Source organism: Pinus tabuliformis, chromosome 4_1 (genome assembly GCF_031772625.1).
Source record: "Pinus tabuliformis cultivar Carrire ecotype Pingquan chromosome 4_1, CPIR1, whole genome shotgun sequence".
Taxonomy (NCBI): Eukaryota; Viridiplantae; Streptophyta; class Pinopsida; order Pinales; family Pinaceae; genus Pinus; species Pinus tabuliformis.
The window spans coordinates 414,367,506-414,439,594 of record NC_142303.1 but is presented as its reverse complement, the minus strand read 5'-3'; positions in this window follow the sequence as shown (position 1 = coordinate 414,439,594).

The following is a 72,089-nucleotide window of genomic DNA, read 5'->3' as shown; positions in this document are numbered from 1 at the left end:
GATTTGACAGATCTTCACTCGGATTTCCATTAAATTTAGGAATATCTTACGGAAGTTTATGATGAATCGCCGGCCACCAAGGGGCATAAGCAATTGGATCGTTTGTTAGCCGATTTAGATCTGGTAACTCTAATGTCACCACGAAGGGCAACTGTTGATTCAGGTTTGGCGAGGCATACCCAGGATAAGATGGGATTGCCTGAGCAGTGGGTCTTTGCATACCAGCATAATGCGTTTGATGTTGATAACTTTGATAAGGTTGTTGGGAATAACCAATGTGGGACGATTGATAATAATCGTTTTGAATATACGACTGCCCTTGACTTGCAAAGCTTTGTTGCTCAGGTCCTTGGTACACTTGCTAGAATTGTGGTTGTTGATGTTGTACCAGCCATGGTTCTGAAACCATTTGCTGTTGCCCAATACTGGATGTTTGACCAAGATGATGGGTAATAGTACCCATTTGAGCCTGAGTCGCTTCAGCTAAAGAGCCACCAACTGACGATTGTGGTTGTGCCATGGAGACAAGAGGCTGTTGTAATACGACCTGAGAAACTTGAGGTTGGCATACAACAGGCAATGCTTGTACTTGTGACACCATCAAAATAACTGGTGTAGTGGGGATATTCGACACATGTAGACTCGGTTGCATTGAGCATAAAAATCTTGGTTGTTGAGACAATATTGGTACCCAACCACTGGATGTGATTCCATTTGACCCGAATTTGGTTGAGAACTCCCATATGGTTGTCCCCTCGGAGGGAACAATGAAAGGGCATACTGCCCCCCATACGATGGCAGTCCAGTGCTCAAAGGAATTATTGGTGTTTGGAAACCAGATTGCCCAAATTGATACCGTTGTCAAGGATCAATTTGCTGAGATTCAACATAAGAAATTCCAGATATTATTCCAGACAAACAAACGGGAACAGACCATACTGTCGAAACAGTCCCTGGGTGGACTCCCTCTAGTGGTTGAGAGCTAGTTGGGACAGATGGTATGCCAGCGAACATTGTTGGAGTGGTGGCAGGAGGTTCTGCTACTACTGTATTAGATGACACAGTCCTAGATTTCGATGGTTGTTCAAACATATCAAGTCTATCCAAAAGACTTTCCAGCAATTCTACAGGAACTTGCGATGAAGGGGTTCTAACTTCTAGAGTAGAAGGATATAGGTGGATCCCAGTTCCAATATGCGATGGAGTACTGGATGGAAGATCCTCCATAATCTCTTCTATAGTAATCAATCTAGGTCGAAGGGGCAGACCGTCAAATCCATAGAATATTTCTGGTGCCAAAGAAGGTATAGATTCTGCAGCGATAGATGCTCGAGGGGTAACACCTTCAGAAACAACCCTAGATGGAGCTGTTTCAAGCATGGAAGTGTTTACTATTACACTAGGATTAGTTCTAATGTCCTCTTGTAACTGCGGAACTTCTTCTATAGAGGTAGGGATACCAGAAATTATTGGAGTAACTGGAGTCTCAGAGGATGTTGAAACACAAGTTTCAAACAAACCAGGAGACTTTGAGCCAGTTAAATGAGTCCGCTTGGCCCGGAATGGTTTCGTTTCTGAAGTCAAAGATGGCTGAATGGTCAGTTTCCACAAACGATGGGGTTTTGATTGAATTTCTTCCACGATTGCGGATTATTTGATCAACTCAAAATAAGAGGGGAAAATGTTATTCCGTATTAAATGAATTTTAGACACTTTGACACAACTTGCTTTTTCACTTTTTAAGAGTCGAGAAAAAGCTAAAGATGACTCTAGTCACCTTCAATTTTTAATGAGCCTGAAGTGACAAGTGCTCAGATGGACCTTTTCCTTTAAGGAATCTGAAAAGGAACGAAAGAGACTACTCTAGAAATCTAGACAGAGGGATTACCAAACCAATCGCAAAACTACAGAATACTTTTTATGGTACGGTAGTCAATCTTCCCGAATGTTGTGTTCAATGCATTGTGTTCGATAGGGTGGCAGACACGGCTTCCTAAGGATAGAGTATATAGCCTATTGTGCTCTCCCAATATATACTTGATGGTACGTGGGAGCACAAGTCTGTACTGGCACTTGTCATCTCAAAGAGGAGGAATCACCCAACCTACGATGAAAGCGACAGTTACCAGGCTTTACGACGCTGGAATACGTCTCTAGCCTAGACTTCTAGATGTTGTGTGTTAGGTTCCAAAGCATTTTTATGTTCATTGAATTAATTTTACAGTTTATCTTTCTTAAGAATTTTGCCTTTAAGGTTCACCGCGTGATATAGATATACAACTCCTAAATATGCAATCTAAGATGATAAACAATCGTTTACTCTTCTTTTTTGCAATGAAAATCCTAGCTACTAAGGACAGAGAAATGAAATCCTTTCAACATAGAGCAGAGAGCACGCACTAGATGCACTGTCCTAAATCAAAATCAACAAGTAGTCTAAATGCAAATGCACGTGCATGTATTTGTTTTCTGCTTTCTTAATGTGTGAATGACAAAAAGAATGCTAAATACAAATCTGAATTATCTCTTCTTTCAAAGTGATAATACTAACGATTTTCTTTTCAAAAAACGACAGGAAGGCAAGACGACCAGGGAAAATTTTAAGAACCCCCCCAAATTTACATGTATAATAAATGGGCGAATCTCCATGGTATATAGGAAAGATGGAAGGCGATTTTATCAATAATATGATATGTATATATAATTTTTTGGTGAATCTCTCACCAGGTATGGTGAATATTTTACTCAATTATAAAATCTTGTGTTTATTGAATACACAAATGAAATCATTGCATTTCTTTAAAATATCTTTTGAAATCAAAATTACCGAAATTACATATCGATAACCTAGTGGGTGTAGGATAAAATTCACCTGTGCCATTCACAAAAAGCATGAGAAAAAACCTAATACTATAAATAAAACCAAGAAAAAATCAAATTCATCACTTCTAGGGACCTCGTAACCACCCTGCTAATACACAAGTATGTTCTTGTTTGCAATTAGAAAAATTACCCAAATTACAATCTGTTTACTCCAGCATATGTTGGAAAGTTATAGAAGGATGACTAGTGCAATCAATCCATTCCTTTTAGCCCTGGATTTGTTTCAGTTTAAAATAGAAGTATACAAATATACTTGTCCAATGTCTATGCTTTAACCATTCACCTTAAGATGCTTTTACAATATAATTTCCTAAGTCTATTTAATATCTTCATTATCATAAAAACCAACCTATATCCATCTTAACTCCACATCTACCACTCTTAGGGGGATGAAATCTATTTATCCCTCTGAGCACTTGGTAGAACCAGAATTAAGATGGATCTAAGATGATAGAACTTCCCCTTTAAATAGTATATGCTCACATGAATACCATGGTATTACCATGGGTTATCGTAAACCTGGAGCTTAAAAATTACTATTAGTAATTTATAAAAATTATTAAAATTAATAGTTGAATTTTATTTTATTTTTTATTTTAACTAAGCTACAATGTTTAACATACATTAAATTACAGCATCCATTTTTACTCTTGATTGGATCAAATATTTTTTCACTCTATGCTAGTTTGCATATCAAGATATTTGATACCTCTTGGGGGTTAGTAGATCAAGAGTAAAGATGGATCTATGATGGCTTAATTCCCCCATTTAAATAGGCTACATTTTAGGTGAATACCATGGATCAATACCATGTGCCATTTTTATTTTTATTAATACTAATATTAGGCTTAATAATGTTTTTTTGCATGGTATTAATAACAATCTAGTCCATGGTATTTGTCCCATAGTATTTTGCCCATAGGTTTCACCTAAATATAACTCATTTTTTGAGTGTTCATAAATATAAGGTGACTTATGGAGTAAATATAAAAAAATGTTTTATTTGTTTACCATACCTCTCATTTATTTATATTTTTATTAATTTACCATACCTCTTTTACAAATATGGTATTTGGCCCATAGGATTCACTTAAATAAAACCTCTTTCTTGAGCCTTAATAAATAGAACGAGGGTCATGAACTAAATATAAAAAGAGGTTTTATTTATTTACCATGCATCTAGTTTATTTATATTTTTATTTATTTACCATACCTCCACTTTACTTATATTTTTATTTGTTTACACCCTTGCATTTATATAAGGTGACTTATGGAGTAAATATAAAAAATGTTTTATTTATTTACCATACCTCTCATTTAGTTATATGTTTATTAATTTACCATACCTCTTTTATAAATATGGTATTTGGGCCTTTGGCCCATAGGATTCACTTAAATAAAATCTATTCTTGAAAATGGGCGAATGGATTCACTTAAATAAAACCTATTCTTGAAAATGGGCAAATGGAATGTTGTAACTCCTAATTTCAAGGGCGAAAGTTACCTTTTTTACCCTCTCCCTTAAAATAAGGTGGGCTATTTGAGGTGATTTGTAAAAATGTACTATGATACAAAATATTCACTCACTAAAAACTTAAAACCCCTTAATTTCGCCAAAGGGCGAACATTGGCCCCTAAAATTTTCTATGAAGACGACACTTTGCAATTTTGAATTGAAAACTGCTTTTGACACTTCTATAAATTCAGATCAAATACAAGAGTAATAGTGTAATCAACTATCAAAAAGAGAAGGATTATTTTCTTTGAATAAAAACGACACTTGCGACACTTTCAAATCAAAAGACAACAGTTCGATTAAGCTACTATTTTGTAAATGAGAACTGTGAATGGCAAAAAATACATAAAAACATTCACAAATGTTTGTACAATGGAAGCTGAATGATGCCAAGGAAGGGGGTTTCAACAATGGTCTATTGATCATAGATAGAAAAACTCCTGAATAAAACTGAAGACAGTGAAGAAAAAACCAAAATCTGGAGGTAGAAACAGTCTTACCTTATCATCGCACCTGTAACACAGGGAAATAGGGATGCATCTCACCTACTACACATAGGAGGTGCAATGCATCAGTGTACCTAAAGGAGAGGGTGCGATGGACCAGGAACCAGACTTTAACTTGGTTTTTGGTCATAGTTTGCAGTTTAGTTAAGGGATTTAGGCTAAGCTAATGATAGTCAGTAAATACAAAGTATAGAGCTGATCTAATGAGGTTACTTGAGCTACCTCTAGGGCCTTTAGAATGTTTGCAAGTTAGTTTTTCAGTTCATAAACAAACCCAGAGATTTACTAAAGCAACGTTGATCTACTTTGCACTTGCATAGAAAATGCAGTTCGAAGGCTAGCTGGCTTGACTTTAGGCTTCGTCTGTGGTTTATGAATAAAAAAAAAAGAGACAAGCAATCAAACTAACCGCTCCGCAGTGGAGTCACCATTTTGTTATCGGGAAAACTAGTGTTTATTCAAAATTGCTAGTCCCACTAAGATGGGTAGCTATCTTAGAAACAAACAAACTAAAGTCACTTGTGTTTTCCTTTATGAGAGATAGATGAAAAAGAAGCAGAGAGTACCAACCTCAGTCTTTCGCTTGGCTCCTTGCTTGTTTCCTTTCCCCTTTGACAGAATCTCGCCACTCCTTCCTTACTTGTCCCGCTTCAGAGAACATCAGTAGAGTCAAAGCAGCATAATACCATCAAAACATAGAGATATATCATTGTAAACAACATAGGATCAGATATATATTGACCATACAAATGCATATATCAACACAATATTTAGAGATATATAAGAATATGGAGGAAAACTCAAATAGCTTTATTGATAGAAGTATTAGAAGAGAGGATTACAACCACTTGGTCTGAGCTAGTGCCATCCTCCCAGCATGAAATCCCTCTTCACCTCATACAAAGCAAGATCACCCAACAATGTGTTCAAAGAGAAACCAACAACACTTCCTTGCAAATTACAAAATTCCAGCCTTTTGATCTCTTGGATGAGGGATCCATATATAGATGTTTTTCAGGAGAGTGAGTCAGCTTCTGCCATTTTTATTGGTGGCATTTCACTGATAGTTCTTGGTTCCATTTGGAGATTTTAGATCTCTTACTCATCCCTGGGCGAACTCAGAGAGGCAAGTGTCAAATGAGTAGCTTCTAGAAGATTCTCAGGGTCTCCACCTAGCAAACTGCTTGTGCCATTTGTCTTCTCTCCCTCATCGCACCCTATAGAAGGGTTTTCTAGTATGCATTATACTTTTTACATGTGGCAGGTGAGATGCATCGCACCCTTAGCACTGGGCAGTCTATATGGTCCTACTTTGACCAGTTCTGAGTAGTTTTTCATGGTGAAATTCTGGGAGATGATGTAATCAGCTGACCTTGCTCCTTTAGGGTATGAAACAACACTTTTAGGGACTTAGAATCCCTTGGTTTATGGACATGTATGATTGGGGTTGCAGTTTCCAAATATGTCTATAATAGGGGCTTGTTGGCAATAGGTCCCCTAGGGTCATTTTTTGGGGTAACAGCTTATGTTTTGGGGCAGAAAGCCCAAGTTTTTGTATAAGAAGTACAAATTCTCTACATTTTGTGGCCATAGAGCACAAATATGTAAAGAGCCCACAAGGGATTTTTCCCTTCTTTTATGTAACTCGTGTCGCCTTTAAGAGATCCGCCCATGGTCTACAGACCATGGGATTGTATAAAAAGGGAAGTCTTAGAAGAGTTTAAGACAGTTTAGTTGAGTCTTGATATTTTTTGAGTCACTAATGTAATGGGTATGTGAGAGCTAAAAGCGAAGAGTATTAACGTAGGAACAGGCTCTGTAACTGTGTGCACATAAGCCTAGAGTAGAAGTCCGCAGCTGAGTGCATGAACCCCTGTAGCTGTGTGTGCAGGGCGGTTAGAGTCTGTAAAGAAGATCTGAACCATAAACAAAGAGAATTATTCTAGAATTATGTGTGTATGATCTATTTTACTTCTCTTATAAATGCATATGATTATGAATACTTGGTTTATGTTTTAATTTTGTATTGATGCACGAATCCATATTTTTTGCTTTGTTATATGAACGCAAGTGAGAATATCTATTTACACAAAGATTATCTTAATGCATGTTGAAGTTATTCAATACTTAAGCTAATATGGGTAAAACGGAAGTAAGGATAATTACAGAGGCACGTAAGTGTCTGATCCGTCTATCTAGGGTATGTGAAGGATGATCGTAGACCTTTGCGGAGGTCTAAAGGATGAATAAGAGGAGTATATTGATAAGCCCTAAAAGGCTTATCAACCTACGCTAAGGAAGGTTTAGGGTATTAAACAAAATCACTACCATCTATGGGTGCGGAAACTTGGTTCCTGCATCCCTCCATACTGCTTCAAGTGAGACTTCAGTCTGCGCTCCGCGGATTAATGCTGAAAGGGCAAGTAGTGTAGGGATTTTCTTGGCTAATTAACGCTGAACCTGGGTCAGGGCCCATCAAGCCAAGACTTCTTAGTGATTATCATATAAGTATAAGACCCATATGCTCAGTTCTCCTGTTAAGACCTGTAGCTTTCTTGTTTGTGACATGTTTGATAAAATTCCTGGCATGCCTAGTAGAGGTTCAATCTAGTCCTTGTTCATGTTCTTACAAATGTTTCATTGTTAAGTTGTGTAAATTCATTTCTAAAGGTGTCATTGAGTTCTGGGCATTGATCTGGGCTCTGGGCCTGAAAAAGCGGCACAAATTCTGGAGTTGCGGGCACGACACTGGGGAAAATGTCCCTGGATGCTCTCTTGCCCTTGTTGTGGGAGCGTCTGGAGCCTCCTAGATGCACCCTGGTCCATATCAAGAGAGCATCCAAGGGTTTGATGCATTAAAACTTCATTTGGTCTCAAGGGATGGTTACATGAGTGGTTAGGATGGATCCTAGCAATTCTATTGCTGATGTGGAAGGTCTAAGGGATGTGTTCCATCAGTTCCACTTCCTTAACTGACACATAGTGTTAGGTACCTATACTACTAGTGTAACCAATTATTGTTATTAGTGCAACCCACTTATTATATTGTTGTGCCCATGTAGTCCCCATATTTTTATTATTGTCCCTTACATTATTATTGTTATGTTGGCTCTTATTATATTATGACCCCTTAAACTCCTATATATAGAAAGGAGGTCTTGTCATTTGCATCATCCAAGAATTGTTCATTTGTGTAATTTAAAGGAGGTTTCCCCCTCGAAGAGGTTGAATTCTAAGGCATTTATCTTTCTTTTCTATCTTTTTGTGAGCTAGTTTCATAACATTTGGTATTAGAGCTTTGGATTCTAGGGTTTCGCTGCTCCAAATAGGTCATCGTGGTATTTTCACTATAACGTTTTCACTATGCAGTTTTAGAAGCTAAAACAAAAACCCATTTGAGAAAGATACGTTATGAACCTTGGGTCTAAATTTAAGATCTTGTCTCGCTACCTTTTCGGAGATATGATCTGAGGAAGTTATGGTTTTTGCAAGCTCCATAATTTCATCTCAAACAGGTCATTGTGGAATTTTCACTATAATTTGTTTTCTACAAAGTTGAAAACTCTAAAATTGAAACCCATTTGAGATGAAATCGTGGGGAAGCTCAGGCCCAAATTTCAAATCTTGTTTCAATATATCTTCAGAGATATAGTCCAACAAATTTAGGGTTTCAGCAAGCTCCCGAATTACATCCCAAACAAGTGACCTGGGGAAAATCATCATAACTATCTCTTTGAGCATCAAATTGAAATTTCGTAAGTTACAGAAATAGGATAGACTACAATTGTTTTTGTATCATTTTCAGATCCGTAGGTTGAAACAGTGACATGTGGAACTTCATACAAGTTCACTCTTCTGAAAAGGTATATAATCAGGTCATCTTGGGAGATTGTGCATAACTCTTTCTTGGAGAATCCAATTTCGATCAGACCAGTGGCATTGAAAAGAGGACATGGAGGGATACTTCAGGTAGTGATTTAAGAACTAGAAGATCCAAAATTATAGAGTTACAGTCATTTCAAGATCAAGCTCCTAAAATCAAGAAAAGGCAATATGAGGAAGTTTGATGCCAAAGATCTAGTAAATTGGATACTACAGATGGACCAATATTTTGATCTACATGAGGAGAAACTACTACAAAAGGTACGTATTACATCTTCATATTTAGAACCGGATCAATTTTTATGGTATAAAGGGATTTTTTCTTGTAAACCACTTGTTACATGGTCAATTTTCATGGAGGAAATGATAGCACATTATGAGGATACAAAGAGAGACACCTTCTTTAGCCAATTGATAAATCTCAAACAAAAGTGTTTAATGGCAGAGCACATTGAGGACTTTCAAAAATTGAATATAAGGGAAAATGATATTCCAGAGAAATAGAGGATTGATGTCTCCATAGGGACTTTAAAGGATAACATTCAACATGAGGTTTGGATTTGGGAACCTTAGTCATTGGAGAAGGCATTCAGGTTGGCAAGAAAAGTGGAAAGAAAAATTATGGCAACAAGGAAGTCTACCCATCACAGCGATAAAAATGGAAGTGTTGTTTCTCCTAGCCTTACACAACCTACAAGGTTGACACCACAACAATTGGAAGAAAAAAGAGCAAAAGAACTTTGTTACAATTGTGATAACAAACACATTAAAGGTCATAAGTGTGTTGAGAATAAATTATTTTACATTGATTGTGAAGAGGAGGAAGAAAATGATCAAGAAATGTCAAAAGAAGAGGATATACACCAGGAACCAACCCTAGAGAAAGAAGAAATGAATATGACCATATCTTGTAAAGAATTGGCAACAATTACCACTCCTCAAACTCTCAAGATAGAAGGAAATATCAAGAAAAAAATTGTTCAAGAAGTGAAGGATCACATCGAGCATCAAGAAATGAATCCAACCATATCTTGTAATGCATTGGTAGAAATTACCACTCCTCAAACTCTCAAGATAGAAGGACATGTCAAGAAGAAAAAGGTTCAAGCAATGAAAGATCATGTCAAGCATCAACACCAAGTTCTCCAACTTTTAAAGGATAACACCACTTTGGTGTAGAATTGAATGAAACAACATGTAGATCAACATCACAGTGAAAGAAGTTTTGATGTAGGTGATTGGGTATTTTTACAGCTACATCCATACAAAAGAATGTCCCTCAATCAAGTTATTTATGAGAAGGAAATGTTGACAATACTACATGCACTTAATGAGAATACACTTCAAGGTAAAAACAGATCATGATAGTCTTAAATACTTTTTAGAACAAAGATTATCTTTAGAGGAACATAAAAAATGGGTCACAAATATGTTGGGTTATGACTTTGAAATCATCTACAAAAGAGGGAAGCAAAATGTTGTTGCAAATGCACTCTCAAGAAAGGATGAGGATGTGGAAGCATTGTTTTGGGTTATTTCTATTATCCAACCACATTATATAAATGAGGCAAGGGATGAATGGAAGAATGACAAAGAAGTGTGGACACTTATTCAAAAGTTGCAGAAGATCCAAGTTCAAATAATATTGCCAGAACTTAACGAGGAAGGAAAAATCATATTGGAACCTAAAGCAGTCACAGAAACAAGAAATCGACAGCTACGAAATCGATCAATTTCAGAGTATCTCATCAAGTGGAAGAACTTACCCATTAAATATTTCACATGGGAGGATGAGAATTATATACAAAATCATCTAGAACTACTCAAGCATTGAGGGAAACACTTTTTGAAGGAGAGGGACATGTTAGGTCCCTATATTACTAGTGTAACCCGTTATTGTTATTAGTACAACCCCCTAATTATATTGTTGTGCCCATGTAGTCCCCATATTGTTATTATTGTGCCCCGTAGAAGCCTACTATTGTTATTGTTGCGCCCTTACATTATTATTGTTATGTCAGCTCTGATTATATTATGACCCCTTAGACTCCTATATATAGAAAGGAGGTCTTGTCATTGTATCATCCAAGAATTGTTCATTTGTGTAATGTAAAGGAGGTTGCCCCCTCGAAGAGGCTTATTTTGAAGGTGCTTATCTATCTTTTTTAACTTTGTGTGAGCTGGTTTCATAACACATAGGAAGTAGAATCATATCATAATAGCTTCTTGTCACATGTTTACCTCGGTTGGCTGGTTACTTGGGTAGATGTGGGAGGAGGGTGTTACAAAGTGGTATCAGAGCATGGTTCACCCCTGGGAGTGGATGGGTGGTGTGTTGGTCATGAATTCATGTTAGTTTCATATGTGTTATACTTGTAGTCCATGTGCTTGTTGCATTTACATGGTGTTGATGATGGTTGTAGTGATGTTTCCATGTGAAGGTTGATGGTGTTGTTGTGGGATTTGTCGTCCTGAGTATATAGTTGTATATGCATTTGTTATGCATGTCAGTGTCTATATGTTGTTAGGCATGCATTTTCATGGTGAAGGTTGTTGTGGATAAGGTCATTGTATGAAACTAGGTCATTGTGATGATATTGGTATGTTATGATGCTAATGTGTTTGTTGAGATAGAGCAAGAGATGTAGATCATTAAAGTGAAGTTACAACAATGGACTTTGGGGTAATAATAGGTATCATACAGGTTTCTAGTGTGAGCATGCAAGTATGTTGGTTAATGTTTGTTATAAGCATTAGGGTTATTGATATTCTTGTCATTCTATTATTATTATGGTTACATGTATGATAAATTCTAGTTGATTAGTGTAGTCATATGCACGTGTCGAATAGTCATGAATGATAGTAACATGTGGTTGTATGCATTGCTATTGTTCTTTTATGACATTTCACTTGACGATTATGGTATATGTTGTTGATGATCATGTTATATGTTAGTTAACTTTATCATTAGGGTTATAACATTAATATCTTGATGTTATATGTATCATACTAATTTGGATTGGTTTATGCAAATGGTTAGGGTTATGAAATTCAGGTATGAGTTAACACGTTATGATATTATGTCATACTAATCTAGATTGATTGTTCAGATGTGATTATTATGTATGAATGATAATTGTTTATGAGTTTATGATGTGAACATGTTAGCTAGTGACTATTATGGATATCATGACCTTATTTATGTTTGATTTGATATGTCGTGAAGTTATATCACATAAATCTGGATTGATTGTGCAGACAAGATAACCTCCCCTAATATACATTAAGGTATGATCTTGCTTATGTCATCTACTTTGTACTTGAATGATTAATTATATCATCTATTTGGTGTTTGAGTGTTGGTGTTTATTATGTCATCTATTTGTTATTGAATGTTTGATTAATCACATGATATGAGTATGTGTCTATAAGATTGCATCAATAAATGATCTTGTTTTAAGATGGTTTTACTCACACATATGTGTTGAGGTAGATCACATCTAATTGAGTGTAATAGGTGGTAGTTGTAGCATTATTTCTAATGACTATGAGTAGACTATGGATTATGACATGATCGTGAGTCTTGGTAAAGGTTGATTTCAAATTGATAGAAATGATTGTCTTGATATTTGGATCGTGTGGTTGACATGTGTGAGCAGTTGCAGAGTAACATGTTTGGCATTAGTATGACAAGGTAAGGTAACTAGTATGTTGTTATGTTTACTTATGCACTAATAGTTATGTTTTTATGGTAGTATGATGCAGGGGATTGCATGGAAAAAGATATTTCCATGAATCCTTAAAGAAGGCTCGGGCCGAGATTTCACTTGGAGGCACTGGGAAACATGCGGATTGAATCATCGTGTTTTTTGATAGTCTTTTGCTTTTGATGTTTTGTAATTTTCTTGTGCTTGATTTGTAGGTATGTTCATGTCTTTTGCATGGGAATTCCACTTTTTTTTTGATGTCGTGTTGCTATTGGTTTTCATGGTTTTCACTTGTTTGCTTCTTCGTCTTGCCTTTTATGTTTTGAGAGTCTTGGGAATTGGTTGGGAAACATAAAAGTTAATGGAGCTCAAAAAGAGAGGAATGAAACCCAAGAGGAGATGTAAGGCCCAGATGAATCTTGGTGTGTGTATAAGGGCAACTAAAGAAGTGTATGACAACTAGTTGGATTAGTTGGGTCCATTGAGATAAATGGACTGTGATAGGACAATCACGAGAAAGGTAACAGAAAGGGTAAAGTAAATGGATAAAGGGAGTTCTCTTAACCTTGACCTTATGATATTTGGTAATTATGTTGTGATCATGTTTATGCTAATTTATATATATATATATATATATATATATATATATATATATATATATATATATATATATATATATATATCTGTGTGTGTGTGTGTGTCATTGTCTGACATGATCATGATTGTTTTATGTTGATTTTTATATGTGTATATATGTGTGTGTGTGTGTGTGTGTGTGAATACGATTGTTTAATAGGATCATTAGGATCATTCTTGTGGAGGAATGATTGCTTATGTAGGTGAATGGCATGAAGAGGTTCCTGATTTTATGAGGAATCAAGTGGGAGAGTAGTCCTAACAAATCTATGAGGCTAGTATCATGTGGTTATGAGTTGATATTATGTGATTATATTATGCCTATGTTATGGACAGACTATACCAAGGGATACATCAATGAAATGAAAGTACTGTGGTCTGTAGCATGCTAGGACAAGCATAGATAAGACACTGGAAGTAGGGTTTCTTGGTAGAGACAGTGTGGTTTTGGATGTGTAGTAGTACTCTTGTGCATATGTTGTATATGTTGTACATGTTGCATATGTAATGTTATGCACACGTGGTGTTGTGTACATATAGTTTGTGTACATGTTGTTTGTGCAATGTTATGTGCATGGTGGTGTTGTACCTATGAGATGATAATGGTTAGCTATCATGCCGGAGCATCTAAGGTAATTGTTAAGGGGGTTTTGTTTTAATTTGGAGGACCAATGAATGAAATAGATGTAACACTATAATGCCTAACATTTCAAATAATATTAATACCAAAAAAGAGGGCTACTATAAAATTTCACACATTGATATAACTGGTATGGTGGTGAGCAGAAACAAAGAAATAATATGATTAACAGATTTTTCAAAATGAAAATTAAATAATCATAAATATGAAAACATTTAAACAATTTTCAGAAGGTTCAAGAGAATATTCTTAAGCTTACAAAAGGCATTGATGATTTATTGATTCAGAGGGAATTAATTAAACAGACAGTCCATTAATTCATTCTCTTTATAGATGATCAGTTCAAAAGCTTATAGGAATAGATTGAAACTCAATTATTCCTACCTAGTTATCTCTGTAAGACATAAGAATATGAAGAACAACATAACGAGTAATACTGGAAAAACTTATAGGAAGCACAAATTGTGTAAAATAGAATTCAGAATCCTTTGATTTGTATTAAGGTTCCAGAAAAGACAAGTACATCAGATGTTTAGAAATGCTTCATTAAGGGTGCAACCCATAATAACTTGTGAAGAGAGTTATTTATACAACAGTAGAACTAAGAAAATATCCTAAACTGCTTTTACAAAATAGATTATTTTAAAATCAAAATAAAGACTGCTAGTTGATCTGACACTATTTTGATGTTGTCCTGTTGGTGACTAATACTAGGAAAAACTGAAAATTGTTGAAGCTAGCTAACTATTCCTCCAAAAGATGAATGTTGTTTGATTTTATATTGGATGTCATGTTTATTGATGAAATTTCATCTGATACACTTTCATCATTTTGTATTTCATCTGTATGCTCTGTCACCTGCTTTTACTTTTACCACTCAAAGTAAAACACATCATCTGGTATTTTTTACTCTCATCATGGATTTATGTCTTTAATAAAAGTGAATTTTACTAAAGACATATTTGACTTCATGTGAAAACATGAATATGTTGTGGTTGATTTATCTCTGTTGGAAATAATACTGAGAGGGGGGGGGGGGGGTGAATCAATATTATCTAATTCTTTTAATGAACCTTCCTTATTTGATCTTTGAATTATATTTGCATGTCAGTACCATAAAATAATGTGCATGAACAAAGAAAACAGATAGTCACACCAAAGAACACAAGATGTAAGGTGGAAACCCAATGTGGGTGAAAACCACCTACTGCAATATGTCTCTATCTTCTTTCAAATTAGAAACTTCTTTTACAATGGTTTTGTACTGGTGCAGTCCTTTACCAGTATGCAGGCTGCAACCTGCAGAGAGCTACAACTCTCTCTCGTTTTCCAGTCTCTCCTGGAAGGGAGCTACAACCCCCTACTCTTTTCTTACGAGGACCACTTTTCATAAATTTTCAAACTGGATCCATAAGCATCAATTGATCATCAAGTATGAGAGAATCACCCAATCAACTGTAGTAACTAGATCAATAGTAATAGGACCAAACCCAGAACACAACAATGATAAACAAAGATTTTAAGAGAAGGAAGCACCCTGCTCCACTGCTAGCCTGCTTCCGGACTCACCCTGCTCAACTGCTAGCCTGCTTCCCAGACTCACCCTGCTCAACTGCTAGCCTGCTTCTCGGACTCACCCTGCTCAACTGCTAGCCTGCGTCCCGGACGCATCTTGCTCAACTGATAGCCTGCGTCCCTCGCTCTGAGTCTATTGAACTGCCTGCGTCCCGACGCACCTGAACCCTTCTGCGCCTGCGTCCCGACGCACCTGAACCCTTCTGCGCCTGCGTCCCGATGCACCTGAACCCTTCTGCGCCTGTGTCCCGACGCACCTGAACCCTTCTGCGCCTGCGTCCCGGCGCACCTGAACCCTTACTGCACCTGCGTCCCTCCGGGCATAGATGATTTCAAGACTTCAGAAGTAACCCAGACAGTCAGATCTATAGATCTGAACATGCGCCGAAGAGATCTCGGTCCATCATTAGATTCGCCTTGTTTAGATCTAGACCAGATCTAGCCCTCATAAGATATTCAACCAAAACCATGCTTAAACCAAATGATCTCCTTTGCTTTATATAGGCAAGCTCCTCCTCAAATCATGGAACAATACCACGAGCCGACACCATAATAACACAATACCGTCGGCTAGATACCAAGAGTAAAACACAAGAAACCACCACGTGAGCTTTTCTCTGCCTTGAAATGTGTGCACTGGGTGGACGCACCTCCTGAATGGCTGGCCTGCGTCTCTGGACGCGGTCCCTGCAAGGTGTACCTGCGGGTACGCACCTTCTGAACTGATATCCTGCGTCCTTCTTATTTTTCAATAAAATGAGAGCCTTGTCATGGGAGTTGCCATCAAGTACAACATCTGTAACATATAGCCATACCAGAAAACATAATGCCAACAATCTCTGTTTTAACAGTTACTATGTAAATTGTTTCCTTCTACTCTGTTTCTGATTTAAACTTGATTTTCTGTTTGTACACAAAACTCCTGCTAAATGAGGCTTTTTAAATACATTTCTTGAGAATCTAGAACAAACATGATTTTTATGATCACCTGCAAAAATAAAGCAATAGTTAATAAGGACACAGGTTTGCAGGGAGGAGATAATGGTTTGAGGGAATAGGAAAGTGTTTGGACGGAGTCCTGGTAATGTTTGGAAGGTAATTGGAGGTCAAATTGGGTTGCAGATGTTCAGGGTGGCACAAGAAGCGTTAGGCAGGTTTCACTATGTAAACAGGCGAAAAGAGTGAAAACGAGGGTCTTCAATGTTTAACAGGTAAAGTTGAAAATTTGGCGTGGAATTCGATAAGTGAATAGTGGATGGTTTCAGCCTATGTGGGGAGGTGGTTTCAGAGGCAATCGCACCACTTTTGAGTGAAGGGTGGTATTTTTTGGAGAGCACGCGAATTAACGTAAAGTTTCCAGGTAACCCCAAGGGGCTCGAGCAAAACCACGAATCTCATGTGCTCTCGGGTCAGTAAAGGTCGGAGATCGGGAGCACGCGATATGGTTGTGGGTCGTTGGATTTTGAAGCAAATGATCGGAGGGTTGTCACACGGTGAAGTTGCACGGAGGTGAATCAGTGGATATTAGCGGGGCCCGACGGATAATTACAAATGATTTATAATTTATTTAATGAATAAAGCAGTGTTCAAACATATTGTGATGGGTTTAATAAAGTGGGACGAGGGAATAAATACACTAGGGATATAAGTTAAACAATTATTGGGGAGGTTTTATTAACCATGCCCAAGGTTAAATGTTGGGTTTGTTAACCACACCAAGGGGGTGGGTTAAATGGGTTTTGTCGGGAAAACATGATATTGGTAAAGTTAACTTTATAAAACCGGAAAAAGGGGTTTTAAGGTAGGGGAATGAGTTTGGAGGGTAAATTGCTAGGAAAATGTGTGAAACAAAGGGGCAAGAGTGAAAATGAAGGGAAAGGGTATTTTCTTAGGAAATGATGGGATAATGAGAAAATTAGTAAGTATATAGTGGGGAATGAAATGAAATGATGGTAAGTTAACCAAATCAACTTGTGAACATCTTTTCACTTTCATAATTGCTCTTCCACACTGAAACATTGGATTAAGCATGATAAATGTGCTTATGGTTCAATCAATTTTGTACTTACGCAACCTTTCTTCTACCTACCCTTTACTTATCCTAACATTTTTTTTTCACTTAATTGGGTGAATTTATGCTAGCATACCCTTTTATTTCGAAAAAAAAACTATCTAATTCTAACCTTATAACATCCAAGGGCTCAGATTAAATTGATGAGCACCTTATTATTCTCTACCTAACTACTGATCTTCCAAGATTAAACAGTTTGGCTAGATCTTTATTCTCTAACTATAAACATGAATATTAAAGAATGAACTAGTCAATATTAAACTAATTGACTATCATGGGTTGTGGCATTTATGACAACTACAAGCTGCACACAACCATTATTTTGCATAATAAAGTAAAAATTAGTGGCACTTGGACTTGCACACTTCCATGATTTGTTTTTTGCTTTTTGCTTTTCTCTCTAACCTAACATTTTATTTTTTCCTTCAATTTTTAAGGCATCTATTCTAACATTTTCATTGATATGGACATATTTATCAAAATATTTCCTAACATTTTTATTTAATATTCATTTTGTCCATATCCTAGCTTAACATTTTTTGAAAAAATATTTTCATTTTTTGGACTAATTTATTCTAACTTACCAAAACCAAAAAATGTTACAACATTGGCTCCAATTGGGGACTTCTTTCTTCTATAGAATGTAGAGAACCTACAAATCCATGTGCCTTCTCCTCGAGCTATGGAGTCTTCTACTGTAAAAAATCACACTGACAGCTTAAATAGTAAAAGAAACCATAGTTTTTACAATGGTAGTAATGAAATCTACTTCAACTTCTCAGTACTGAATGTAATGTTTGAGGAACCTTCTATTTATAGGATAAGTGGACTATAGCCGCTCAAGATTTTGTAGCACAAAATTGTTGTTTCCCTTCACTTTAGCAATTGCAAAGGGTCCCAACCACAAGTTGTCAAACTTGCCATCTTTTCCCTTTTCTTCTCTCTTAGAATCCCATCTTAGAATTAGATTACCTTCCTTGAAGTCCCTTTCCCTGACTCTTCTGTCAAACAGGTTCTTCATCTTATTCTGATACTTTTTCAATTTGTATTGAACTTCATCTCTGTTTTCATTTAATTCAATAATCTGATTTATTCTCCTTGAAAAATCATTAGGTTCATCTGTTGAATCCTGCAGGAATTTTAAAACTAGGAAGGCTAATTAGTAGGGAAGATTGCATCTTTCCCATAAACTATCTGAAAAGGAGAGTTTCCATTTGATCTCTTTGGAGTATTTATGTTTGCCCATACTACATAAATTAAAGGAGAGTCCCAACTCTTGTTATGATCTTCTAGAGTCTTTTTTATTACATTTACCAGAATTTTATTGGAGGATTATGCAAGGCCATTATCTTGTGGGTAATATGGAGTTGAATGATGTAAAAAAATATGATATTTCTGGCAAAACTCAATCATTTTAACACTAGAAAAAGCTACTACATTATTTGAGTTGGGCAACCAAATCTAGATAAGATTTTCTCTTCAATAAATTTGATGACCACTGAATCGGTAGCATTTCTCACTGGAATTTCTTCCACCCATTTAGTGAAGTAGTCAGTTGCAATGAGGATCCATATATGTTGACTACTTTAAGTGGGATGAATCTCTCCAACAAAATCTAATCACCATTAGAGAAAAAGTTCTGAGACTATTGATGGAACCAGTGGAAGAGCTGCTAATTTTTGCTTACCAGAAAAAAATTGACAAGGAACACAACCTCTGACCTTTTCTCCTACTTGTAAGAACAATGTTGGCCAATAAAATCCTACCCTTAATATCTTATATGTTGTTTCTCTCCAAGCATAATGTCCTCCACAAAATCTTGTATGAAACTAGTCAACGATTCCTTCAGTTTTTGATTCTGTTAAACATAATAAAAAAATAGTTAGTGGGTCTTTCCAGTACAAATTTGCATTTATGATACAGTACTTGACTGCTTTCAGTTTGAGAGTTTTACACTGGCTTTTAGAGAATGATGTTGGACATTCAAAATGGATCAATAAATTTACAATGTATTGGTACCACTCTTACAACAAAAAAATGTCATTAATGTATAAAGGGTGGATCTGATCTGAAGGTAAAGGTTCTTACAAGTTCTTCCCTTCATGATGAAGGGAAGGTTCTTGTGGATTCTCCCCTTCTGCATGAAGGGAAGGTTCTTGTGGATTCTTCTCTTTAGGATGAAGGGAAGGTTCTTGTCTTTTCTTCTTATCTGAAGTTTGAGAAGGCTCTTGTGTATTCTTCCCTTGTATCTCTAAAATATAATTGATTTTGAGCACTTTACAGCTAGATTCAGCTAGAAGCTTAGCTAATCCTTGGCCTTTTACTAGCTTTGTAGTTTTGATAGTTAGATCAAACTCTAATATTTGAGTGATCCATCTACCTCTCTTTCCATCAATGTCTGGTTGAGTTAAAATGATTTTCACATCACTGTTAGGAAAATAAGCAGTGATAGGAGAATGTAGGACATACATCCTGAATTATTTCAGGGCTTGAATAAAAGCATATGCTTTCTTCTCAATTATTTCATACTTAAGCTCGACATCTCTCATAACCTTACTAAAAAAGGCTAAGGGTTGGTCATGGGTATCTTCATTCTTTTGTAGTAGAACAACAACAAGGATTGTTTCTGAGGCAAAGGAAAAGATACTGAATGGTTTAATGTAATTAGGGCTGGCCAAGGTGGCAACTTCAGAGATAACTTTCTTGATCTGATCAAATGAATGCCTGGAAGAGACAGTCCATTTAGCTTCATGATCTTTTCGGAGCATGTTAGTTATATATTTTACAATCTCAACATAATTTGGGATGAATCTCCTTAAAAAATTAATCTTTCCTAGAAGATCTTGAATCTCCTTCTTGTTTCTAGGTAAGGTCAATGTTTTAATGGTAGACACACGTGTGGGATCAATCACCACTCCTTTTGAAATTATATGGGCCAGCATTTTTCCTTCTTTGATAGCAAACAAAGACTTTTTAGGATTCAATGATATTCTAAATTTTCTACACCTATCAAAAACCTTCATCAAGTTCTTTAGATGTTTCTGATTAGATTTAGAAAAAATAGTTATGTCATCAAGATAAATGACCACAAATTTGTTTATCTAACCCACAAAAGCTACGTCTATATCTCTCTAAAATGTTTCTCCAGCATTGGATAAGACAAATGGCATTCTAGCATACATGAATGTACCCCAGGGTGTAGTAAAGGTTGTCTTCTCGCTATCTACTGAATCAACATTTACTTGATTATAGCCTGAAAAACCATCAAGCATAGAAAGTCTTTGTGCTCCGAAAACCATTTGAAGTAACTGATCCATTTTGGGCAAAGGATAGTTATCCTTTAATGATGCTTTGTTCAAATTTCTAAAGTCCACACAGAGTCTAATTTCTCCATTCTTCTTTCCAACAGGAACTCAATTTGCAACCCAATTAGAATATCTAAGAGGGAGAATGATCTAGGCATCCAACATTTTCTTAATTTCCTTTTCTATAGTTGGTAGAAGAGTTGGATTGATCCTCCTAAGTTTCTGTTGATAAGGAACCGCTTCTGGCTCTAAAGGAATCTTATGATGTATTAATGAAGTATCATAAGTTTTTAGATCAGCATAGGTCCATGCAGAAACATCCTTATAATTTTGAAGTAACTTAAGATATTGAGCTTTGATCTGTGGATCTAGAGATGCATAATTTTGATGTTTTTAATATCATCATTTGTTCCAATATTAATTTCTTCTATGTCATATTTTGAAGAAATGGACTGAGGGTTGCAGAGGACATCATTTTGATCAAACAATTTTTCTAAAGGAGTGAGGCCTTTGGGAATAAAATTGTTAGACAATTGAATAATGTCATGATCAGCAATTTTTGAATTGAAATTTGAAGTATCATTTCCATTTGTATTTTCATTTATTTCTGTTCTATCTTCATCAATTTGTAGAACTGAAAATTCATCTATAACCTGCAGAAAAGATTTCAAATGTTCATCATCTTCAAATATCTGCCAGTTTTTTATATTGTTTGGGATGGATGGTATGTACTTGACTTGTATTTGATAGAGTACATTGGTTTGATCAGGAATTTTAAATGAGCTAGCAGAAACAATCTTCATGAATATTAAAGGAATCTTCATGAATATTTTGATTTCTTGGAATATAAGTCAAATTAAAAGCATCAAAGTTTTCGACTAAATCCCAAACTTCATTTCAATAAGACCTAAGTGTAGGATGCTTAGTCTGGAAAATATTTCTCACTTGTTTGACAATAGGTTCTGAATTAGTAAAAACACTTAAGTTTTCAAACTTTAAGCTTTTGTGTTATATACCTAGGGGGGATAATATGGGGTACAAAGGGAGGCACCCAAGGTAATAATGTAATAATGGGATGGGCCATAGTAATAAATAAGGTGGTTAACCCATATCATGTAAGGAACCAAAAGTAGTTAGTAATAATGTAATGGGCCCATGGTATTAGTTCGATGGTATGAGGGAACCATGGTAATGACCCATGGTATTGTATGTATGAGGGCTATATAGAGGCTAGAGACTCCACATGGAGAGATGTCAAGGAATTATTGTATGAATAGGCATATGGCTTGTGGAGTGTTCTCCTTCCTTAAGGAGTGAATGTATGGTGTTGCCCTACCTTAAGGGTTTGATCAATAAAAAAACATTTCTATCTATTTCTATCTTATTATTTCTGGGTATATTTGTGTTCTCATATATTTTTGGGTTAGATCTATAACAAGTGGTATCAGAGCTATAACAAGTGGTATCAGAGCACTTTCTTGGGCAAAAGAAGCATTTCTATATATTTCTATCTTGTTATTTTTGGGTATATCTATAGTATTTTTGGGTTAGAGATATAACAAGTGGTATCAAAGCTATAACAAGTGGCATCAGAGCACTTTCTTGGGCAAATGTGGAGAATTTTTTATTTTATTTTTTTACAGGAACTTTCTGGGGCGACGAGTTTACAGATTAGATCTGGACATCTTGGTGCAAGATCTGTAGAATCTAATCATAGATCTAGATTCTTTGTAAAAAAATACCTGATTTCAAAAAAAAAAAAAAGTTGAATCAAAGTCCAGACGAAGGAGATATCAATGATCTAAAAATCAGTGGTGTTGCAGACAATTTTTCGGGGAAGCGACTTTGTGGCATAGATCTGGATGTCCTAGTGCAAGATTTGAAGATTCTAATTATAGATCTATATTCTTTGTGAAAAAATACCCAATTTAAAAAAAAAAATCAGTCGAATCGGAGTCTGGATGAGGGAGATATCGTTGATTTAAAATTAGCTTTTTTTTTTTTTTCAGAACTTTTGGTCACAGCGGGAGAGTTGCAACGCAGATCTGAAATTCTAGTGCCTGGATCGGGATTTCTATCTCATGAGCAGATACAGAATGGTTGTTCCATTTCCGAAAATAGGTCATAATAGGGATTTTGAGCAATATTGACTAAACTGTGACATTTCAAATTTTTGCCAATTTTTTTTTATGATGGCGGGCTTAGATTAGAGTTTGAGGGACTTGTATAAATTTGATGGCTCTCATCTAGCCAAATGGCTAGCACAAATGGAGAAATATTTCAAATTGAATTACATCTATGATGATGCGACTCAGCTGAGTGTGGGAAAAATGTACTTGGACAATGAAAGATGGCAATGGTGGTAATGGCATCAACGTTGCTATGGAAGGCCCCTGACTTGGGACACATTCAAAAAATCTCTTATGGACCACTTTGACAGAAAATATAATCTTGTGTATAAGCTCACATAGACAGACACACAGCCTAGCAAAGATTTTATTTTTACAGGAAAGAAGGAAACCAAGAAACCTAAAGGGTTATTTGTTGCTGGTGTCTCCTTATTACAGGTTCATGCATTTATTCAGAAGGAGAAGATCATTGTTTCTATAAATCCTAGTTGCAAGCATAATTTTATCAATGTTAATTTGGCAAAAAAATTGCAAGTTCTAGCCAAACACATTGAAAACACACAGGTGGATGATGAGGATGTTCAAGTTTATAAGGATTTGAAGCTTTCTATGGATAAGTATGTGTTGCATGGTGATTTCTATACTTCAGATATGGATAACATGGATGTTGTTTTGGGATATCCTTGGATGGAATCTGTGGGTACTATCAATATTAATGTGCAGAAGAAATTCCTGAAGCTCTGGTATAAAAAGAAGAAAATTACATTATAGGATATTTCCATCAATAAACAGGTAGAGTACATGGAGGCTGAAGCAGAAGATGTTCCAAGGACTGACATATCAGATGATGAGCCAGTGATGATCGATAATCAAACACAAACAGAGGTTGAAGCAGAAAAGGTTACAGGTGCTGATACATCAGATGAGGGCTCAGTGGTTGAAGTAATATTGGAAGATAATACACCACAGCAGGCACCACAACATAATAGTCAGGCTCCAGTAAGGGGTGAATTAAAGAAAAAGACACCGTGGGTTAAAACTTCAACATATCATCACCCACATCACCCCGCAAGACAACAACCAACAAGATGGCAACCAATTAGCCACAAGGACAACAACCCCCGCAGGACAGATAGAGAGGAGCGAAGATCCACCTACTACACATCAACACAGAAGAGCTGCCATGGTCAACTTCCATCTCAAGCGAGTGATGCACCAGCAAGATCGAGAGTTCACCTTTCTCTTGGATGGCTAGATGCACGTGCATGGTATCAGTGGACTACTCTTTTGAGTAGATCTTATTATTTGTGTTCTTCCCATGTTTTGGGGACGAAACATGCTAAGGGGGCTGGAATGTTATATACCTAGGGGGGATAATATGGGGTACAAAGGGAGGTACCCAAGGTAATAATGTAATAATGGGATGGGCCATAGTAATAAATAAGGTGGTTAACCCATATCATGTAAGGGACCACAAGTAGTTAGTAATAACGTAATGGGCCCATGGTATTAGCTCGATGATATGAAGGAACCATGGTAATGACCCATGGTATTGTATGTATGAGGCCTATATAGAGGCTAGAGACTCCACATGGAGAGATGTCAAGGAATTATTGTATGAACAAGCATATGGCTTGTGGAGTGTTCTCCTTCCTTAAGGAGTGAATGTATAGTGTTGCCCTACCTTAAGGGTTTGATAAATAAAGAAGCAAATCTATCTATTTCTATCTTATTATTTCTGGATATATTTGTGTTCTCATATATTTTTGGGTTATATCTATAACAAGTGGTATCAGAGCTATAACATTTTGGCTAATTGCAATCCCAAAAGGAAAGCTTCATATTCAGCCACATTATTTGTAATTTTGAAGTCAAGCTTGCATGATTGAGTGATATTTCTTTTTTTGGTGAAATTAAAACTACCCCAGCTCCTACTCCATCTTTTGTACAAGAACCATAAAAAATAGTTTCCATATATCAATTTGATTTGATACAGTACTTTCAATTACATCTTCTATTTTAACTTGGGTTTCATGTATTTGGTTTGAAGAGAGTTGAAAGAAACCAAAATCCTGATCAATTGCATAAACGGGATGGTTCCTTGGCTGGTCTGTTTTGCAAATAGTGTGAACAAATCTTACCTCTATATATAAACTTAGTTGTTCTCCCCCATAAACTGGAATAGTGGCATAAGACATATCCATCTGAAGAGTTCCCCCTAATTTGGCACAACAAGACCTAGAAAGGAGCATTCCAAATTTGGGAGGAATATCTGTGACAACTATATCAAACACTACACTTTTCACTGGGATTTGGGCAAGGGTGACTACTAAATCCTTAATCAATCCTAAGCAGGGCACCCTTTTAGAATCAAATGTGTATAAGTCATGATAGGATCTAGTTATGTCAAGTTTCAAATGGTCCATGATAGTTTTTGGCATGAGGTTATGTGATGCTCCAGAATTAAGCATACAATTATATAACATGGAATCATTTGCCTTAAGAGTTACATAGAAAGGAGGCACTATTTCATCTATCATATCTGATCTAGGACCAAAGACATCTATTGGTTTTTCATCTTGCAGACTAATGATATCACTTTTAGCATCAATCGAAGTGTTTTGTATCCATTTGGAGACTTAATTTTTATACCCAGGCCTTTTGGAAAGTTATGAAAGTGGATTTGGGATTTTAACTCTTTCTAACTCTTTTTCAATATTAAATGTAGTCAAAGTCTTTTTATCATTTTGAGTAGTATTAGTTGAATGATTTAATGTTTGAATAACAGTTGTTTGAGTTTCAGCGGCTTTGGTATGAGGTTCAATTATTGGAGTCTCCTTAGGAGGTCTTCCAGGATCGGGTCTAGGCCTAAGATCATATCTCTTGTTCAACTCTGTAATTAAAAATTCAGAGAAGGCATGGTATTTAGAAACCTGTGAGGATTCTTGATCTTCTTGAACCTGATTTTGTTGTGAGAGAGGAATCATAACTATTTGATTAGAAGAAGTATCCATGTTATTGATATCTTCAGTAATAGTCATAGTATTTTCATCAGGTTGTTGGTCATCTATCAGTAAAGGAGTGGGAACCTGCTAATCATTACTAGGTCTCTGAAGAATTTGTAATTGTGGATTCCTTCTATACTGACCTTGATTTTGATTTTGGGTTCTAGTAACTGTTTTTTAAACTGTCCTAGGTTGAGTCTCAATCTTGGAGATTCTATTAGATAGATTTTTAAAAGGAGAAGTTATTTCATCTATTTTAGAATCTTCTGTTTTAGTCTTAGAAGAACTAGAGGAACTAGAGGCTTCTTCAATAGATTTGAGTTTTCTTTGGGCCTTTTCCTCTTTAGCTTTCAAGTAAGTCAAAGCAACCCTATTTTCTTCCACCTCTATAGCATCTGTTTTCATATCTTCAAGAGTTCTTAAATTTCTTTCTCTTAGCATTACAAAAAAATCATCATCAAAGGCTTTAGAAAACCTAGACATAGCTGCTGCTACAGGTGGTTTACAATCAAGGGGCATCTTATGATAAATTTTATTAAACCTTTTGATAAAATTTGATACGGGTTCACCAAAGTTTCTTTTAAGTTCTTCAAACTCAGTCAAAAAATAAAGCGGATATTTACTTACACCCCATTGATTTTTAAATATGTTTGTAAGCTCTTGCCACTTTCTAATGGAATTTACATGTAACTGCCTAAACCAAATTCCTACATTTCCTTCAAGTGACTATACAAACAATCTCATGTAAACATTTTCTTGTTCTATATTCTCGTTGTTTGCAAAGTCTCGAAAAGCTTGAAGATGGTCCTAAGCTAAGGGACTAGTTTCTCCATTATACCTGGGAAGGTATTTCAAGTACCCAGTTGAGAATGCATCGAGGTTAGTAGGAAAGACTAAACCTGCATATCTAGCCTGTATAATAGGTTGGAATGCCATACTAGAAGGTGGTGTATGAGGTGTTTGTGTGGATGAAGAAGAAGAAGATGAAGAAGAGGTAGAAGAAGGTGATTGAGGGGGTGTGTGACTATGTGGAGGTGAAGAAGGAGGGGATCTCCTGAATAACTTTAAAGGAGTCTTAAGAACTAACTTTGGGACTTGTGAATGGATACCCTATTTGTTTCAAAGAGTGGATTTCAATATACAGAGAGGGTCTCTTCAAGTTGTTCAGAAGTAGAAGCTTTAGGTCATTCAAAAGTGGGAGGAAATGAATAAGTGGTAGGGCATATGAAATCAGTGGGTTTGTATTTTGGCAAATGAACACCCAAGTCAGACTCAGCTTTAGGTGATCCTAGTGGTAGTGGGGGTTATTGATGTGTTTCAAAAGAATGAATGAGGAAAGCTGAATCTAAATCAACTCCCCTGTCTAATAGTTCAGAATCCTTAGGAGTTATTTGTGTCAAATCAGGATCAGATGGAATATTACTAAAATTATCAAATGATAATAAATCTTCAGACTGTAAGGTTGAAGAAGAAGAAGAAGATGGTTGATGTCTCCTTTTAGAACTAGATTTTATCATAATTTTTCAGGATTTGACAGAGAATTAACTAAGTCAGATTCTGAATGAGATCTAGTGTGCTTAAAAGGTTTCAGTTTGGGCTAGTGGAGTCGCCAGGTGAAGGATTTTAACCTTTCTAGATCTTTAATCACCTTAAAGGAATAGAATGAATATCGTTGCCCTAGGAAAACTTAATGAAATTCGAATCCCCAGCAACTGCACCAGATTGATGTTGTAACTCTGATATGATAATGATCAACTATCATGCCAGAGCATCTATGATAATTGTTTTGGGGGTTTTGTTTTAATTTGGAGGACCAATGAATGAAACAGATGTAAAACTATAATGCCTAACATTTTGAATAGTATTAATACCAAAACAGAGGGCTACTATAAAATTTCACACAATGATATAGCTTGTATGGTGGTGAGCATAAACAAAGAAATAATATGATTATCACATTTTTCAAACTGAAAATTAAATAATCATAAGTATGAAAACCTTTAAACAATGTTCAGAAGGTTCAAGAGAATATGCCTAAGCTTATGAAAGATGTTGATGATTTATTGATTTAGAGGGAATTAATTAAATACACAGTCCATTAATTCATTCTCTTTATGTATTATCACTTCAGAAGCTTATAGGAATAGATTGAAACTCAATTATTCCTACCTGGTTATCTCTATAAGACATAAGAATATGAAGAAAAACATAATGAGTAATACTGGAAAAACTTATAGGAAACACAAACTGTGTAAAACAAAATTTAGAATCCTTTGCTTTGTATTAAGGTTCCAGAAAAGACAAGTACATCAGATGTTTAGAAATGCTTCATCAAGGGTGCAACCCATAATAATTCGTGAAGAGAGTTATTTATAAAACAATAGAACTAAGAAAATATCCTAAACTATTTTTACAAAAATATATTATTTTAAAATCAAAATAAAAACTCCTAGTTGATCTAGCACTATTTTGATGTTGTGTTGTTGGTGATTATTGCTAAGAAAAATTGAAAATTGTTGAAGTTGGCTGACTGTTCCTCCAAAAGTTGAACGATGTTTGATTTTCACATTGGATGTCATATTTACTGATGACATTTCATCTAATACACTTTCATCTGTTTGTATTTCAACTGTATACTTTGTCACCTTCTTTTACTTTTACCAGTCATAGTAAAACACATCATCTGGTATTTTTTACTCTTATCTTGGATTTATGCCTTTAGTAAAAGTGAATTTTACTGAAGACCTAATTGACTTCATGTAAAAAGGTGAATATGTTGTGGTTGATTTATCTCTATTTTAACAGTTACTCTGTAAATTGTTTCCTTCTGCTTTGTTTCTAGTTTAAACTCGATTTTCTGTTTGTACACAAAACTTCTGCTAAATGAAGCCTTTTGAATACATTTCTTTGAATTTGGAACAAACAGGTTTTTTATGATCACCTACACAAATAAACCAATAGTTAATAAGAACATAGGTTTGCAGGGAGGAGATAATGGTTTGAGGGAACAAGAAAGTGTATGGACGGAGTCCTGACAGTGTTTGGAAAGTAATCAAGGTCAAATTGGGTTGCAGATGTTCAGGGTGGCACAAGAAGGATTAGGCAGGTTTCACTGTGTAAACAAGCGAAAAGAGCGAAAATGAGGGTCTTCAGTATTTAATGGGTAAAGTTTAAAATTTGGCGTGGAATTTGATAAGTGAATAGTGGATGGTTTCGGCCTACGTGGGGAGGCAGTTTTGGAGACCATCGCACCGCTTTTGAGTGAAGGTGGTATTTTTTGGAGAGCACACGAGTTAACGTAAAGCTACCACGTAACCACAAGGGACCCGAGCAAAACCATAAATATCGTGTGCTCTCAGGCCGGTAAAGGTCAGAGATCGGGAACACGTGATATGGCTGTGGGTCGTTGGATTTTAAAGTAGTTGATCAGAGGGCTATCGCCTGGCGAAGTTGCACGAAGGTGAATCAATGGATAGTAGTAGGGCTTGAGGGATAATTACAAATGAGTTGTAATTAATTTAATGAATAAAGTGGCATTTAAACATATTGCGATGGGTTTAATAAAGTGGGAAGAGGGAATAAATACATTAGCGATATAAGTTAAACACATATCGGGGAGGTTTTATTAACCATGCCCAGTGTTAAATGTGGGGTTTGTTAACCACACCAAGGGGGTGGGTTAGACGGGTTTTGTCGAAAAAACGTGATATTGGTGGAGTTAACTTTATAAAGTGGGGGTAAACAAAACTTAGGCTAAAAGGTGTTTTATGGGTTTTTAGGAAAAATAGGGAAATTAATAAGGGGAAAGTGATTTTTTCATGGGGAAATGGTTTCACACTAGGAAAAATGGGTTTTTGGGTAGGGGAATGAGTTTGGAGGGTAAATTTCTAGGAAAATGTGTGAAACCAATGGCCAAGGGTGAAAATGAAGGGAAAGGGTATTTTCTTATGAAATGATGCGATAATGAGGAAATTAGTAAGTATATAGTGGGGAATGAAATGAGATGATCGGAAGTTAACCAAATCAACTTATGAACATCTTTTTTCTTTCATAACTACTCCTGCACACTGAAACATTGGATTACGCATGATAAATGTGCTTATGCTTCAATCAACCTTGTACTTTTGCAACCATTCTTCTACCTACCCTTTACTTATCCTAACATTTTTTCTTCACTTAATTGGGTGAATTTAGGCTAGCAGACCCTTTTCTTTCCTTTTTCTTTTGAAAATAAAACTATCTAATTCTAACTTTATAACATCCAAGTGTTATTGGGAAATCTAGTGTCTACTCAGAACTGGTAGTCCCACTAAGACAGGTAGCTATCTTAGAAACAAACAATCTAAAGTCACTTGTGTTTTCCTTTACAAGAGATAGATGAGAAAGAAGCAGAGAGTACCAACCTTAGTCTTTTTCTTGGCTCCTTGCTTGTTTCCTTCCCCCTTTGATAGAATCTCGCCACTCCTTCCTTACTCGTCTCGCTTCAAAGAGCACCTGTAGAGTCAAAGCAACATAATACCATCAAAGCATAGAGATCTATGACTGTAAACAACATAGGGTCAAATATATATTGACCATACAAATGCATACATCGACACAATATTCAGAGATATACAAGAATATGGAGGAAAACTTAAATAGCTTTATTCATAGAAGTAGTAGAAGAGAGGATTACAACCACTTGGTCTGACCTAGCACCATCCTCCCAGCATGAAAGCCCTCTTCACCTCATACAAAGCAAGATCACCCAATAATGTCTTCAAAGAGAAACCAACATCACTTCCTTGAAAATTACAAAATTACAGCCTTTGGATCTCTTAGATGAGGGATCCATATATAGATGTTTACGGGAGAGTGAGTCAGCTTTTGGGATTTTGATTAGTGTCATTTCACTGAGAGTTCTTGGTTCAACTTGGAGATTTTAGATCTCTTACTCATCCCTGGGCGAATTTAGAGAGGCAAGTGTCAAATGAGCAATTTCTAGAAGATTCTCTAGGTTTCCACCTAGCAAACTGCTTCTGCCATTTGTCTACTCTCGCCCATCGCACCCTACATAAGGGTTTTCCAGTATGCATCACACATTTTGCATGTGTCAGGTGAGATGCATCACACCCTTAGCACTAGGCAATCTGTATGGTCCTACTTTGACCAGTTTTGAGTAGCTTTTCATGGAGAACTTCTGGGAGATGATGTAATCAGCTGACCTTACTCCTTTAGGGTATGAAACAACACTTTTAGGGACTTAGAAGCCCTTGGTTTATGGACATGTATGATTGGGGTTGCAGTGCCCAAATATGTCTATAACAGTTGCCCCCTAAAGCATGAGGTCTTAAATCCTTTTTGATGTCGGGTGAAATGCTTTATAATGAGGATCTGAGGTTTTTTGAACTGGAAGGTGACCTGTAATAAGATACAATACAATACATTATCTTCATAATATTTTCATGATCTAGCTGAGGCGAGCATTCCCATGCTCAGCTTTGATAAATTCATTTTCATGTACATAGGACAAACAACCGTCTGTGTGCAGACTGATGATTCTGGTACAGCCATCATCCCTTAGTTTGGATGATTATCTGTGCAGCAATGATGTACATTTGATGTCTTTATTTTCCTGAATATATCGCAGCCTGGATGGATGAAACTAGATTCGGGGTCTTCAAAACTCGTTCAATCTTCACCCAAAGTACAAGTCGATCCATGTGAAAAGATGTTCTGATGTCGAACATGGAAGGACATCACCTGATTACCAGTCAATGACGTAAGTTGTTAACAGGCGCGAGAGGAATCACTGATGATGATGATGACCTCCAAGGTACTACAGTACAATTTACATGGTGTGAATACATGAGTTGACGTCAAACACCACGCAAAATCTTTCAGTCGAAGGCCATTAGTGTAAACATGTCGCCAGAAGTGAGAAACTTTCCATTGAGGCATGCAAGCTTCAAAGTACTAAAAGGGTTGTTCCTAGGTCGACTTCTTGGATAATGAGCTGATGTCGACAAGAAGTGACCCTTTGTAGGAGGGCATTAATGAATCCCACATCTACGACACAGAACGGAGCAAATGATTTTGTGGAGGTGAAAATGGTCTGATGATATAAGGTTCAGGGTGGCGGTCATGAAAGAATGAAGCATGAAGGTATTGCAGCAGATGAGACACAAGTTGGGTAAGGGAATTCTCTGAGAGACTTCTATTGAACATATCAGCGATACTAAAATGGATTGTTAGCGTCAACCCCAAAAGTGGATGGTATGGTGGACCAATGGTAATATGACCGGTGAACAGAATAACCCAACCCGACTCAATCATGGTGATGGAGTGAAAGTGTCATGTTCAAGAGCGACCTACTACCAATAAAGTTTCTTCAAGTTTTCTTCCTAATTTTCCCCAGTCATTTCTGACCACTACCTCTTTATTTTTGTCAAGCTTGAGGAGGATAAGATATGCTTGTTTTATAATTTTCCCTTTAGGAAAACCCGTCGCTACATTTTAACGAGTTTAACGACAGTGAAACTCGCTCTTGTCTGAATGGACAAGTTTGTTTCTATTGTTTTAACGAGTTTAACGACAAGGATAACTCAGTTCTTTTCAATTTTAGAGAGTCTGAAAAGAGATGGAAAGGAGACTCCAATATTCCTTTTTCGTAATATAACCCCTTAAGTCCGAAAAAGTATAAAACAATGCGAAAGGGATGACTTTTCGATAGTTTTAATGAGCCAAACAAGACAAATGCTCGATCTTTTTGTGTAATAATCCCTCAGGTCCAAAAATATTAAAATCTAGAGTAGGGATGGCACTTCCAATCACTTTAACGAGCTGGAGAGGCCAATTGCTCGGCAATCTTTTCATATTTTATGAGTCAGATGAAAAGAAGTTAAAGGAGACTCGTTTTTTGAGGAACGAATGATGTTTTCGGATAGCAGTTGGTTCCAGGTAATGTTTGGAACTTTTCAATCACGGCAGTGTAAATAAGGTGGCTAATAGGATCACTCGTCGCAATTGTTCCTCAAAAGGGGTAAACAATAAAATGGAGGCGTATGATTGGCTAAAAAAGAGTGGAGGTGATGGTAAGAACACGACCAAGGCTCAAAGCTAATAATAATTCCATCACAATGGTTATTTACTAGAGGTGGGTTCATTTTTTAATGAGCTTAAACTCTAGTGGAACATATGCTCAGTGCTAGGTTTATTTTTTAACGAGCATGAACTTCGCGTAAAACTGCTCGTGCCAGTCGTATAATAAGGATGTCTCATCGATAGGTTCATTTTTTAGGGAGCTTGCACCATTTGAAAATTTGCTCTGACTCCTTCTATTATGTAAGCTAGGAACGACCAATCCTACAAGTTAAAAGGATTAAGAACCTACAAACTAAGAAAACAAATGGTCGCTTTTCACTTTCACGCAAAAAGGTTTGCATGCCCCCAGGTATAGCGAAGTAGAGTTTCCTAGGTTACCCTTCAATTCGCAGATAAAACATTTGTTCTGTCAGGAAAGGCATACCTTGTGATAGAGGTATCTTATTCCGGTGTAATCCCATTTTCATAAATGGACAGGTGTGTCAGACTAGTCATATATCCTCCACGAAAACCTACCCTATACCTGAAGTTTTTCTGCCGAAGCAGACCAGGGTGCATACCCCCTGGGTTTCAGTCACAACCACCAAATCACTCGCGCTCATCAGGCAGACGGACTGGAGATTGATGAGACATCCCTTGCACAAAAATACCTATTAGGGATGGTATTTGACTATTAGCTATGTGTGAATTGGGGAATGAAAGCTGGTCTACGAGCTGGACCACTCTACCTTCATGTGGAAAGCACATCACTTGGAAGAGTGAGGAAACAATAGCTCCCATGCTATAAATGTAGTCATGCCAAAGGAGTAGATTATAATCTAAAGGTCCTTGGACTAACATTACGTTCAGATAAACAATTTTCCTTCTCAAAGTTATAGGCAAATTTGGAAGGATCCCTAATGGTCGACTGGTTCCTTTGTCGAAGCCTGTCATATTTTTCATTTCAGGAAAAAGCGATGGCGAACCAAGCGGTTTCCAAGCAGTTGAGGAAAAGATACTCACAGAATCCCCTTCATCTATGATGGTACCAACCATGACCATTCTATAAGTTTGCACTATGATTCGGAATGGTACATTAGATGGTAGAAGGGGTCTGCCTAGTAGATTCCAATCGAAGGAGACGACTAGGATGCTTGGAGGTGGGACGGAATAAATGGTCAGATACATCTCTGACGAACTTCCTTCTTGTAGTAAAGGAATGGGTAGATTTCCCCCATGTTCATCGGAGTCTGTGCTTATGAAAAGAATTTGAACGGTGTCGTTCTCATTCTCTTTGGTGACTATATCATCTGAAGGTAAATCCTCTAAAGACAAGATGGGGTTGAATGCTGTCTTGACCTGCTGACTTTGGTCTGATGTGGACTTAGAGGGTTCATCTTCAATAATAGGCACTTCGACTGACAACAAAGGTGTGTCAGTTGGATTTTCAACTAGCAATGGACTCGGCAAGAGTTTCTTGTATCCAGGAGGAAGTTGCTGCAGTGATGTAGGATGGTTATCCAAGATTCTTTTAGCTTCATCCAGGAAGGGACAATGGTGGAGGGCATGATCACCTTCACACAGTCTACAAGGAAATTTAGATTTTCCTTTCTGTCTAGTGACTTCGTTTTCACTAGTTGACGGTGTACTCTCAACATGATTGTTAGAGGTTGACGACACTGGATTGTGCAAGCGAGGAGACCAGTCCCTTAAGATTCGTGGGATGCGAGGACAATCTCGATGATAGTGGTCCCCTTTGCATATGACACATGGAGATTTAGGTTTGGATGGTGTAGTGTGTGGATTTTTGCTAGATGATGCACAGTTGCCCCTTTTCGCCGTTGGCTCCTTCTTCTCCTTCTCCTTCCCTTTCTTCTTCTTCTCAGTTACTTGGTTTTTAGTTTTACTAGCTTCACCAAGTGAAGAGGAGAAACAAATGAAGTATAAGGTTGGGGGGTAACTCTAGTATCATCTAGTTACTAGATTTATTGCTCAGGAGTCACAGTGCTTTGAACGACAGAGGTTGAGAAAAGCCATACTGGCAGGCCAATTGTCAATCTTGGGAGGGACAATGTGGCCATATGAGGTGTGCCAACATCTCCCCAAGAGGAGAAAGGACTAGGATTTCCCCCAAGGGGGAATCCTTGGTTGGTGGACTCCATTTCCTCAACCCAAGATCAATGAGGGAACAGTGACGTTCTTCTGTTTAAAATAAATTTTAGACGCTTTGACACAACTTGCTTTTTCACTTTTTAAGAATCGAGAAAAAGCTAAAGATGACTCTAGTCACCTTCGATTTTTAATGAGACTGAAGTGACAAGTGCTCAGATGGACCTTTTCCTTTAAGGAGTCTAAAAGGGAATGAAAGAGACTGCTCTGGAAATCTAGACAAAGGGATTACCAAACCAATCGCAAAACTGCAAAATACTTTTGAAGGTACAGCAGTCAATCTTCCTGAATGTTGTGTTCAGTGCATTGCGATCGATAGGGTGGCAGACACAGCTTCCTAAGGATAAAGGATATAGCCTATTGTGGTCTCCCAATATATACTTGACGGTACGTGGGAGCACAAGTCTGTACTGGCACTTGTCGTCTAAAAGAGGAGGAATCACCCAACCTACGATGAAAGTGACAGTTACCAGGCTTTACGACACCAGAATACATCTCTAGCATAGACTTCTAAATGTTGTGTGTTAGGTTCCAAAGCGTTTTTATGTTCATTGAATTTATTTTACAGTTGATCTTTCTTAAGAAGTTTTCCTTTAATGTTAACCGTGTGATGTAGATATACAACTCCTAAATATGCAATCTAAGATGATAAATAGTCATTTATTATTCTTTTTGCAATGAAAATCCTAGCTACTAAGGAAAGAGAAATGAAATCCTTTCAACATAGAGCAGAGAGCACACACTAGATGCACTGTCCTAAATCAAAATCAATAAGCAGTCTAAATGCAAATGCACGTGCATGTATTTGTTTTCCGCTTTCTTAATGTGTGAATGACAAAAAGAATGCTAAATACAAATATGAATTATCTCTTCGTTCAAAGGGAAAGTACTAACGATTTTCTTTTCAAAAAACAATAGGAAGGCAAGATGACACTTTGCGATTTTGAATTGAAAACTACTTTCGACACTTGAAATACTATAAATTCAGATCAAATATAAGAGTAATAGTGTAATCGACTATCAAAAAGAGAAGGATTCTTTTCTTTGACTGAAAACGACACTTGCGACACTTTCAAATCAAAAGACGACAATTTGATTAAGCTACTATTTTGTAAATGAGAACTGTGAATGGTGAAAAATACATAAAAAACATTCACAAATCTTTGTACAATGGAGGTTGAATGATGCAAAGGAAGGGGGTTTCAACAATGGTCTACTAATCATAGACAACAAAACTCCTGAATAAAACTGAAGACAATGAAGAAAAACCAAAATCTGGAGGCAAAAATAGTCTTACCTGATCATCGCACTTGTAACAAAGGGAAACAGGGATGCATCTCACCTATTGCACATGGGAGGTGCGATGCATCTAGTCTGCCTGAAGGAGAGGGTGCGATGGACCAGGAACGAGACTTTAACTTGGTTTTTGGTCACAGTTTGCAGTTTAGTTCAGGGATTTAGGCTGAGCTAACGATAGTCAGTAAATACAAAGTATAGGGATGATCTAATGAGGTTACTTGAGCTACCTCTAGGGCACTTAGGATGTTTGCAATTTAGTTGTTCAGTTCATAAACAAACCCCAAGATTGACTGAAGCAACGTTGATCTACTTTGCACTTGCATAGCAAATGCAGTTCGAAGGCTAGCTGGGTTGACTTCAGGCTCTGTCTGTGGTTTATGAATCAAACAAATAGAGACAAGCAATCAAACTATTTGTTCCCCAGCAGAGTCGCCATTTTGTTATCGGGAAAACTAGTGTCTACTCATAACTGCTAGTCCCACTAAGATGGGTAGCTACCTTAGAAACAAACAAACTAAAGTCACTTGTGTTTTCCTTTACGAGAGATAGATGAGAAAGAAGCAGAGAGTACCAACCTCAGTCTTTCGCTTGGCTCCTTGCTTGTTTCCTTTCCCCTTTCACAGAATCTTGCCACTTCTTCCTTACTTGTCCCGCTTCAGAGAGCACCTGTAGAGTCAAAGAAGCATAATACCATCAAAGCATAGAGATCTATCACTGCAGACAACATAGGATCATATATATATTGACCATACAAATGCATACATCAACACAATATTCAGAGATATACAAGAATATGGAGGAAAACTCAAATAGCTTTATTGATAAAAGTAGTAGAAGAGAGGATTACAACCACTTGGTCTGACCCAGCACCATCCTCCCAGCATGAAAGCCCTCTTCACCTCATACAAAGCAAGATCACCCAACAATGTCTTCAAAGAGAAACCAACAGCACTTCCTTGCAAATTACAAAATTCTAGCCTTTCGATCTCTTGGATGAGGGATCCATATATAGATGTTTATAGGAGAGTGAGTCAGCTTCTAGGATTTTGATTAGTGTCATTTCACTGATAGTTCTTGGTTCCACTTGAAGATTTCAGATCTCTTACTCATCCCTAGGCGAATTCAGAGAGGCAAGTGTCAAATGAGCAGTTTCTAGAAGATTCTATGGGTTTCCACCTAGCAAACTGCTTCTGCCATTTGTCTACTCTTGCCCATCGCAACCTACAGAAGGGTTTCTAGTATGCATCGCACTTTTTGCATGTGGCAGGTGAGATGCATCACACCCTTAGCACTGGGCAGTCTATATGGTCCTGCTTTGACCAGTTCTGAGTAGTTTTTCATGGAGAACTTCTGGGAGATGATGTAATCAGCTGACCTTGCTCCTTTAGGGTATGAAACAACACTTTTAGGGACTTAGAATCCCTTGGTTTATGGACATGTATGATCGGGGTTACAATGCCCAAATATGTCTATAACACCAAGGGCTCAGATTACACTGATGAGCTCCTTATTATTCTCTACCTAACTACTGATCTACCAAGATTAAATAGTTTGGCTAGATCTTTATTCTCTAACTATAAAAATGAAATTTAAAGCATGATCTAGTCAAGATTAAACTATTTGACTATCATGGGTTGTGGAATTTATGACAACTACAAGCTGCGCACAACCGTTATTTTGCATAGTAAAGTAAAAAGTAGTGGCACTTGGACTTGCACACTTTCATGATTTGTTTTTTGCTTTTTGCTTTTCTCTCTAACCTAACATTTTATTTTTGCCTTCAATTTTTAGGGAATCTATTCTAAAATTTTCTTTGATATGGACATATTTATCAAAATATTTCCTAACATTTTTATTCATTATTCGTTTTTTCCATATCCTAGCTTAACATTTTTTGAAAAAAATATTTTCATTTTTTGGACTAATTCATTCTAACTTACCGAAACCAAAAAATGCTACAACAAGTGGTACAGATAGTGTTCTGTGAGTATTTCTTATCCAATGTTGGGTATAGCTGGTGCTATGTACATGTTGGATATGCGGTGTTGTGTACATATTGTACTATGTGCATGATGGATATGCGATGTTATGTGCATGTTGGATATGCGGTGTTGTGTACATATGGTGCTATGTAGACATCGTACATGTGGCATTGTGTGCATGTGGTGTTCTGTACATGTCATGCATGTGTTGCCGTGTACATGTCGTGCATGTGGTGTTGTGTACATATGGTATTGTGTACATGTTTTATAGATGGCGTGGTGTACATGCAGAATTGTTTACACATTGTGCGAGTGGTGCCATGTACATGTGATGTTGTGCACACTTTATGCAGGTGGTGTTGAGTACAAGTGGTACTGTGTACCTGTTGTACATATGGTACTAATGTACATGTGGAATTGTGTGCATGTCATACATGTTTTGTTGCAGGCATGCGGTACTATGTATGTACATTATGTAGTCATGGTATCAGGACATGTGTATTCATTTTGTTGTACACTGTGTACATATATGTGTTGTGTCGAACATCAGCTGTAGGTGTATGTATGTATTGTGTTGTGTCATACACCAGGTGTAGGTGTATATATGTGGTGTTTTGTACACTAGGTGTAGGTCTATGAGTTTTATGTCATGTGTAGGTGCATGTATTGCATGGCATTATATGTCGTGTGTGGTTATATGTATGTGATTTACACTATGTGTATGTGCACATGACTATGAAGAAGGCATTCAGTGTTTGTTGGATGTGGCAACCGATCCGAAGTGCACACAGAATAAGGACAAAGGTAGAAGCTAAGGATTTATTAAAGGATAAGCATTAGTATTTTATTTCTGTTTTATTATGCATGTGATTTATGATTCTAATCTATGATGATTACATGTGATTTATGATTCCGATCTATGATGATTACATGTGATTTCTGATTTTGATCTATGATGGTTGTGTTTTGAGCTAACCTAATGTGATATGTTATACATGATAATTTGGTCAAATATGTTGGTTCGACTTGTTGTGACAGGAATCAAACATAATTGCAGGTGTACCTTGTTGATGGGCCACCAATGAGGTATGATTTGGAGTTATTTAAATTTATTTTGACTCTGATGGAATTTATGTGCCTGGTACATGAAAGCATGAAATGCTAGGTTCAGTGGTTGAACTGACAACAAACATTAGTAGCAACAACAAAAAGGAAATGGAATAGGCAGAAGTATGATGGTAAAGCATTCAAGAGTAGGGACATTGTGGGACCCTGATACCCAATAGTTTCCATTGATTTCCATGAGTAGGCTATGATCGATATGATGTATTTTAGGCAGGGATATGCATTGGTTTTTGGACCATCTTATGTGAGGAAACCTTGTCGAGGGATGAACTACCTGGAATAGGGGTGCCAATGGAACTTGGAAGGTGTGTGACTGCATGGAAGGGGGGTGACTGGATTTCCCAAGGCACTGTGTCACAGAGAAATGAAGATTAGGGATATATTTGTTTTGGTCATTAACATTTCTAGATGGAATCAAATGTAGATTGGGAGTGTGCCCTGGAACAATGAGCTGATAATTGTTCACTGAGAGGACAAATAGTGTTGGACATTAGATGTAGATTTGACCTTGCAGTGGATTATGGACTTCCTGGGAAGGAAATGAGTCCTAGTATTACTTTGAGGGTGTAGGTGTGAGCCTCTAGATTCCCTTGTTGTAGATGCAGGCATCGTATCCTTTTATTTGCTGGTTGATAAAATGTGCATATGTGTATATGTGTGTATTATTGTAAATACTGTATTAAGCTGGAATTATTAATCTTCATAGATAGTATGACTATTTGATGGGTGAAGCAAATGTGTATGTCTATATATGTGGTTATTATTATAAATACCGTAAACAATATGATTGACATGTTTCAGCAGTGGTCATTGTAAATACTGCAATGAGTTGTGTTATAAAGCTCCATGGGAAGTATGTTTTGTCTTCAGAAGGTCTTGCTGGTTATAGGTGTCACTGAACACCGAGGATGGTGTTCCCCAAGGCAGAGGGTTTTGTAACAACCTTGGTTAAAAGTGTAAAAAACAAATATAATACCAAGGTCATGGGACACATAGTCCAAGCTGAATGGTGGGAAAAACATCCTAGTGGGTGTTCATTTCGGTTATTATGGCTAAAGGAAATGGGAAAGAATTTGGAAAGGAAAGAGGCATTAAATTGAATTTTATATATGAAAATAATGGAAATAGGAGAAGAGGAAGGCGAAGAGTCACAAGTTGCATGTGAGGAGGAAATTAATGGAAATTGAAGAAAATAGAGTCCCCATTAATAAAAAGGCTTCTGAGGATTAGTGGGTAGGCTTGGTTAGTGTAATATTTTTTTCAGTGCAGATTTGGAGCTCTCATTCTATTCTCTCTCTCTCATATACTCTTGGACACTTAGAGTTTTCTTGAAGCACTCTTGGAGAGTGTGGCATACTTGGATGCTTGGAGAAATAAGGCAAAGGAATATTAGGAAAGTGCAAGAGTACATCGAGATCAGCAACTACAACAGGTTTTTCTTGCAGGTACCGAGTTGCATGTATGTTTTCCTCACTAGTTTTGGCATGCATGGTATATGCATGTGGTTTATTGGTCATGATTTGTCATTAACATGGAGGATTGTCTAGATTAATAGTGGATTTTCCCAGCCTTTCCATTTTTGGTATAGCCATGGTGTTGTGGGCTCATTTCTTTATTTTTGTAGTTCATTCTCATGTTTCATTTAGCTTGGGATGGGTTACTTTTCCTAGAAGCCTTGGTTTGACAAACACTCTGGAAGCCCTGTAATAGCTTGGGTTGAGTTACTAGTCCTAGAAGCCTTGGTTGGACAAACACTTTGGAATCCATGTAGCAACTTGGGTTGAGTTTCCAGTCTTGGAAGCCTTGGTTTGACAAACGCTTTGAAATCTGTTGGTGGGTTGAGTTACTAGTCTTGGAAGCCTTGGTTGGAAAAATGCTTTGGAAACCCAGTGGTAGTTGTTGCTTCAGTTACTAGTCCTGGAAGCCTTGGTTGGATAAATGCTCTGGAAGCCCAATGATAGTTATGGGTTTAGTTACTAGTCTTGGAATCCGAATTGGAAAACCCACTCTGGAGCCCTAGACAACTTGGATAAAGACCAATCTGGTGATGGTTAGTGATGTGCGACTATGAGTTGGAATCACTAGTTGAGGATTGTGGTGGTTTTCCATCTAGAAGATCTGAATGGTTTTGATTGATTTATTTTATGAGATTCCACATTCATGCTTGGAATATGGCACATGGGTGACTGGATGAAAGAAATATTTGGCTCAACCTCGTTTAAGGTTGGGTGGTTTATGGAACTCCCATACTTGGTCAACCTATACAATCATTAATAAGATATATCTTTCTCCTTGGTATTTTATGAGTAAATATACCTATTTATATGTGGCTTATATGTTTGTTATATACTTTTTTTTTATTTTGGTTATATGTACTTGGTTATTAATGAGTTTTATGACAGTGAAAATGTATGGATCTCATCGTGTTTTGGTTAATCACTGAATGTACAATGAATATGTGACTTAATAGATGGTAATGCAGCTATTGTGATGAGGCATCAATGATTCTTAGATAATTATGAGACCCCAATGTTCAATGCTATTGTTAAGACATGTAGCTTTCATGTTTGTGATATGTTTGATGAAATGCATGTCTTGGCTAGTAGGGATCCAATCTAGTCCTTGTTGATTTTTTTGCAAATGTATCATTGTTTTGTTGTGTAAATTCATTTCTAAAGCTGTCATCAAGTTCTGAACAGTGAGCTTGGCTCTGGGCTTGAAAAAGTGGCGCAAATCTTAGAGTCACAGGCACAACATTGGGGGAAAAAGTCTGTGGACACTCCCTTTCCCTTGTTGTCAGAGTGTCTGGATCCTCCTAGATAGACCCTGGTCCATATCAAGAGAGAGTCCAGGGGTTTGATGCATTAAAAATTTAGTTGATCTCAGGGGTTGTTTACCTGAGTCGTTGGGATAGCTCTCAGGAAATTTGTTGCTGATGTGGAATGTTTATGTGATGTGTTCCTCCGGTTCTACTTCCTTAACTCACACATAGGGAGTCAAATCATATCATAGTAACTTCTTGTCACACTTTTACGCTGGTTAGCCAGTTTCTTGGGTTGATGTGGGAGGAGGGTGTTATAGTTCAACTCCCTTGAGGGCACCTTGAGGTAGTGGTGAACCATGTGGTTTCATCCAAAGAGATTATATTAAGTAGTTTCATAACCCAAACACAAATAAGTGGATCAAAGCCAACCCTCCATCATGCCCTTGAATTTTTATTTTTTATACAAGGCTTTGGATTCATCATAAACGGGTGCATTGTTTGGACACATTTTACAATAGATCATTACTACAAATCCCCCTTGGTGTTTGCCTACCAAAAAGAAAAACTTTAGACATTAGCTCCCATTAAAATATAAAAATAAATAAAATTTGGTATACCATATCAGAAAAAACTAAATGTTAAATCAATTGAAGACACCATCACACCTCTTTGTAATTATCTAATTAAAGGGAACCCTACATAGGTTGAGTAGTGAGTGAAGAAATCTTATGCAAAATTTTGAATATATTTCATAGATAGAAAATAGAGAGACAAGTTGCTTTGATTCACATTTCAATCTATGTATTTTTATCAACGCTTCACCTTGAAGAGTATTTTATATGTGTATATCATATTTTCATTTGCTCTGCTTATGATTTGGAATGGTTTATTATATAATCTATCATCTATCTTGCTATTTTTTAAGTGCAAAAAAATTGGAGGAACTAACTCACAAGGCCCATAGAAGGTCCTAGTTTGAAAAAATGAGGTTTAGAAATTTGTAGAGCCATTTTTAAGCATTGAATGGAATTTCTTGTGGTTACAATATTGCAAACTTTTTCCCATCCCCTCAACATTGTTCTATACATTGCCATCTTTAGAATGGTGCAAAAAACACCTCAACCATAGTTCACATATGAAATTTATGTTCACCACAAGTTGGCCTACTTTGTTCACCACCATGCTACAAGTGGATGCCACATCCTATCCCTTACACATGTGGTGTTAACCAGATGTGGACTTTCAAGAAGATTGTGGAAACTCCAAAACTTTATCACTAATAGAAGGTTGAGAATACAAAAACCTCTCTAGATAGTTATTGAGATATATTAAATATCAGGCTACTATTCAAAAAGAGGGTTGGATTATGTAGTATTATATTTGTTATATGGCTGAGTAAAGCATCAAGGAGTGGTATTTCAAGAGCATAATAAAGGAGGACAAGGTTATGTAGCACTCTTCATGCTGCAATCTTAAAGGAAATTCTGCAATGAGTGTCTCTTTCAGTGTAATGACATTTCCATAATTGAATAAAAGAGAGAACAGAATAGGCTTCACTTTCTAACTAGGATTTTCTAATGTTGGCTTTCCCAAGATACATCTTGTTTTCATATTTTTTGATGGTCCATTATTTTGTTCATTTCTTTCATTTTTTATTTCATTTATTTCAGAAATTCAAGTAATAAGCTAATAATAATTAATCTAGGATATAAGGAAATATATTTGGTAATCTAAGATTTCAAAATATTATAAAATCTTATGTGATTAACTATTCCCTTGGAATATCCACATTGGTCTATAGTTGAAAGTGGTGTTATAGTAGTTTTCTTTGTGACATTTTTAGAAACTTGCAATATCTAAGAGTTGGACTAAGATGGAAGTCACAAAAATCTATCCATGGAAGATGATCTTTTTCATAAATACCATCAAGATGTAGTAGAAGGGATATTTTTGAGGTTGGAATAGAATGATGTTGATATCTCTTGCAACATGGATCTTCTCATGCTGGAACTAGCAAACAACTTCAGAAATTTCAGGGTGGCTAGAGGCTCTACCTCAGAAGCAAGATCACACAAGATATCAAGAGATAGTGAAGATTCAGAAAAGAAATTTAAAAAGGTACCAAGAAAGAGAATCTATGTTCTAGTGCCATCACTTCTTCATAACCTCTAGTCAAAATGGAAGCAGAGGTGGACATGAATCCCTATCATGGTAATATCAATGTTGTTATGTTCAATCATTGGTTACAATAGTTATAAGTGTACTTCAATGTCCATTATATAGATGAAGAGAAGAAAAATTCATTTTCCCAATTGAAAATAGCATTAGTGGAACTTTGGGTTAAAAATATGCCTCAAAACAAAAAATAATACTATTAAAATAAAATTTAAAACTAATAGTAGGATTCAATATGACTATTTCAACCATACGAGTGATTTTTTTAGGAAGGAATAAAACTGCATTTTTTAATCATATCTTCGACCTATCTCCTTATAATCTTATTCAAATTTCAAGTGCAAGTATACATTGCATTTAAAATTAGTTTTGAATCCAACACATACTACTATGCATACTTTTGATATACCTATAATGTGATAAACTAGAAATACATGAAAAAATGTGTTTCTTAAGAGAAATAATTAATTTCATGTCTTAAATTTGCAACACCTTATTTTTTGAAAATATTCATATTAGAAAGTTATGCACTAAGACAAGGAATTCGAGCAGTGTTTATGCAAGAAGGGAGACCATTAGGTTTTGAAAGAAAAAAAATCAAGGGGAAATATTTGGTGAAATTAACATATGAAAAAGAAATGAAACCAATTCTACATGCAATAAAAAAGGGTGAGATTATTTCATTGGGATACATTTCAAAGTCAATACAAACCATGATATTGTACAGTTCCTTTTGGAGCAAATATTCTCATTAAAAGAGTAATAAAAATGGGTAGAAATAATGCCAAGGTTTGATTTTGAAATAATCTACACGAACAAGAAAGACAATGCGGTATTGGATTCTCTTTCTAGAATATAAAAACATTAATTTTATATTTGATTACATTTATATTCCACTATTATTAGAAGAATCTCACCATGAAGGGAAAAATGATAATAGTTTCAAATCTGCAAAAATAGTTAGATAAAAAACTTGCAAAAAAGTGATCACAAAAACTAAAACGGAAGATAAAAACCACAAATACACCTAATGAACTAGCTGATTTTTATTAATAATAAATTATTACACTTGGTGGAGCAACACTAATGAGACTTTGGGCTCATAAGCCCCCCTCTGTGGGAGGGTTCTTTGTATTCCCTTTGCTATTGTAGACTAGTTTTTCTCTCCTCTTTTGCAAGTGGGAAAAAACAAAGAGAAGATATGAACTCAAAAATAGGAGCTCGAAATGCTTGAGATGATAATAATGACAATGAAATAGTCATGTGTAGAGAGTGAGGAGAAACCTATCTATTTATAACAAAATTCTAAGATAGATCTAGATGTAATCAAACAAAATATTATTAGACCAAATCAAGATCTAACCATTAAGAGAAATTTATTATATTTAAGAGAGGAAACGGTTAAAAAAAATTATTTAGTGAAATAACTCAAAAATAATGATTAATTGGGTTAATTAAGAAAAATAGTTAAAGTAATTAATAAATGAAAAAGACTTATTAATCACTTTAAGGATATATGTTCAAGTGAGTTAAAAATAATTACTAAATAACGATTTAATAATTATTTCATGATAGGAATGTATGATTATTAAGGAATAATAAAAAATTATTTATTTATTTAATTATTCTTGGATACTGGTTGAGGATGGGTCTCGTTATCAAGGCAACCCAAGATTGAACCTCGTGAAGTTTTTTGCGTTGGTGCTAAGGGGGAGGAGATACACTAAAATCCAGTCAGTGTAGGGCTGGTGTGGCCCAAGTTGGGTTTGATCCCTAGGTGATTTTGATGGCTTAGATTCCCCTAGGTCACGGTTTGTCAAGTCGCGGGTCAGGGTTGGTTAAACACAGATCACTTGACAAAAAGAAATATTCTTGGGTAATGTGGTTAGAAATAATTAGTAAACAATGATTCATTAATTATTTCAATGGAATAATAATTAAGTAGTGATTTATTTAATTATTCTTATGGGTTTTTGAGGTATTTCCATAAATAATTTAGGAGAAATGGTTCTCTAAATTATTTCTTGAGGTGAAAGTGGGTTTAAATGTGTAAAAATCCATACTACATGGTGTATTTTGGTCATCCTAGTGGAAAATGGTTAGGTGATCACTTTTTAGGTGATAACAATAATACTAGACAAAAGGTTCAATATATAAAAGAATGAATGAACTCTAAGGAACATTGGAAGTGGAAAGGAGATAGGGTAGGATATTTTTATACCCTCAATCAGAGTTGAAGAAATAGATATTGAGTTCCATAACTCTTTGATGGAAAGACATGTCAGGTTCTTGAAATCAGATCAAAGGATCAAAAAATAAGCTTTAGGGAAGGAAAGAAGAAAGATAATAAAAAAATTATAAGAGAATACCAAGTTTTCCAAAGAAATAAACAGAGATAGTAAAATATCCAAGGTTATGTTATCCATGACACATACCTAATCAAAGATAGAAAAAAATATCAATGGACTTCATGAAATGATTATCAAAATCTGAAGGTAAAGATTCCATTTTTGCGTTTGTTGATAGACTCACAAAATATGCACAATTTTGCACAATTCAAAGTACATACACAAAACTCCAAGTGGAAAAGTGTCCATTAAATAAATTACTAGACTTCATGGCCTTCCTAAGGTAATATTAAGTGATAGAGATCCAAAATTCACAAGTAGTTTTTGGAAAGACATACGGAAGCTGAGTGGAACAATGGTAGCAATGGGTTCAACACATAATCCATATACAAATAGTCAGATATAAATATTTAACAAATGTTTAAAGGGTTATATACAATATTATTCTTAAGATAGGTAATATCAATGGATGGCATAGCTTCCTTAAAAATAATCATGGTATAATATTACTTATCATACATCTGCTAAAATGACCTCATTTGAGGATCTTTATGAATATCGTCATCTTAGTATCTAAATTTTCACAAGATAAGTCAAAATACAAGAAATGGAGTCACATATGGAGAAGACTAAAGAAAAATTGACAATTCATAAGGAAAACCTTCAAATGGAACAAAATAGGATGAAGGAGAAAGAAAACCAACATCAAAGTTAAAGACAATTTGAGGAGGATGATTATGTATTTCTAAGATGACAATCTTATAAGAAATCTACACTCAAGTAAAAGAAGAATAAAAGATCAAATTCAAAATTTTATAGACCTTACCATGACCCTACAAGATTATTCATAAGATTAGACAAGTGGTGTATGAGCTAAATTTTCATTCTTCTCACATTCAAATTTATTTCATGTATATTTCCTAAAAATGGTTGTGGGTCAAACCATGCCAGTGCAAACAAAACTTCTAGAATTAAATGAAGGGAAGATAATTCTTGAACCAGAGAAAGTTATGGATCAACATTCTCTATCTCTTTGAAATAAAACCTTTATGGGGTACTTAATCAAGTGGAATAATAAGCCTCTAGAAGAAGCTACATTAGAAAATGAGGAGTACATGAAGAAACACACTCAATTACAAGCTTTGAAGGAAAATAACTTTTAAAATGAAGGGAGTTATGTTAAGGCCATTGGGCCCCTATATTAATTCCTAATAAGAATTCATTATTATTTTATTTGTTATATTAGGTGGTAATATAGAATCCTCCATTATATCCTTTAATTTTAATTGTAACCTTTGTCTCCAATATGTATAGCAAGGAGAGCTAATCTTCGCATCATTAAATCTTGTCTTACACATTGTATTCATTGTAAGAGGATGTTTCCCCCTCAAAGTTGACTACAACTATTGGTTTCCTATCATTTTTAAGGCATGAGGTTCATAACATAATAGTATTGAATTCTTTAGGTGAATCTATAGCCAATGTATTACAAGATAAGTTAGGGTATTTGTATTAGTGCAAGTCCTCGATAAACAAACTTTTCATGTGGAAGAAGTTGTACACCCTAAGAAACAATAACAAAGATTCAATGAAAAAGAATATGAATACCTTCAACACTATGATAATTCAAGTATTATATATTGATATTAAATTCTTGATGAAGATAAATGTATCAATTTACTATGTTCTTTACCAAACCCATGGGATAGTCTACTCATAACCATAGGGAGCAATGCAACCACTTTAAGTTCCGATGATGTGGTCTCCACAGTGTTATCAAAGGAAATCAAGTGAAAAAAAATGCAAATTTAGAGCACAAATTGTTGATCTAGATTGTCATTAATGGCAATATGAAGCTGAGGAGCTATCAAAGCAGAGAAAAGAAGCAAGTGTAAGAGTGGAAGATTGAGGAGGAGCCACATCAGAGGAACCCATGCCCAAGAAGAACCGAGAGGAAGAATTCATCAAAAGAAGCAAAGAGGAACATATCAGAGTAGAGAATATTGGAAGTTATCAAACCAGGAGCATTATATTGGATCTAGGCATGTGAATGGATGGAAGGATCATCTGGAAGCAGGTGCAATTGAGTTTTATAATGGAACAGAGGAAGACCAAGAATATCTGACTATAACGGAGAATGCATACTTTTCCTAAAATTCCTAAGGAAAGGCCAAGAAACTAATGAAGGGCAATGGATGGTGAAGATTAAATCATATTGTTGAAACTAGAGGATGGACGACCCAGATTAACTATCGATAGCATAGTTTCCATAAGCGGTAAGTGGGTTCATCAGGTCAACTCAAGGCTATAAGTGGTATTTAGGGTTGATCACCCGATACCATTCATCAACTGATGCGTGGTAGGAGACTAGAGAGAGAAAAACACTTTATCGGGCGGGTATTCCTCTCGCAAGTTATCCACCCAAAATGCATGTAGGCCATTGGATCTAGCACAGGTTGATCGACGGTGAAGGATCAATGGACAGTTTTGGGTTGATCGGGTTAAGTCAGGACTGTTAGATCTAGAGAGAAGATCAACAGTTGAGGATCACTAAGGAATACCACAAGAGTGTAAATGTGTGTCATGATAAAATATGTGATTGCGATATATATGTATATATATATATATAGATATATCTATATATCTATATATCTATATATAGATATATATATATATATATATATATATATATATATATATATATATATATATATATATATGTATACATATATATATATATGTATACATATATATATATATATGGAACCACGGGACCATTACAATATGATGTAATATAATATCGTGTCCGCCCATCGGAACCCTCATATCGCAAGTTATAAAGGGCTGTAACCCCCGAAACCTCCGATTGCGATAATATATGTGGACTCGCGGCTCCATTAAAAACCACACTAATGTAATATCGCATCCGCTGTGTCACTAGTCTCTAAGGGATGTTAAATCCACCGATTACGATGGATCTATGGACACAACGAAGTTATTAACAACAGTTTATAATCATATCACATCTAGTAGGGGCAATCAGTTATCGGCCATCGGCGATGTTATAGACATCACTTATAAAAGGCCTCCTGAAAGCTTCAATTACGATTGAGATTGTGCCGTGGCATGTGGGACCACTCATTATATATTTCTAACTATGTTAATCTATGATATTGTTACAGGAGGACAAAGGATGTTAAGGGGCATTGGCAATGTTATATCATGAAGACAAAGAGTTGCGACTGCGGAAGCTGCGATTGCAATTAAAGGAGTGATGCGATTGTCGTAAAAAATGTTGGGTCCATTGTATGAATATTGAAAAAAAGGGGGGGGGTCTCTCTGATATAGTTATTTCTTTAATATGTAGTATTATTATAATACAACCTCTCTTCTGCATTAACATGTCCTGTAAGAATTTGATGAATCCGAAGAGACCGAGGAAGCCGAAGAGTGAGCATAGAGGAAGCTAAAAGATCAAGCGAGGAAAGAGGAAACAAGTGGAAGCCAAAGTTCAAGAGTATCAGGCATATAAAATAGAGAACAAGGGAAAGTTTGAAGTGTGTTATAGCTCCAAATGTCACCCTTTGTATTTGTGATGCTTGGTTCATGGACTAGGGCAAACCCTCCTTCCAGACATGGTCCAAATATTTTAAAAACAATGTTTTACTCCTTGTACGCTACTTTACCCTGTGTTAAAAGCGTGTACACGAGGGTCATTCTATACCTAACCCGCATATATGTGTTAAAACACTTAAAAAAATTAAATTTCCTTAATTATGGGTGGAGATCACGGGTTTTACTTGTTGATTACCTATTAATGCCCGTGGCCCAATTGTTCCCAACTAAGAAACTAATTTGGGAGAAGTATAAAAAGACTTCAATGGGAAGGCCTTAAAGAGGAGAGAAATGATAGAATTCGTTATTGAGATTATCCCCTGATCAAGTCTAAAGTGTCCTTGTGCTTGAAGCACTTCCCCAAGTTCAGGAAACCCTTGCTTCCTTGAGTGTTGATATTCTCTCACATGCTTGGAGATATCATGGTATTGGTTATGGAAGGAGGGTGTTGAAGACTAGAACTAGACAGACCTAGAGGACGGTTCTGCTTGGAGCCAGAAGAGGAAGACTTAGGTGAACTCTTTCCACTTTTTATTATAGTTTTCTACAATAAAAAAGAAATGTTGTCTTGTTCCTAATATCGACTTTGTTTATGCATCAGATGTTAATGTTATGGTTTATATATGAATGACTATTTCAATGTATAACTAACCATGTAATTATATGATATAAAGTTGATTTCACTCAAAATGCTTTATCTATATGCTGCTATGTGTATTCGAATTGGCTGATTTGTAGGTTTGAAAATGATCAAGAGTTGCAGAGGGTTTGAACCCTAGCTAGAACTACCCAAATGAAGGACATCTGGGTATGTTCATCCTCGCATAGTTAGCTTGTTTAAGCATGTTGCCTGAGTTGATTGGTTGTTTCTTGCTATAGATTACTCCTACTCTGCTAGGGTTCTAACCCAAAGCCCTAGGGGACATATTCCCTTAACAGAATTGGTGACTCCACTGGGGATAACAATCTTGTTATTCCTAGTTTGGGTTATTTAGTGCCAATTAGGGCTCAGTTCTTAGTTTGCTTACTGTGACTGTATTTCCTGCTCTTGTAGGAACTCAAACTTCAAGTCTGATCTTTTTCATCAGGCCTCATCTTTTATTTTTCCTGTAAAACTTCATATACTCACCTTTATCTGTTTACAGAAGTGTACACACGCTTGTTTCTGTGAACTAAAATTGCTTATACGTGAGTTTCTTTTGGCAGAAGCATGTCTACACGCACCTGTGTAGGGACACAGTCGCGTATACAATTTTTTTCATGATTTTTTCAAATCTTTCTTTCCAGAAAGATTTGTTTCTTGGCCTATGTGGCTTCTGATTGGTCAGTTTCTATTTTCAGATTTTAATTGTCCAGTGAGCTTACTATTTTGAATTCTCTCCTGCTTTGAAAAATTTGTGGCCTCGGTTTGCTTTTGAGTGAGTTTTATGATTTGTGTTTGAACACACAAGGCTTCTTATAGAGGTTCTTGATTGTTCTGGTCTTCCAACACATAATATTGTTAGTGATCTTTGTGTCAAACTTCATTATTGGTCTTCTTGCTCTGCTTCCCGTCATTTTTGTGGCCATACACTTTTTCTTGCTTTTCGAAAGTTTCTTGTTGTTGAATTTGAAAGTGTCTTTCTTGATTTCTTGATCAGTTTCTCCAAGCTCTTTTTGTTGCTTTTGGATCATTTAGTGCAAGTTGAAACACCTATTTTGTTCAAGTTCTCATTCGTGTTGAATTGGTAACTTACAAAGTTTCCTTGTGCCTTGCTTTTGGTCTTTGAGTCTTTGGTAGCATTTTGAGTGCTTTTGAAAAGTTGTTTTTATTGCTTCTTGAAAAAGAAAAGTCCTTCAAAAACATCATTTTTTCTTTCTTTTACCGAATTTGGTTTTGGTTTCTTTGGTTTTGTGAAAGTGAATTGTGATTTTTTCGAGATTTGCCTTGCTTATTTGAGGAAAATTTTTATGTGAAACTTGCATTCTCTTCAAACATTTAAGTTGGCTTATTAAAGAGTTTTAAACAATTACTTTCATCTCTTCTTAGAGTAATCTAGAATTTTGCATTATCATGTACACTTTGCATTAGGGTAGTTTTACATTATTAAAGCATCGATAGTCTTTTAGTTTTTGTGAGTGTGAAGTCTGTTATAGGAAAAAAAAAGGAAAAAGTTTTTACTTTATAGAAGTTTCTTAGAACCCAAGTAGAAGTTGCTTTTCATCAAAGAACAAACAAGTGCCTTGCATATAAGTTAGTTTTTCATTAATTTCTTTTGCGTCATAAAAAACACCAGTGGTTTCATTTCCATGTTGTCCCTTGACTTAAAAGAACAACCACTTAAAATCAAGCACTTAATAAAATAAACTAGAACTTTTTATATTGTCAATCAAATACACCAACAAGTTCTAGGTTTATTTAGGGCCTTGGATTAGGCGAGAGGAGAGTAAACTCTCTAAGGCCACTCTAAATTGTAAAACATAGAAGTCTGAATAAAGAGTGAAATCCAATAGCATTAGGGAGACCGGGAAAGCTCTGTGACTGGGAGTTAAGCATGAGGGTTTGTGAATATAAGGATGAGAGATACCCCGTCTCTTACTTGTCGAATCTTACCTCACAACTATTTTGCCCGGCTTCTAATATGAGTTGGTGTCTTTAGTTGCCAATCCTAGGGATCTACACAGGTGGCTGTGGATGGGAATCCAGTGGCACCTGAGGTTGATGTTGCATCACGTTCAGCGATACTTCTGGAGGTCACCCTTGTGAAGCTTTGGGGCTTGCACTGGAAAAGGCTGTTGTCTAGAGGTCAGCGTAACTACATCTGATACCTTCGCTAGTAGACCTGGGGCATAATTACCCCAGTCTCTTTTTGGAAGGCCCTTACTATTCACTTTCTTGTATTTTGGTGTTTGGTCCTAATCACTCGAAGTGGAAATACTTGGAAGTTGTTTGACTGCTAAATTATTTAGGGACATTTTTAGTGGGTGTTCTATGCTCCTAGTCGGCCTAGCTTTCAATTTTCTTGAGTCTTTAAGTAGATCTTATTAAAATAATTCAAAGTGGCTGACCGATTACTTAGACGGTCCCGTAGACTTCGTTGGATTTCACCTGCAAGTCTAGAGACTTATCCTAGAAGGTGTAGGAGCAATTCTGCCAGTGGTTTTCAACGAGTGGCAACCGGCGCATCAGAGATTGATCCTCCACTAGGGGCATCAGTGTACAAGATAGACCTGGTACTACTACAAAGCTAGAGAGGAACACACTAGTTCTTTCTCGAGTGCTCTTCTAGTCAGAAGATAATATTTAGGTAGAAGAGCTCTTAGAGTCGATTGCGGCTCCAAATTCTCCTCTCCCATTTGATCATCCAAACATATTGTTATACGTTGGAACTCCGACACACAGGTCTTCAAGCCCAGGCCCATGCACATCTATCCCTTCGATGACCATTGCTGGAAGCATGGCATCCACCATGAGTGTTGCGAGTATGTAGACTCCCATGTCAGTGCAAGGGGGAGGAACTATTTCCATCCCCTCTACATCATTATTTGGGTCTACTGCTAGCATGTCCTTATTTGGGTCTACTTCCATTCCATCAATGAGTGGAATTTCTCAAGCCAATGCATCCAGTTTTGGATTCTTCCCTTTTGGAATGCCCTCTCAAGGTATTCCTTCATTTCCATTAAGTGTACCATTAATTTCCTCCACATCTATGATTAGTGGATCGACTTCTTTTCAAGGTTTCCCTTTTGGAAGTGGTCATATACCACATTCCAATATGACAGTAGGGTCTATGGCTTTTCCTTTCACAAGTCAAGGTACTAATCCTTTTCAGAGTTGGACAAGCCCTGCAGTTAGTGGGATAGGAACTGGGAATCATTTTTTCGGCCAACAAGGGAATGTGTCATATTCCTCAATCAATTCATTTCAAAGTTTTCCACCCTTAGCTAATGCTTGGAACCCTTACCAGTGACTGTCAACTCCTTACAATAATTCGTTAGCGGGAAAATTTGCCGATTATGGAGGTTTTTCGACTGGAGTTGGTCAAACTCCGAGTTTTTCTGGACCACACGGTTCACCTTTTGGTTCAACAGGTTCTACCAGTTACTTCGAGTAACCTGGTGCCTTTCAAAATCTAGGTCATTATTTTCAGACTTTTGGGAACCCCGCCCAATCTGGGTGGAATCCCCAAGGTCCTCCATGACTTCCTTTTCTGGCCACGCTTAATTTTCTAGACTTAACTAAGTTGACGAATGATCCAATCAGATACAATCTAGCTTGGCCTCCAGTCCCAACCAAATTTTCATCAGATATTCCAAAATTCGAAGGGAAGAGTGGTGAAGACTCGAGAAACCATGTAACCACGTTCCATATATGGTGCTCATCTAACTCCCTGATCGATGATTCAATTAGGTTGAGACTATTTCAACGCACTTTAACTAAGAATGCAGCTAAGTGGTATATAGAGTTGTCAGGGGGCACCTTTACATCTTTCGCCAATTTGGCTAACATTTTCTTAAACCATTTTCAGTTGCCTATTTGTTACGAAGCCGGAACTGAACTTCTAGCCAATTTTCATCAGGACACGGCTACTCACATTTCAGATCATATCCAGGAATGGAGACAGAGAAAGAGGCTCATTAAAGCCAAAATTCCACCTGAATTCCGTCTTGAATGGTTTTTAAAATCATTACAACCTAAGATCTCCAAGGATGTTTCTACATCTACAGTTTATTCCGAAGAGCATGCTATCTTTCGCGCCCAGCAGTTAGAACCTCACCCTCAGACTCTTCAAAAGATCTTGCCTGATGCTCTTAGATCCATGGTTGATATAACCAAACTAAAGCTAGGCCCGCATGCTGATAGTATTGTTGGATCGATTGATGCGAATGCGGTGAACCTTCTGAGCCTTAAGCTGCACTGTCTACTCCTTCACCTTCTCAGCCTTTTTCTGTAAATTTTGTTCAGGCTTCTAACCCCAAAGGAAATCAAAATTCTGATGGGAAAAAGAAGGGACGAGGTAAAAAGAAGAATCAGTATGGGAAGGTTAATGCGAACAAGCCCAGAAATAGTGCTGGTGAGGGTGGACAAGAGTCTAAGAAGAAAGTTAAATTTCCATGCAAGTTATGCAATGGATATCATTTGGCTCATCTCTACCCAAAAATTCAAGATGCTCAGCACTTGTTAGTGCAGCAAGGGTCTTCTGGCTCCCAAGCTATGTTAATTAAACCTTTCCCCCAAGGGCAGCAGTTGCTTGTTGGCATGAACTCAAACCCTGGTACCTCTCCAAGGGGCAACTAGAAGGGGGACAATTCCTCAAATGTTTTCATGATGAGTTCTAATGTCAATGTGGCTACATGGTCACGGGATTATGGTGAAGCAAAAACATCTAAGGATAAATCTGTTCCCGGAACTACGGATCCACTTCATATTGATCGACCCTCTGTTGAGTCTATACCTCGAATACCGAAAGCTTCTACTAAGAGCGCAACTATCAACCCTAACGCTAAGGCAGTCTAGAACTACTCCATTGTCAAGGATCTAGCTCAAAGTCCTTGTGCTATGTCTGCTTTAGAGGTACTCCAGTCGTGTCCTACTCAACGAAGTGCTTTGCTTTCAGCAATCAGGGCAGTTGATCCAAACAATTCTTTAGTGCTCACTTTTGATATGCTCAATGTCAAAAAGAGACCTCCTCATCATATGTCTTTTCAAATAAAGTCTACTTACCAGAAAACTAATATTTTTCGAACAATTATAGATGAGGGAGCTTCCATGTGTGTAATGTCAATGTCATGTTGGAAGGCCATTGGATCGCCTTTGGTTGTTCCTTCACCCACTGTCTTGAGAGCATTTGATGGGCATTCTAATAGACCACACGGGATTATCCCAGCCTTTCATATATGTGTTGGAGGAAAGGTCGTTAATATCGAAGTAGAAATTGTTGATGACAACCTAGATTACAATCTCCTCTTAGGACTGAATTGGATTTATGAAATGGATGCCATAGTTTCGACTCTGTTTCGAGTCCTTTGTTTTCCTCATGAAGGGAAAATTGTTAAGGTTGATCAATTGGATTATTCTCTAGCTGACCCTTGTTCAACTTCAGATTCTAATGTTCCATTGGTGGATAACCCCCATCAACAGGGAAAATTTTAAGAACCCCCCTAAATTTATAAATATAATAAATGGGCGAATCTCCATGGTATATAGGAAAAATGGAAGGCGATTTTATCAATAATATAATATGTATATATAATTTTTTGGCGAATCTCTCACCAGGCATGGCGAATATTTTACTCAATTATAAAATCTTGTAAGATCTTGGCGAGTCTTTCACTAAATAATAAAACTTTGTAAAGTCCTAGTGAATCTTAGCATAGGCTACATGCTGGTTTAATTCCCCCATTTAAATAGGCTACATTCCAGGTGAATACCATGGGTCAATACCATGTGCCATTTTGGTGAATACCATGGGTCAATACCATGTGCCATTTTTATTTTTATTAATTCTAATATTAGGGTTAATAATGGTTTTTTGCATGGTATTAATAACAATCTAGTCCATGGTATTTGTCCCATAGTATTTTGGCCATAGGTTTCACCTAAATATAACCCATTTTTTGAGTGTTCGTAAATATAAGGTGACTTATGGAGTAAATATAAAAAAATGTTTTATTTGTTTACCATACCTCTCGTTTCTTTATAAGAGGTTTTATTTATTTACGATACGTCTAGTTTATTTATATTTTTATTTATTTACCATACCTTTTGAGTAAGTATAAAAAGACGTTTTATTTATTTACCATACCTCCACTTTACTTATATTTTTATTTGTTTACACCCTTACATGTATATAAGTTGACTTATGGAGTAAATATAAAAAATGTTTTATTTATTTACCATACCTCTCATTTATTTATATTTTTATTAGTTTACCATACCTCTTTTATAAATATGATATTTGGCCCATAGGATTCACTTAAATAAAACCTATTCTTGAAAATGGGCGAATGGATTCACTTAAATAAAACCTATTCTTGAAAATGGGCGAATAGAAGGTTGTAAGTCCTAATTTCAAGGGCTAAATTTACCTTTTTTACCCTCTCCCTTAAAATAAGGTGGGCTATTTGAGGTGATTTGTAAAAATGTACTATGATACAAAATATTCGCCCACTAAAAATTTAAAACCCCCTAATTTCGCCAAAGGGTGAACATTCGCCCCTAAAATTATCCTTGCCCATCAACCTATCGAGAATCTAGGAGTTGGGATGTATTCTTCATTGATGGGTACATTTGATCTTCCCACTCCTATAGCTAGAATCAATGCCATTTCATCCTCTAAAGAGTCTTCACAGGAAGAGTTCTTGTGAACTCATTATTTTTTAGACCCTTGGACCTTGCCTTCACCTACAACCACATTAGATAAAGGACAAGTTGGTGGAATGGCATTTCCTATGTCTGCAGCAGAGCTTAGATATCAGTCTATCGTTAACTTTGCAGACAACCAGCCTACTCCTTTTTAAGAGGAAGAGTTAGATGGTGATGTGGCCCCAGCTTGGACCCTTGACTCTACCTCTACTATGGATTGCTTAGATACGGTTTTACCATATGAGGAAGAAATCTTAGAAGCAATAACGAGTGTAGATCGACCTTGGGAAGATTTACACCATCGTTCATATTTTCTTCCCCCATTGTAGGAAGTTGAATCTAGGTTCTCCAATCTGCTTACTAGCGATGTTTGTACAGTTTCAAACCCTTTGGCTCTAGCACACATCCGTGCCGAAGGTAATATGTTGGTAATTTCAAAAAATGTACTGATAAACATCTCTAAGAACCCTAATGTGATAGAAAATGTCTTCATTAGAGCCGAGTGTTCCCCTAAAGAGATTCAAATTTACACCAACCTCTTTAAATATTTTCAGGATGTATTTGCTTGGTCTTATGAAGAAATGCCTGGTATTGATCCATCCATCATTCAACATGAGATCAAGATGTATGAAAATGCTAAGCCAATCCGTTAGAAGCTTCAGCCGATCAATCCTTGGAAAGTAGAAGCTATTAAAGTTGAAGTAGAAAAGATGCTCAAGGCGGGTTTCATATACCCTGTTCCTCTAACGGATTGGATTTCTAATCTAGTCCCAGTTGATAAAAAACAGGGAACGATCCGAGTGTGCATTGACTTTAGGGATTTGAACAAAGCTTGTCCGAAAGATAATTACCCCACACCATTTATTGATTAGATAGTTGATAAATGTGCGAGTAATGAGATTTTCTCCTTCATGGACCGATTCTCCTGTTATAATCAAATATCTATCCGTCCAGAAGACCAACATAAGATAGCTTTCATATGTCCCTGGGGTACCTTTGCATACAAAAATATGTCGTTTGGTCTTAAAAATGTTGGAGCCACGTTTCAACCGGCCATGTCTTATGCTTTCCACAACATCAAGCATGTCATCGAAGCATAATTGGATGATTTAGCTTCTCGTTCTCGAAAGAGAATCGATCATCCTAGTCATCTTCGGATGGTTTTTGAGAGATGTCAATTTTACAAGATCCGGTTGAATCCAAATAAGTGCATTTTCACGGTTACATCGGGTCAGTTGTTAGTGTTCATTGTGTCAACTGAAGGGATTCGAGTTGATCCCTTCAAGGTGGAGGCAAGAGTTCAGTTTCCTCCCCTATCTTCCATCTGACAACTTCAAAGTCTTCAAGGGAAGGAAAATTTCTTGAGACGGTTTATAGAAAACTATGGTGAGATAACTAAAAGATTTATGCATTTGCTGAGGAAAGGAGTCCCATTTTTATGGGACAACTTTGCGCAATCATCTTTTGATGCCCTGAAGCAAGTGTTAATCTCTGCCCCGCTTTTGAGTCGATTGGATTATGGTAGAGATTTCCTTTTATACATTGTAGCCACAAAATCAACCATAGGTATGGTTCTGGTTCAGGAAGATGATGCTCTCATAGAGCATGTGATTTACTACTTGAGTCGAGGCTTGGTAGGTCTTGAACTATACTATTCTCTGATTGAGAAATTGGCCTTGGCAGTTGTCCATGTTGTCCAGCGGCTTTGTCATTATATTCTTCTACGCAAAACATTTGTCTTAGCGACGGTCAACCCTTTCCAATTTGTCCTCAGTAGGCAAGTGATTGGGGGCAAATACAATTGATGGATTGTTATTTTACAAGAATTTGATCTCAAGTTCTTGTCAGCCAAGTCTAAGAAATCATTCGTTTTTGCAGAATTAATTTCCAAGCTGCCTTGTGGAGAAGATATTGTTTATGAGAAAAATTTCCCCGATGAACATCTATTCCTCATCTCTTCACAATATCCATGATGTGGAGATATCATAATCTATCTCCAAACTTAAAAGTTCCCTCCTGCTTCCTCCAAGGATGAATGTCAAAAATTACGTCACCTAGCTAAGAACTATGTCATCATTGGTGATACATTATATTGTCGAGGGGTTGATTCAATCCTTAGGCTTTGTTTAACTTTAGAGGAAGCAGAGTTTGTGCTTAATGATTGCCACAGTGGAGCTTATGGTGGTCATCTTTCAGGGCTTGCTACAGCCCAGAAAATCTTGCGTGCCAGCTACTTTTGGCCTTCACTTTTCAAAGATTGTATTGAAGTGGTCAAACGTTGTCACCCTTGTCAAGTTTATACTTGGAAGATGCGCGCGCATCCAACTCCTCTTTTCCCTATTATCACTATCGGTCCTTTTACAAAGTGGGGTATTGACTTTACTACTTGTAATCCGCCTTCAGCAGCGAATCACAAGTACATTATAGTGGTCGTAGACTACTTTACGAAGTGGGCTGAGGCCATGCCCACTTATAAAAACAATAGTGAAACAATGACATTGTTCCTCTTCAATCAGATTATTTCTCATTTTGGTATCCCAAGAGATATTGTCACTGATAATGGCAGTCATTTCTAGAACCAACTAATTTCCGAATTGGCTCTTAAATTGGGCTTCTGGCAAGAGCATTCGTCTTCGTATTATCCTTAGGCTAATGGGCAAGTCAAAGCTGTGAATAAGTCCCTCAAGACAATCCTACAAAGGACAATTGAGAAAAAATGCTCCAATTAGCATCTCATGTTGTATCTGGCTCTCTGGGCATACCGAACCTCGGTAAAGACTGCCACCAGTTTTACACCTTTTCAGTTAGTTTACAAGCTAGAATCTATTTTTCTTGTTTAGTGCAAAATTCCATCCCTTAAGCTGGTTATAGAGCTCCTTCCCGAGGCCTCTAGTCTCAAAGAGCACCTCCTTCATTTGGAACATCTCGATGAGCAGCGTCGAGATGCCGCCATAATCAATGAGGCTCATAAGAAAAGGGTTAAAAATCAGTACGATAAAGCTGTCCATCCTCGAGTCTTTTCTGAAGGTGACCTTGTCTTGGTCTATGACCAAGATAAAGATGCCTTGGGGGTAGGCAAATTCAAGTCTATGTGGTATGGTCCCTTCATAGTGAAATGATTTTTAGAAAAAGGGGCTTATGAATTAGTCGATTTGAAGGGAACAAGTTGGTGGAGCCCTGAAATGGGCTCTACCTCAAGAAGTACTTTTCTTACGTTATGGACGAGCAATGGCTTCTTTGTATATTTTGTATTTTTGTGCATGTTTCTATCGGGAGTTTTTGTGATATCAACAATTTTTTGATCTGCTTTAGCAGGTGTTGATGGATGACTTGGTCTATTTCGGATTCGCCAATGGTGCTAGTCGGCACACTCGGAACCTCACTTCCGCAACTTGGGTGATTTATTATCCAACTGGTCAGTTGATGGTTTCATGGGGAGTATGTATTGGTTCTACGTCAAATAATGTTACCAAATATATTGTTGTCATTAATTTACCATCCGAAGCTATTTCTTATGGAATTGATTCATTGGTAGTGTATCTTGACTCACAGCTGGTAGTGTCACAGCATTTATTGGGTTTGGGATCCTTATTTATATCATCAATTTTTTAGAGTGAGGGTGTTACAAAGATATTTTGCTTTTATTACTTATTTGCACATTCCACGATCTGACAATTCATTAGCAGATTCTATCGTTAATCAAGCATTAGATTGGCATATCATTCATTTATCAAGATAAAAACAAACATCAAAAATCTAGAACTGTATATATATATCATAAAACCGCCCGTGTGTACATAAAGTGTTTCAAAAATAATATACAAAATTGGGACTAAATGCCCATAATCATGTCCAGTGTATCTAAAGACCTAGCTCAGGATGAGTGGCCGAGAAGCTGACTACGGCATTGGCCACACGCTGAAGAATGTGAACCTAGTCTCATGGTACTCCTACCATGCGGTGTTGCATCTCCTCAGTAGGTCTTCTATGATCACCATCGGTACCCAGTGAGTCAATCTCACCAAGTTTCATTGGACTGCATATAAGACCCTCTCTGTCTCTGCAGCCACCTCTTTGGTACCTCTTCCATGATGCCTGTGCCGCGGAAATCCGTCTAGTCATACCAGACCCACATCTGGAACATGATCATTATATCAATATTTTAATCCCATTAAAAATATCTTTAAGTTCATTTTCATATTTAAAAAAATAAATAAATAATCTTAAAATTGATAAAACTTAAAAAATGGTTACCTATCTCTCCCCATGCTACGTTTGGTGGTAGCATGAAATCTGGATCTCCTCTAAATTCCATGCCAACATAGGGATATTCATCCACAACGATGATTTTTTGTTCCCATCAGGAGAAGAACTCATCATCGAAAGCAGTCCTCGGCACGTCTCCACCTCCAAGGCGTTTCATCAGGTTATCCCACCTACCCATCTGAGAATCTCTGGGGCTACTGATAGAAACTGATACTCTGGGATGTAGCCCTAGAACCTTCTTGAAGAAAAAGGAGCACAAAATGGTCCCATATCCAAACTTTGGTCTATCCTTTCTAAATGGAGGACAACTGGCTCTTCATATTGGTAAGAAGAGGTGTACACCAATCGAAGACAATAGTGAGACACTCCATGGCCAAGCTCATGGATAGTTGTGACGCTTGGTGCAATGAGGCTGATCTGTTTATCCTAGCTATGGTGAATAGTAAGATCCTTAGGGAAAAGCTCTCTACATATTTTATTGGAATCTGGCTTCCAATTTTCTTCGAATGCCCCAGACAATATATATGCATGTAGTCTTCCACTGAGAGACTGCCTCATGTTTGTCTAGTCGAATGTACAACTTCTCCTCTCCAGGAGAGACCAGTGATAAAGTAAATATCTTCTACCTCTATCCTCAAAGTCATTTGATCAATCATAAATGCATCATCTTCGATACTCCAATAGTGGATTAACATTTCAAGAAAGCGGGTGTTGGCCTTCATATTTGGTATTTTGAGAAATTTCGATAAGCCACATCCCCTCAATGCATCTAAGGCCTGTTGATCATTCATAACTTCATTATCAATGGTAGTATGCTCCCTCTCTCTCTAGGTGATTTTCATCCTGAAAGAAAAGTGATTTCCAACCATTAGATTTTTGTGTTTAAATTTCAAACCGCGTATACGCGAATCCCTTTCATACACAGTCACGTGTAGGGCCTGCGTGTACACGGGTTTATAATATCCAACCCGTGTATACGCCGCATTGAAATTTTTAACATAAATTCCTACAGTAAAATCTCAATAAAAATTTCTAAAAACAATCATAAAGTAATGCAAGCTAGAATTGGGGGTTACCTGATGATTTTTATCCAGTTTGAACAGTCCAATTCTTTGGGGGGCTAGTTTGCTCTTTTCTCTCCACAGCTTTTGCTCTCAACAAAAATGGTACAAATGGTGAGTCAAAATGCCATTTTATAAGCTTTGAAAATGACAAATTTTTTTCAAAACTTGAGTTTTTTTGTCTCATGAATCTTTTAACTTGTGAGATTGGATTGTCAGGAATAGGTTTTTTTTAGGACATTTTGGACACTTTTTTGGAAATTTCACGTCGATTCCATGACTGTTAACCTGTCATGGTAGGCATCATTTACTTACTAGCATATAGGATAGGGAAATCATTTTTTTCGTTTCATTTTGCATACTAGCCTCCATTTGTCGATACACTTTCCATAGGGTCGATCCCATCATGTTATGGTTAGTAAACCATGTTCACTCACCGATTTTTAAATCATGACACGATGGTAGAGCCATCCTTTACATGGGCATCGTAGTTAGCACCTTACTGACATTGGTTGCCCATGCTATTTCATTAAGTAGGCTCAGGAGTCCTCTCTAGTCCCGCCATGACTTGTGCGTTGAAAACTCATTCCTCTTTGCTTCTTCGCTTTGTTATGGCCTTATACCCTAGAGGCTCTTTTGTTTTGAGTTGTACTACTACGTTGCATTTTGACCATTTTCACCTTTTGGCCTTGAGCCAACTTCACTTGGACTTTTTTTTAAGCCACTTTTTGACCATGTCTTCTACAAACTCAAACTTGCAATCCCTTAGCTTCTGCAACTTAACATATCCTCAGACCCGTGGAAGGAACATCCCTTTGAGTGTCCTTGACTAGCTTCGCCTCCTTGCATTGAGCATAGGAATTTTCCCATCCCAGGAGCTAGATCATTTGTTTCACTGATGCTCGTTCTTTCCACTGTACTATAGCATTCTTTTGTTCTTTTTTATCTTAAAGAAAAAGACAAAAAAAATTATATATTCCAAAAAGAGTGAGAATGAGACAACATTTCCATATATTGTTGGTAGCTAGAGTCAGTTGTGTCACCCTTGAACAAAGCACTCAAAAGAAAGTCTCTCCTCCATTTGGGCGAGATTTAGTTTGACTTAGGTACACCTTAACCTTGTTATTGAGTCAGTTCTCCTCTGATTGGTTATCTCTTCCAATCATATGGAGAGTTCATTCGTGCCTCCTGCATGGAAAACTTATACAGAGCTATCATATGCTGCCACATGGTCGTCATTGAGTCGTGCTTTTGTTTAAGGGAAGTAAGCCTGAGTCAGCCTCTTTGTGGTGTCTCTTGACCTATTTTTCAGTCAGTCGTCCTTGGTTTTCAGTGTCTTTTTTGTCATCACATTAGTTATATTGATCCTTTAATCGTGCCTATTTGAGAAGGTCTCCATTGAATTCTTGTTGGCGGGTCTTGTCCTTATCAATGATGACATATTGCTCTGAGGGCAAGCCTAGAGCTGCACCTTAGCCCTATTTTCATTATTAATAGGTCACCTTGTACTCAGCGTCGATCAATATCACAGGTCTTTGATTGAGTGGTTTCCCTTGTGTTCAACATCAGCTTTCATTGTCACACATTGGGATTTGTGCAATGCCTTGGTTTCCATTTGAACCTATTGGTGGATTCCTCACCTCTGTGTCAGCTTTCATTATTGGTTGGTTCAGAGGGTTTCTATCATGTGCTAGCTACATCTTGTGTACGACGGAAACATGCTTCAGTCAGGTTACTACATCTTTTTTCGTCCAATTCCTTCCACATTATTGGCCAACGGGTTACACTCGTGCTAAATTGATGAAGGATGTCTTAATGCCTTCCTTCTAGTGGATCTTTCCCTATCGAATATGACTCATTGCTCTGGGGCAAAGGTCTAGAGTCCATTTGGAAGTACCTTGGGGTTTGCAGGCATCAGTGGAAAATCCTTCGCTATCGACAATGGGAAACCATCATTATGTCCTGATTGATAGATTCTTCTAGGTGTTCAACTTCAGCTCATCTATTAGCACTTCTTAGATTGTACTAGGTACCTTGACTCTCATTATCATTATCTGTGAGTAGTCTCGCGTTTCTTAACGGTATACATCAATGACCGGTAATCAAATGATTTCTCACATGGTCGACTTCAGATCATTTATTCCCATTGTGTAGAAATGTACCACAGTAGTCGGTGAAGACCTCGAGTTGCATCAGCATTCTTTGGCTCGCTTGTCAGTTGCTCCTGTTGCTGCTAGTTGACACCATTCCACATTATATGTTGCAGTCCTTCACAGTGTCATCCTATATGCTAGAATCCGAGTTGTGATGTAGTATCATCTTATTCTATCATGTTCATTTGGTAATATTAGGATCAGTTTTTGACATCAGTGATCAACTTCATTGATCATCTTCTTATATGTGATATTCAGACATGTACTTGTTTGATCATGATCAGATGATCCATTATGTGCTTTCAGTTCCTTATACTTATATACATAGTGGATCCGCTTATACATGATATGCAGACATGATTTACTTTCTCTAAGCATGGGTATACCTGCTTCAAATAGTTGTTTTTTTTTATCTTCTTTTGCTGGCTTGGCAGGCTGAAATTTGGTGAAGTCCTCAGTTTTTGATAGGTTTCCTTTCCATATACTTAATACATTTCGGCCATCATGTACCCCTTCTGAACTCATATATTAGGGGGCATCTATTATAGCTCCAAATGTCACCCTTTGTATTTATGATGCTTGCTTCATGGTCTAGGGAAACCCCTCCTTCCATACTTGGTCCAAATATTTTAAAAATAGTGTTTTACTCCCTGTACGCTACCTTTCCCTGTGTTAAAAGCATATACACGAGGGTCAGTCTATACCCAACCCGCATATATGTGTTAAAACACTTAAAAAAATTAAATTTCCTTAATTATGGGCGGAGATCATGGGTTTTACCTATTGATTACCTATTATTGCCCATGGCCCAACTGTTTCCCAACTAAAAAACTAATTTAGGAGAAGTATAAAAATAATTCAATGGGAAGGCCTTAGGGAGGAGAGAAATGATAGAATTACTATAGTTAGATTATCCCCTGATCAAGTCTGAAGTATCCCTGTGCTTCAAGCACTTCCCCAAGTTCAGGAAACACTTGTTTCCTTGAGTGTTAATATTCTCTCACATGCTTGGAGATATCATGGTATTGGTTATGGAAGGAGGTTGTTGAAGACTAAGACTGGACGGACCTAGAGGATGGTTCTGCTTGGAGCCGGAAGAGGAAGACTCAACTGAACTCTTTCCATGTTTTATTATAGTTTTCTATAATTAAAAGAAATGATATCTTGTTCCTGATATCGACTTTGTTTATGCATCATATCTTAATGTTATGGTTTATATATGAATGACTATTTCAATGTATAACTAACCATATACTTATATGGTATAAAGTTTATTTCACTAAAATGCTTTATCTATATGCTGCTATGTGTGTTTGAATTGGCTGATTTGCAGGCTCGAAGATCATCAGAAGTTGCAGAGGGTTTGAACCCTAGCTGGAACTACCCAAATGAAGGACATCCGGGTATGTTCATCCTCACATAGTTTGTTCGTTTAAGCATGTTGCCTGAGTTGAATGCTTGTTTCTTGTTGTAGATTACTCCTTCTTTGCTAGGGTTCTGACCCAAAGCCCTAGGGGACTTAATCCCTTAACAAAATACTAGCGAACTGTAAGAAAAAAATGGAGCCGAATTTCTGGCAGAAGTGGAAGGAATATGAGGAAAGAAGTAAGTCATAGGTTTAGCAGGGTTGGGAGCAGAGAATTACAACCAAATAGATCTAGATAGTTACAGCAGAGGGTTAGAGCCCTTGAGGTTGGTGCCTCATAACTGAAAGGATTGGTGTCCTGGGAGTTGGTGCTCCTAAATTCAAGGTTGGTGGCTTGACAAGACAAATTTGGTGCTTTGGAGGTTGGAGCCTCACAAAGAGTCCAAGTTGGTGCTTGGCAACTGATTGAAACCATATATATATATATTGTACTTGATTTATTGCAAAGATCACATTAATAAAAGCATCTATTCCTATTATATATTTATGTGTTCTAATTATAAATGTATTTAACTGATTAAAATAATAATTGAAAAGAAATACTAATTCATCCCCCCTCCCCCCTCAGTATTTCCAACGATTGGTATTAGAGCGAGCTTCTTCATATCACCCTAACAGCTTGAAGAAGGATTCTTAGGCATGATGAGAAATCGAGAATTGGTAGGAAGACCTCCTTTGCTCGATGGCACAAATTTTGGTTTTAGGAAAAAGAGAATGTCGTACTACTTAATGTCCCTTGGACCTGAAGTCTAGCATTCGGTCTTAAATGAGTACATAGCTCCTTCCACTCTTCCAACAGATCAAGATGAGAGGAAAGTCTATGTTGCAAATGCAAAAGCCTTAAACTCCATCACTAGCGAAATCACTAATTCTGAATTTACAAAAGTCATGAATTGTAATTCTGCCAAAGAAGTATGGGATAAGTTAATCGGCTTATACGACGGGGACTCCAAAGTCAATAAGGCAAAGCTTCAAACTCATAGAAGGCAATTTGAAAGTCTAAAAATGTATTATGAAGAAGATATTGCATCATAATTTCTCCGAGTAGCTGAAGTGGTCAACTCTCTTAAAGGATTGGAAGAAAACATTGAAGAAAGCACCATTATTCGAAAGGTCTTAAGATCTCTTCCAGACTGATTTGACTCTAAAGTAAGTTCCATAGAAGAAATGAAGGATCTAGATACTCTCAAAATGGATGAACTCCATGGAATCCTCATTACCTATGAGATGAGAAAAGGTTGCCCTAGCTCCAAAGATGCAGCATTCAAGACCTCAAAATCAAAAAAGGGGAAAGAAGGAATGTCAGTAGTGATGACTACGATGTTGAATCTAAATTGGAACAATTTGTACGAAGGCTGAAGAAAGGATCTAAGCTAAAAGGTAAATACCCTCTTATTTGTTTCAAATGTGGAAAAATAGGTCATTATACTGCAAAATGTCCTCATAAGCATGATAGTGATGATGAAGAAAATTCTAAAAGGATGGTATACAAAAAGAAAGGGTTCAATAAGAAGAATTTCTTCTCTAAGCAAGATGAGTCTAATGAAGATGAATTTGTAGTCATCAAAAATAAATCAACTAACTAGTTCCCTCACTGCAAAGGAGGTAATGAAGAATCAGATGAAGAAAATGACCATGCTCGAAGCCAAGTATTATTCATGGCATTCACAAATGATGATGACTTAGGGCTAGATGGAAATGTAGATGAATTGTTAATAAGTGCCATTGAAGAAAATGAGAAATTACAGAATAAAATCATTTCTCTCAAGGTAGAAAACGAGGAAACAAAAAGAAGGGAAGATCTCTTGAAAAATAAGCTAAAAGAAAAAGAAGAATCTTGCGAAGAACGTGAAGCCGAAATAGTATCTCTAAGGAAGGAATTGGAGCAAGTTAAAAAGGGTTGGAAAAGCTCTCAAATACTTGACACTATCCTAAATAATCAAAAACATCAACATGACCAATCTGGAATAGGTTTTAAAAGAGAAGCATCAAGTACTAAGAATAATGTGAAAAGCTATGTCGACGTACTTTCCAGCAACCCAAAAGAAGAAAGATTATTTCATCAAAGGCTCATCCCAAATCCAAAGAATGAAGAGAGAGTAACTTGGAGGAAGAATGTTGATTCGAATCATGGATGTTACACCAGATACAAAATAGTATTTCATCAAAGGCCCATCTCAAATCCAAAGAATGAAGCGGAAGTAACTTCAAGGAAGAATGTTGATTCAAATCATGGCTATTACAATAGGTACAAAACTATCTTTTTTGGGCATTGTTTCCATTCTAAAAATTTTGGTCATCAACCTAGACATTGTATGGCTCATAAGAATGACACACCAAAACTAAAGGATCAAATAAACAAACCATATGGCCCCAAAGGGCAAGGACAAATCAAGACCTACAATTCTTTTGATTTCTTGGCCAAATTTGATCTTCTTTACTCATTATGTAATAATAATGGACACAATGAACAAAATTTCCCACTCAAAAGAGGGAAAGAAAGAAGTGAGAATACCAACACAGATAAATATGGCCTGCTCTATGTGCTCAAACTAATGAAAATCATTGGTTTGTGGATAGTGGGTGCTCCAGACACATGACAGGGGACAAAGGGAAGTTTGTCTCATTGAACAAAAAGGAAGGAAATGTATCCTTTGGAAGTGGATCTGCCAAAATTGTTGGGAAAGGAACTGTTACTCTTATTAAGGAAAAGGAAAAGCTCAAAATGCTTTGCTAGTAAATGGGCTCAAACAACCTCCTGTGTGTTAGCCAAATATGTGATCAAGGACATAATGTTGTCTTTAGCAGCAAAGACTGTGAAATAAGGAACTCTTCTTCAGGGGAACTTGTGGCGAAAGGGGTTAGAACACTAGATAACATCTATATTCTAAACAAGATTCAAGAAGATAAATGCTACTTAAGTCAAACAGATGAAATTTGGTTGTGGCACAAGTGACTTGGACATAAAAGCTTCGATAACTTGATCAATATCAGTAATATTAAAGCAGTATAAGACATTCCAAAGTTATTCAAACCAAATCAAGGAGTATGTGGCCCATGTCAACATGGAAAGCAAACTAGAACAAGTCACAAGACCAAGGAGTTCTCTACATCAAAGCCTTTGGAGATCATTCATACTGACTTATGTGGACCAACTAGAACTCTGACACTCCAAGGAGAAAGGTACTTTGCTTTATTTGTTGATGGCTATACTAGAATGATGTGGGTATATTTTATAAAATATAAATCTGAAGCATTTGAGTGTTTTAAGAATCTTAAAGCTCTTGAGGAAAATGAAAAGGACTCTAAGATTAAGTGTCTTAGAACATATAGAGGGGGAGAATTCACATCAAAATAATTTGATGAATTCTATAAAATACATGGAATTAAAAGAGAAATTTCTACTACCAGAACACCAAAGAAAATGGGGTAGTTGAAATAAGAAACTGAACAGTTCAAGAAATTGCAAGAATAATGTTAATAGCAGCTAACTTGCAGACAAAATTCTGGAAAGAAGTAGTCGGGACAACTGTCTATACATTGAATCGAACTCAATTGAGACCAAATAATGAAAAGACTCCTTATGAATTATGGAAAGGAAGACTTGTGCCAGTAAAATACTTCAAGATTTTTGGAAGCAAGTGCTTCATGAAAATCAATGATGACTCACCAGGAAAATTTGATTCACGGGTTGACGAAGGGATCTTTCTTGGATATTCTAAAAGAAGAAAAGCCTACAAGTGCTACAATAACCGACTACAAAAAATAGTGGAAAGAATTGATGTAAAAATTGATGAAGACCTTCTAGAAAAGGAAATTGAAGAACATGAAGTTGATCCTCTCATTGAAGAAGAAGAACTTGAAAAAGAAGAAAAAGACCAAGGAAAAACCAAGGAAAAGGAACCATCTCAAACCACTTCAAAGATGAAATTTCTCCAAAAATATCACCTAGAAGAGCAGATTATTGGCAATATGGATGAAAGGATGCAAACCCAAATAAGGATGACTAGTAAACCAAAGAAGAATGATTTTGCTCTTCTATCCATGATAGAACCAGAAACATTTACTCAAGCAAGTAAGGATCCTCATTCGGTAAAAGCCATGGAAGAAGAAATGTCCCAAATTGAGAAGAATGAGACATGGGAACTCGTACCCCGTCCAAAGGACAAAAACATAATAGGAACCAAGTGGTTGTTTAAAAACAAAATGAATTAAGATGAACAAATCATCAGAAACAAGGCAAGGCTTGTTTGTAAAGGCTATTCACAAATTGAAGGAATTGACTTTGAAGAAACATTTGCAGTAGTAGCTCATGTGGAAGCTATCAGGATGTTCTTGGCATTTTCTTGCTCAAAAGGATTCAAAATCTATCAAATGGATGTAAAATCAGAATTTCTGAATGGGGAAATCAAGGAAGAAGTCTACATGGAACAAACAGAAGGGTTTAATCTAATAGAAGGAAAATACTTTGTTTGTAAGTTGAAAAAGGAATTATATGGGTTGAAACAAGCTCCTAGAGCTTGGTACACAAGATTGGATCACTATCTACAACAACAAGGCTTCAAGAAGGGGGTGGCAGGAAGTAATCTCTACATAAATACGGATGAGGATAAGTTACTAGTCACACTTGTTTATGTTGATGATCTGATTTTTGCTAGTAATAATGATGAGATGAGCCATGAGTTTTCTGAAAATATGTCAAAAGAGTTTGAGATGTCAATGATAGGAGAGTTATCTCACTTCCTTGGACTACAAGTATCTCAAACCACGGCATGCATGTTTATATCTCAAGCCAAATATCTTAAAGACATGCTTAAAAGATATGGAATGGAAGACTGTGCACCCATGAGCACACGTATGACCACAAGTTGCAAATTGAGAAAAAATTATGACTCCCCTCTAGTAGATGCAACTCATTACAGGTCAATAATTGGAGCCCTTATGTACTTAAATGCTACGAGACTTGACATTATTCAAGTAGTAGGAATGGTGGGAAGATTTCAATAAGCTCCTAAACAATCCCATTTGTTGGCTGTAAAAAGAATTCTCGGATGCCTGAAAGGAACTCCTGATTTCGGTCTCTGGTACACTAAGAGCTCAAATCTTACTTTGAATGCATACACTGATGCTGATTGGGCCAGAAGTGTCGATGATCGAAAAAGTACTAGTGGAAATGCATTCTTCTTGGGAGACTGTTTAGTATCTTGGCTCAATAAAAAACAAACATCAATATCATTATCTACAACTGAAGCCGAGTATATAGCTGCTGCAGATTGTTGTACCCAAATACTATGGATGAATGAAGCTCCAAAAGATGTCAACATAGGTACAAATCAACCAATTACCATCTATTGTGATAACACAAGTGCGATCAGCCTCAGCAAAAATACAGTGATGCACACAAAGACCAAACATATACCAATCAAGTATCATTTCCTTCGTGA